The sequence below is a fragment of the Diadema setosum genome, chromosome 17, assembly GCF_964275005.1.
Source record: "Diadema setosum chromosome 17, eeDiaSeto1, whole genome shotgun sequence".
NCBI classification, from domain to species: Eukaryota; Metazoa; Echinodermata; class Echinoidea; order Diadematoida; family Diadematidae; genus Diadema; species Diadema setosum.
The window spans coordinates 32,333,368-32,393,204 of NC_092701.1; the positions used below are offsets into that span (position 1 = coordinate 32,333,368).

The 59,837-nt window shown below is 39.6% G+C and overlaps 1 protein-coding gene across 1 annotated transcript; it reads right to left on the reverse strand.

The window, feature by feature from the left end:
- Positions 1-18,591: 18,591 nt before the first annotated feature.
- Positions 18,592-53,689, reverse strand: LOC140240949 (divergent protein kinase domain 1B-like). Its single transcript, XM_072320721.1, has 4 exons — positions 53,472-53,689; positions 51,534-51,665; positions 26,088-26,195; positions 18,592-19,789 (listed from the first exon to the last, which is right to left on the reverse strand). The coding sequence occupies exons 1-4, from the start codon at positions 53,505-53,507 to the stop codon at positions 18,845-18,847; spliced, it is 1,221 nt and encodes a 406-aa protein (XP_072176822.1). The 5' UTR covers positions 53,508-53,689; the 3' UTR covers positions 18,592-18,844.
- Positions 53,690-59,837: the final 6,148 nt, after the last annotated feature.

A 59,837-nucleotide genomic window follows, 5' to 3' on the forward strand; every position in this document is an offset into this window, starting at 1 on the left:
ATCCTACCAGGTTGATAGCCAATTAAATAATCTTTAATATGGTATATGACACAATGATGTTTATTAAAATCTTGTATGAAAAATATTAACTGGAAAAAGTGCTTACTTTCTTTTTTTGCTGAATGTATTTACAGACGTAAAACTCTGCAAGAGATTGTCAAATTTTCTTCGAATTATTACTTTAGGTTTCTTGAATATTTGATCTGTATACCTTTACGGAAAGTTCCCTTTAAATTCTTGTAGAATTCTGTGCAGTATCAAATCAAATGCGTGTCACTACCTTTTAGCCATTCAGGCAGCTTAAAACCAGACGACACCTGCAAAATAGATTAGCAGGTGACTAAATAATTAGTTTGAAGTTGCAGACAAGAATGCACTCGGTAATGGTAATCGCAATATAGCGCCATCACGCGATAAAGACCGTGCAGTCATTGCCATTTTGGTCGCACGCACCTTGAAATAAATGACCCCAACGGTTGATACGTACATCTGTAAGAATGGACAATCTAGAAGCCCCGTAGCATTTGCATAACAAAAATACTGTACTACAGTTTAGCAAGTAAAAGTACAGGTAAATAAAGAAACAGCAGGTTGATAAAAAAAGAAATTAGCTGTGGTTGATGGGGGATGTGGGGAAGTAGTAAGTTTCTCTACAAACCCTCTATATTCTATTTGGAGTCTGGACAACCTTTCCTTTGAATTTAAAGGGACAATAATTGCTTTAGTGCAGTTTGAACCCTTTTTTTTTTTTGTTCCTGAGCAACCCACCCCCACGATTTGAGGATTGCTGGGAGATAGATAAAAGTTAACTCAGTCGACATAGATTGTAGACATCGAGTCCTTCGTATATTTGACATAATTATGCTACATTTCATCAATTTTGAACACGTGTCTCCTTCGGGCGCTGTTTACAGGTATCAATGAATATGACAAGTCAGAGAGGTATTTAACTCAACGAAAAACGTTCAATGATAACATCCATTACGGTTTATCCCATTATCACCTAAACGTAAGTGCAACATCGAAGCCATCACAGTGTGTCCGTCGGCATAACTTTACGGGAACTGTGATGGCGCTGTTTAAGGCTGACTCTTACTTGTCGAGTAGCCGCGGGAAGACGCACTATTAGGACTCGCGTAACTCTCGATGGTGTTTCATCAAGCCCGGAGTTTTCCGAATGGTGTAGATGAAATACGTTTAGGATAACTGGATGGTCATTGGTCAACCAATGGTCCAAATTTCAACCATGTTTTCATTTTTAGTCACCGCCGAATTCTCACGTTGGCTTTGATTTAATTTCGAGAAAAATGCACTACACGCGTATGGTGCAGTTGTTGCTGTAAAGGATAATGTGATCACTATCAAAAAGTAAGGGAGAAGACCTAGCAATTAAAAAAAAAAGAATTCAAAGCAAATAGACATTCTCACAACTTTACAAGGATGTAAAATATGTTCGAGCTTTATGTAATTATTCTCCACTGCCCCTGATTTGCTTTGATTTCGTCTCGTTTGATTTGACCCGATTTCACTTGATCTCGTTCTATTTGTTTGTATTACGATTTGACTTAATTTTTGAGGTGATTTGATTTATGTTGATTAGGCTTAATGATGTGGTGTATATTGATTCTTTAAGTAGGCCTCAATGCCATAGAGGTACATGCTTCATTACGTGCAACGTCATCTTAACCACGTCGCTGTACAGGATGTCATAATTATGCGAAACACATGAACAGCATTATTACATTGTTGTATTGCGCATACGAATCACTTATTCCATTCTAGCATGGACTGGGCGACGCTTTCACAGAGCTCACTCAATAAAGGGATCAAATGAGATTTCTCCCAATTTTCGTGAATTTTACATTCCTTTTTTCTGTGTGGGAATATTGTCGATCAAAGGATGATGTTCTGGACACTTAAGCATGAGGTCATCGGTTCGATCCCCACATGCAAGCCGCGGACATCCAAGGACAAGGTGTTCACTTACTTTGTTATTCCTGATCAACCAGGAGAATAGATACCTGGTGTCAATACTGGGGTAATGATAATGACAGGGTCCAAACTTGGTCGACTAATGGTGCATTGCACCGAGGAGGCTCCTCTGGGTAGATGTGACCAAACGTTCTTTCAAAATCAAATATGACGCGATATGATCCCTCATGCAGTGAGCCTCGGACCGGTGCTATATTCACCGGTTTCCAAATGTAATAGTTAGTGCTAATGTCATTTACAAATTGAACTGTGTTATGATATGGGAGGTGTCCACACTTAAACTGTGATGGAAGAAATATGAAATTTTGTCGCAGTTTTGCAAGACTGTTTCATTTGTTCCATCTCTTTAAATCAGTATGCTGAGTGAGAGGTGGGGAAACCATACAGCTCTGATAGAAGAAATCACAGCGTAGGTATTGCGAATGAAATCAGGGTAAATAGAACGTCCTTGTACTCTTCTAGGGCAATCACTTACTCTGTTTTACAGGGGGAGATAAGTAGATTGTTGAGCGGAAAAAATGGAGAGAGAAAAAAAGATTTACGTCCAAATAGCCGCCCATTCACACGAATCTACACTTAACGACTCGCCTTATTTGATGCCGTGGTGATTGATGGTTGAAAGGGGGGAAAAGTCCCTTACATCGTTCGTGTATCCCATGCACCTCCCCATACCCGTCCTTTTGCCTCACCATTCATTGATGACAAAACTTCACTTCGCTCCGCCTATCTCGCTAATGCATTTGGAAAATACTGCCCGTCAAGGCGACACGAAGAAAAAGTTGATTTATCATTTCTGTTTAGAGAGCATTCTGGCTCGGTGATTTTTCTCTCACCTCCCTAATTTCACGAAGCGACATCACATGACATTACATGAAAGGTAAATAGAAACGCCTGTTTATGTCTGTGCAAGTCTAAAATAGGCCTACTTACATTCCGTGTCGACTTATGTATGTACGTATGTACAACAGTATAGTATGTATGTATGTATACTATGGTGTGTATGTATGTGTGTATGCTTGTATGTGTGTGTATGAAGGCTATGTGCAAGTTGTATGCATGTTTGTTTGTTTGTTTGTTTGTTTGTTTGCCTGTTTGTTTGTTTGTTCGAAAAAGTTGTTCGAGTTTGTTCGAGAAAACTCATATCTCATATCTTCACCCCTCTGCATATTAATCTCTTGATTTCATTTGATATGCCTTGTCCGCTAGCTCTTGGAATTTCGGAGCATAGGCAATTGGGTATTTTTGTTCCAAGTTCATCGTGTCACTATCTACCGACAACCAGGGATAGCCTGCCAGGTGGCTGTGTCGCTCTTCGGAAAGCAGCTGCATGATGACGGGTTCAATTCCCGCTGGTTCCTGTCTATTTTCCGACACGTTTTTTAAAAATGTAGATCAGCAGTTGCGATTTTACAAATTTCATTTTTACAGAGGGAGACAAATTAAGGAAAACTCATACCCCATAAATTTTCTTGCCAAGTCGACTTCCCAAACAGCGTATCTCGACATGACGACATTATCTCGCCAAGTCGATTTCCCTTAAAGGGGATGGCTAGTAACTGATCAGTGGGAATGCTGGGGGATGATTGTTCCAATTCTTGTGGGATTCATTTAAGAGTGCATTATCTATTGTTGTGTGAAAATTATTTGCTTCAGACTGGTCTCATAATTATTCAAGTAATGTGCAGTTTAATGCCCCGTCACTGTACTGGCATGCTAGCCTGGAAATATCAAACTGCATATTACTTGAATATGAGACCATTCTGAAGCAAACAATTTTCACACAACAATAGATATATAATGTACTCTTAAATGAATCCCACAAGAATTGGAACAATCATCCCCCAGCATTGCCACTGATTCCCACTGATCAGTTACTAGCCATCCCCTTTAAAGTGTACGTCGACATGGCGACATTTTTCAATTCAAATTCAATTCAAACAATTTAAACATTTAAACTATCTCGCCAAGTCACCTTCTTACTAAATACACCTCATGTCGACATGGAAACATAGAGCATATCGCCAGGTTTCCAAAAAGCCATAAAGAGTATGTCGAGATGGCGACACAATTAGGGAGCTTTAGGTTTTCGCGAGGCGGACGTTCAGAGGAAAAAAACAAACAAACACTATTCTGCGCATGCGCAAAATCGCTTATCAAAGTCAATCTATCTATGATATTATTTTCTCACGTCGTCTGAGTTTTCACTACACGTTCTGGGCCACTTTTGCATCCTCCTAACTCACGATGATCCCATGGGGGCGCCATTTTACTTTTTTTGTAGGCTTCCGTCTCCGCGGAGTCTAAAGCTACTTTGCAACACGACGCAGGTAGAGAGGAGAACGGTCAACGCAATCGTCGTCTAAACTTCCGCGCCACAAATCTAAAGCTCTCCATTATCTTGCCAAGTCAACTTTCTATAAAGTGTTTGTGAACATGGCGATAATCTCTTTCGCCATGTCGACTTATTAAAGTTGATAAGTCGACACAATAAGTTCAATATTTTCTTGACATGTCATGTCGACATGATTATGAAAGTAGACTTGACAACATGAAATATCTTGCCATGTCGTCTAGTATAGTGGCACTTAAAAGCTTGATTTTGATAAATTTGTGTTGTTCTATTACATTGTCGAAATGTACCTATAGTTTTTCCACGTTCAATAAGTAGGCCTATTTTCTTTGTGAACTTTTGTTCATGGAAAAGTTGCATAAAGCAATAGATAAAATGAAATTAAATTATGTCGAGGATGTTTGAAAATGCACATCAAAATGACAGAATAATCATTGTAGGCCTACGCCCTAAACCAATTAGATCAAACTCGACATACAAATTATACAGTACATGTATAAGATGTTAACATAATATCGTTGTGACGGAAATGATATGTTTTGATTCAATCCAACGTGCTCTCCAAATTCATTACACATGCACGTGACTGCGTGATGGGTATTGTCTGTTTGTTTGTTTGTTTGTTTTTCTCTCCTCTGATCTGTTTTGTAAAGGGAACCTACCTTGAATCCCGAGGGCCACACCTCTCCAATTTTACTATCAAACTTGTCGGCTAATTGTTTGCGAAGGCAGATATTGTGGGATCCCTCGGTTTCCACCTACAGACATAACTTCTGCTACTGCTGCTGTTGTTCTTGCTGTTTTTTTTTTTTTTTTAACTCTTTCCTCTTTCGAGAACGAATTAAGTGCTCGTTCAGATGCCTTCGAGAGATGGCGCTCTTCATTTTTAGTCACTATCGCACACCAACTGGTACACTAGTAATACAATTTCTAAGTAGAACACTATTTTGTATATCTGTCAGGGATTCTGACTGTCTTGGGCGCTTAATTTTCCAATAGACACACTTGATAAGAATAATAAATCAAAGCACTTCTCAGATATACATGAAAGTTTAAAAGAAAAGCAGCTTATTTCTATTCAGTTTTAAAATGTACATGGGGTCATCATGTGGTCATGGAGTTTTCCTCAAGCTCCCATGTTGCAGGTAGTTTTGTAACAATACGCCGGGGGAAAAAAATAGTTTCTCTGAACTTAAAAGGAAGCATGATGTCCCACCTCCAAATGAGATGTATTTCATGAAGGAATTTTATTCCTCATTCAATTACTTACTGCTAACATAATTGATTTTCATGATACATTCACAGTGGCGGATCCAGGAATTCCGTAAAGAGGGGGCGTGTTTACAAAAATAAAGGGGGGGGGGGGGCGCACGCACCCCTCCCCCCCCCCCATTTATTTTCTTTTTATTTCTTTTGTTTCAACAAAAAATAAAGGGGGGGGGGCGTGCGCCGGTTGCTGTCCTCCCTGGATCCGCCCCTGATTCAAGTACCATTGTTGTGAAAGTCAGTGATGGGACTTCTGGATAGTACATTCGTATCACAGGGGTGAGACTTCTTTAGTTTATACCAACGGAGCGATATTGCTCTATGTAATATGTAAATTAAGTTGGGACTAAATGGATCTGAATGAGAAAAAAATATATAGCTTTTTTTTTTTCTCTTTTTTTTTTTTTTTTGTAAACCAGTGCGATAAAACAATTGTGGGGCTCTGCAAATGGACACCATTGGTTTATAGCAAACATTAGTATCCTTTTCTAATACCTGGTACACAACGAGTTCTGTATCAACGATTCTTGATATGTTTATGAGCATAGAGTGTTATTACCGCTTGATTACATAAAAAAAAAAAACTTAAGAAGAAAAGAATGCCTGCTTTGTTTCTGCAATGAGTATGATATTATAGTAGGTCTGAAAAGCAAGATTTCACCTATCGGGATTTTAAGCTCTTTTCTCAATCTCATGAAAAAGCTGGAAAAAACACACGAACAAACCACCGCCATCATTAAAATTGGAGCGCCCAAGTCGAGTACTGGAAAATTCGTGTTGTGTCTCTTTCAGCCCTATACTGTTTTAATGGAAAACAATATTATTCAAAATGATATCCGCAGGTTCTGTGTTAAGGAAAAAAAAAATCATAACCTCACTTCTGTAAGTTCTAAAATAGCATGCACCTCGCTTTTGAAAATAAGAATCGGAATGACCAATTCCATGTAGCTCGGTTATTATCACGTGTTATTTTGTATTTTACAGTCACGCTTAATCTTTGGAAATCCCCGTTGTCCTAACATTATCCCGAGACAATAGAATTATGATTTTTTTTAATAGAAACCTAAATACATTGTAATACAGTTAGAACACTGATACCTAGCAAAGTCTATAAAGTCCTCATTATAGCAAGGTCACTGTCTCTATATATAACATAAAGACATTCAAAGAGAATGAACACCACATCTGCTGGCTCCTCCTAATTTCTGAATATCTATATATATATATATATATATATATATATATATATATATATATATATATATATATCGTATATATATATATATATATATAGACTGCGAGAAGGGGTCTCGACCATTTACAGTACCAGTGTAGCTCCTTCATTATTTACATTCATTCTTTTCACACTATATATATATATATATATATATATATATATATATATATAGTAGCATGATAGATGGACATACAAAAATGTATGCACATAAAGGGATTACTAGGCATATGAATAGACTGACTAAACATGCAAATGAGGCTCATGTACACACTGGTATGTAAAGCATGGTCAATAATTTATTAATCAAATAATGTATATATAACCCTAGACATCACGACTAAAAGGGATTTGACATAGGAAGCAAGAAAAACCTCCTTTGACTCCAAAAGTCCCCTCTGCATGTGCCTACTGTGGTTATCGTCAAGATTATACTGTAGTATATGAATATTTGAAATTAAACATGTCTGCGACCCCTGGGCAACATCAATTAGTTTCTATGCCTTCACGCTCTAGTTTCTTGTTGGTGTTTTAAAGCTTCCATACATCCACATTGTAATTTCTCGTTGGTGTTTAGAAGCTTCCATACATTCACGTTGTAATTTCTTGTTAGTGCTTTGAAGCGTCCATACAATCAATCACTTTGTTATTTCTTGTTGGTGCTTTGAAGCTTCCATACATTCATGACCACAAGCCATAATTTCTCAAAGTTCTCTGTGAAGCACATCATCTGCTCCGTTCCTCCTCTAGGTTCCTCTTCGAGGTGGTTGAGTTTTGACAGCACAAGCACTGAAATAGGACCCTTAAAAAGGACGAAAAACACAACAACCTTTCCCATAAAAGAGCACCTTTCCCATAGATTAATGGAAAAACGAGAGAGAGAGAGCTTACAGATTTCTTCTTAAGAGTTGACATGGACTGTATATACACGGACTTTGCCAGTTGTCTTCATGGGAAAAGGCTGTGCTAGTAGGACAATCTGCAAAAAAAAAGGGGGGGGGAGGAATGGGCCACAGGGGCAATTGCTCCTTTGAGATCCTTGGACTATGCCCTGTGAACAAAATATATATCACTTTCAAACAGAGAATTGCACAAAATTGCAATGATATTGGGCTCAAGGGGCATAGGGTATCACTATCGTCCTCCCCTCCCCCTTAAAAACAAAACAAAACAACAACTCCTACATAGTGTTGTATGACATTAAGTAGTGAACAGGAGCATTTTTTAATGTATTTTTTTTTAATGTAAAGACAGTATTTAATATATTTTTTAATCCTCCAATTTTTCTCATCAAAGAGATTTTCATCTGCTTTACCAACATGATACAACTAACCCCTCAATTCTCAACACATTTCCCTTCAAAAGTTAGTGAACTTGCAATCTTCAACTTTAATATGGTTATGAAATGCTATAAAAACTTAGTTTCCTTAACAATCTACAACACCAACAACAAAGGGTTCTAGACAATAGATCATGATTAGACATATCCAAGGTGGACATTGAAGCATAATGTTAGTAAAAGGTGCAAGATTTTATATATGTCTTCAGATATTTAAAGTACCAAGAACTATGGTAGAAAATTGGGGTGGGGGAAATACCATTTCTTTTTCTACCACAAGTACTAGTGCGACTACAATCTGAATGCGGAATTTCAGTATTTTGCACAAAAAACAGGAGTTTGTAAACTGAAGATCTGCTTGTGAGTCACTGTGGTGAAAGAAACAAAAGAGTTTCACCTAGTAGGCTTTCAAGAAATGTGAATTCTGATACAGGTTTACACATTCATTCAGTGATGGATACACCTAAATCAAACCTGCGCTTCAGGGCGGCAATATCACATACTATAAAACAGAATGATGCATTTCAGATGATCATGAAGCTATTCAGTAATACTTCTTACACACATTTTTCCACTTTATACAGTGCATAATCATTGATCTATGAAAATAGTTTTTTTTTCTTCATATTTACAAAATTCTGAAGCAAGTTTATACACACAGGTCCATCAATTCTGATCTGTCAAAGTCTATTTCTGTGCCAACTCTTCAAAGCAATGGTTCTACAAACAGTAACTAGACTATTTGGGTCTACATTCTGAAGTCTGGTTTGATATCAAAACTAATGGTATCAATAAAGTTCAGAAACTAGAAATGTCGCTATGGCGACTGATGCCTCCGCCATAATGCATGATTCTCCCAATAGGTGTATGGTACAATGTCTTCACAATGTGTTATGACAGTTTCACGAAATTGACAAAATATTGAAATGACAGGTTTGTCAGAAATATCTTGAATGTTCACTTTCCTTGAACTAGGTTTGCTATAATTGTATAAGAGTGCAGGTACCTGTATTTGGGGAATTGAGAACTTTTACTTGACTTCTGACCTACCCTTTTATAAGTTTATGCATTGAGTAATTTTCAAGGTATGAAGAAAGAGTGTAATTACAGTATAAAATATATATATATTTGCATTTAAACCTGACCTTTGACCCTTAACCTTTGACCTTCTGGCTGGAAATTATTCAGAGAATCTCCATTAGGGAATACATATATCAAGCTTTAGTTTTAAAAATAATAATGTAAGCATTGCATATACTAGTATATGAGGGAAATAGTAAAATTTTGAGGAGTTGACCTTGACCTTTGACCCCCTGACTAGTGACCCATGACCCCTACATTCCCTAGAAAATCCCTGCCAGTCAGTACATGTGTATGTACCAAGTTCCATGAAGATACATTGAACCATTTGCAAGAAAAGTAAAATTGTAACATATTCACCTAACCTTTGACCTTTTGACCTTTGACCTTATGACATGAAACTCTCTCTGGAGAATCTTTATGCAGTAGTACATGTCTACAATAAGTTTCAAGATAATACCTTCGGGCATTGCATGGATATGGGGGAAATAGCAGCGTTTTTAGCATTTGACCTTGACCTTATGACCTTTGACCTCTTGCCAATGTCACTAAAATCTACTCAACTAATTGCCCCATCATACATCATCCTTGGACCAAGTTTGGTGAAAGCTGCTTCATCCAGTTTAGAGTTATCACATAAACAGATAAATTTTAGGATTTGACCTTGATCTTTGACCTTTGACCTCTGTCCAATTTCACTCAAAACCTAATCAAGTAATTGTCCCATCATACATCATCCTCAGACAAATTTTGGTGAAATTTGCTGAATCCAGTCTTGAGTTATCGCGTGAACAGATACAATTTAATGATTTGACCTTGACCTTTGACCTTTGGCCGATTTCACCCAAAATCTAATCAATTGCCCCATCATACTTTATACTTGGACCAAGTTTGGTAAAATTCCAGTCAATATTACTCAAGTTATCGCGTAAACGAATGCGGACGGACGTACGTACGGACGGACGTACGGACGGACGGACGGACAACCCGAAAACATAATGCCTCCGGCACCACTTCGTGGCGGAGGCATAAAAAGTGCTCATCGAAGTTTTATTGAATTTTCTCAGTTTCATTGTCCTGATGATCCATTTCTGTATTTTTAGTGCATTTTCAATTTCCCCAATCAAATGCGAGCTTCCTCCTCGCCTTCACAATTTAAGTGCTGCTCAAAGTTACTTGCCACTGATGGGAAATTATTGGCACAATATTCTGTTGTTTACTTTTAGTGCTTGCTGCTTGGTTTGTTTGTTTTACAGTGAGCTCTCCTGCACACAAACACAGTATACCCCAAATGGATTTTAAGTCAAACCAGGCATCACAATATAGACCTCTGCCTCCTTTGTAAGATAGGTATGATACGAGAAACGCAAGACTCGTCATTAAACATGTTCATTGTACAATCGATGTTTACCGAATCACCACCAAATCTGTTTAACTGAACATTCAGCATGAATGCTTTTCCAACAAATAAACTACAACAATAACATTTCCTTCTATTCCCAAAACACAGCTAAAGACTCGCATTCATCCATTATGGATGGTTACATTCGACAACTACCTCTCCTCGTCTTGATTTTCAGACATATTCAGCCACCTACTTGATGGTACAAGGAAAAGTTTGTTTTGAAATCAGAAGATGATAACTTGAATGATGGATATTTCAATAATAAATTGTATATCTGTGTATCTAATCTACTCATCCCTCTACGTGTCTAAAATGAGACTAGCTATCTAATTTCTACTTACGGTACATGTACATAATACCATCTGCCGATGAGAAATATATGACGAGTATTTGAGATGAAAGACAGAATAAATCTATGATGGACTATGTATGCTTCTTGCTTTTAATCACCATGTATCAATCGCAAGCCAATAATTCACCTGGCAGAATACTGTATGCAAAATTGACCATTTTTGGAATAATGCGGTGCTTCATTGATATGGGGTTTTTTTACATTTTGAAGTCTCGACTACTTCAAAATTGTATCAAAATAAACTTGGAACATTTCTGGTGCTCAGGCTGTACGTGCAAGGCTGAGAAAATGCATCAGGCATACTTCTTCCACTTTTGTGAGATCTCTCACAAAAGTGATGATCCAAGAGAGATACTACAAATATCTCATCTCAGCTATAGAAAATCCACACAAACAAATCATGAACATTTCATGCTTCTCCCATTGAAATCTTTATATATATGCATTGACTGTCAGTACTTTGAACACAAAATCAATGGTACAACTAGCAAATAGCAACAAACAAAAAAGTAGAAAGTACAGCAGAGTTATCCAAGATGATATGAGCTGGTTAAAGGTGTGAGTATGAATTTTAGTCACTAATCATTTCTGGACTCTGTGCAGGCTGAAATGATAATGTAACTATCATTTCTGTATCCGCATCAGATAGAGAGTTGCTCCACACATAAACACAAAAACTTAATTTTCCTTTTTTTTAAAGGACAATTTATCTAAAAACCGTTCACAATTGTAACTGACCAACACCACTAAGCTTCGTTTCATAGAAATGCTGCTTTGATATCAACTCTTGCTGCAATGGTAAGTGTCATGGTAACGACAAGAATCCCGCTTCCTGATTGGCTGCTATTCTAGCATGAACTGCTATCTTGATATCTTGTACACAATGAGGTTCAGGTTATCTGTTGTCTGTGTTGTTGTCAACATGGTTGTTTGTCTTGTTTCAGTTTGTTTTACATTGTTCTGAAATTGTTATTATTTTGTCTGCAACTTGCATCACAAACACACAAACTCACTCAGCACAAAAAAAAAACACTGCTGCTATTTAGTGAGCTTTAGCTCTGCGATGCAAACACTGAGAAGACAGTAATTAGGCAAAAAATGGTGTTCTGTTTCCACTGACCAACCCGGGAGGCTGTGTCATCTTAGTGTTCACGTCACAGATCTAAAGCTAGCTAGCTATTCTACACAACTGGGAAGACTTGCTTTCAACACACTCAAAAACATGATGACATGCCATGAAGGAAAAGTAATAGGGTCAAAACAAAACATAATACAGAAAATTGACTGCTAAGCTCAAGACTTGAAGTGTTTGAAACATAAAACGCCAGGCAGCAGAGTGGAAAGCAAAGCTTTTGTCGTATTGAACAGATGCTTGAAAATTACAGAAATCGCTGCGATCATAATAACCATAACTTTGCCATAGAATTCTGATAATATCAATGATAATGATGACTGAAATAATAATTACAATAAAATCAACACTGATCATCATCATAAAAATGGCAATTATTATGATGATAATAAGAACATTGTGGATTTCATTACATCAATCATCGTGTTCATAACAGTAGTCATTTTCATGGTGTAGAGTAATCAGTGTATGGTTAGCAACAAAGTTGGAAAACAAGACTTCTAAAAAACTTTTCAGTTACACTGTTTTCTACTACAGTCAGTCATCATCAGAAAAAGGAAATGTTAACTCCAAATTACCCTTCTCCCTGTCTTTCTTTTATATATTCTCCTCCACCCCCATTCTTTTTCTTATTCTTTCTTTCAGTCCTTCTATTTCATCTTTCTTTGTTTCATTTACTGTCTAAAAAGATGGCCGGATGGCCCATATTCAGCTGCACTAGCTGGTCTTCCATGCGGTCCAGTTGGATGTTTGGCGGGACCACTTCACCGGGTTAAACACCCTGCTCTTTACGATGAATGAATGAAATGGGATATTTCACATCCATGAGTTATGACTCTCTCACACATGGGACCTTCATTGCATGTCCTATCTGAGGGACAGAGTGTTTTGCCTCTTGGAGGGGAAAGTATGATTACATACAACATTGCTTAGCTAGACTCGGGAATCGAACCCAGGTCCTTTAGATGTCTAGGCAGATGTGCTACCGACTGAGCCAAATTATCGCCCTCTTTCTACTTCAAGGTAATTATAAGGTGTCAACCAATGAGTTTGGTGATATTTCAGTACACTTCACAAAGCACAAAGACAAGGGAAACCAACTTCTGCCTATTCAGAGGATATATTACCCAAAATCGCTCCCTTTTTTTATTGCTGTATAGTTCTAATTCTCAACCAAGTAAGCATGGATAAGTTTGCCTATGACAAGTTATATTTTAAAGATCACTCTCAGAATAATTGAGTTTTTTGAAAGATTTGTGAGGATGTGTTTATTGCTTAACATCGCTATGTTTCATTTCTATAGCATCAATTCCCGTTTCCTACCATACGTTGTCACACAATATTAACTTTCTTAATTCATGGTCCGGCATACTCCCTTTTTTGTTGGTTTTGTCATCCAGCTATAATATAGCCACTCTTCCCTTCTCTCTTTGTTAATGGCAGGTTGGTCCACAACTCAAAATTTGAGCATGCTGCAAGCTCTGACTGTCAAAATATTGCGGAAATTGTATGTGCGTGGAGGATACATCACGAGCCCAAAGCACGTAATATCTTGTGACTTATTTGTTGTTGTGCTGCAAGCTTACGTTCGATGTTCTGTCTCATATTTTGCGCACAAATTTTCTGAATGGTTTGACATTTCTCAAGTTCTGCACATGTTTGTAACATGTTTGATTATATCTTATTTTCAGCAAGTCGCCAATTCTCAAGGATGTTGCAGAGCAGGACGCTGGTTTTTGAGGATGTTGCAAAAAAAAATTGTTCATGTTGCAGCGACATGCTAGAACCCCTCGTGGAACACCCTGTAGTAGGATTTGGTGATCTTGGTTCACGGACGTTCAGTTTCCAGACATCCGTGTAGAGCTGCAAACAAACCACTGGAGGGGCAAAGGGACATATGCTCACACTTGATACAAGTGTGGGTGAATTACTTGAAATAAATACTGGTAGCAAGGTGATGATCGAAAACATTTCAGATCAAGAGAGGCCATCTTTTTATTTTCCTCAGGTTTAAAATCAAATCCTGCTGTTTTCTTCTATCATGTAAGGTTCAAACTTCATTTTCTTGTCCAGACATCGCCCCCCCCCCCCCCAAAAAAAAAAAAATACATAGAAAGTTTGATGCAAAATACACCAATCTTGACGGTGAAGTATGGCATTATGAACACGCAGCGCTCTAAGCGATTGAGCCACATTGCTCTCCCATGGTGAGCAATATGGTGTGATAAGTAAACTTTTAAATGGAAAAGTAGACTTAAGGGTAAGTAGAATCTGCTTGCTATTAAGACACAGCATTGTTGCATGTACACGTTATGTGAAGGTGCAAGATATCACACACATCGCTTCGCACCAAAGAGATTGTTTGACTTCTGTATAATACTGAGCGATCAAAACAGATCAAACGGATATTAGCTCTGATGATGGCAAAGTATGGACGGTCAATATTGCATGATGATAACAGCAGAGGACTTGACGTGATTAGCACAGACTCTGATTGTTAGACAGCAAAGTAAAAACTTTTCTACATTAGGCTGATGGAGAGACATAAGACATGCTTGCATCATCATTAATCATCAACCTTGGCTCCCCCCCCCCCAAAAAAAAAGGGAAGATAAGCTACCACCTAGGAATATGCAAAAACACCATATAGATGGTCTAAATTCACATCTAGGATTAATTACAATTTTGCAGCCATTGTCAATAGGGAGAGTTTTCTTTGGTTGCCTTATTTTTTGTTTGTTTGCTTGTTTGTGTGTATTGTGTGCATGTGGTCTTTTTTTTTAAAGCAAAATTGCTAGCATTTTTCTCAGAATACTACACCACAGTCCTTCCAAATCTCTATTTACATTCAGAATTGCAGAAAGCCTGGCCTGAAGTTTAAACTTTGTATGATTAAACAGCAAGTGTAAAGTGACTTCTTACACTTTTTTCAAGTCGCACAATTCATCACCAAAACAGTGTTCCTGTTTTATATAAACATGAGTTACCCTGGCTTCCAACTACCAGTTAGTTACAGTTACTCCACACTTCCATGACCTTGGACCATCACCAAAAAGGAGGGGAAAAAAAGGAAAGAAAATTACTTTGTCTGGGAGATTAGGAGTTAATGCACCATTCTTTAAATACAAATACAGACTTATATACACTTGAGATGTTCGTTCGAAGACAGTACTTTTGAAGATGGGAGGTGAGCACTGCTTTTCTGTGGACCAAAGAAGAGGGATGTGAGATGTGAGTCAAAAAGCTAGCCAAGTGTCACATTCACAGTAGTCAGGGGATTCACCACTCTCTATCCCTCAGGGTGATGTTACATCAACGACAAGAGTGTACAGAGTATGCTTGCTGAGAGAGAAAAATAGGAGCACAGTCTTTTGGGGAAGGGAGGCTCGGGGGGGGGGGGGGGGAGGGATGGTACAAGTACTGTGCAGTATAAACATGACTGACACAATGGAAGTTACATGCATGTCTCAAGAGAGGGACACTTTCCGCAGATTCAAGACACTGTTGTCACATCCTGGAGAAAATGTGATCAAACATTAGAGCAAATATGCTTCCTCTTGCATCTCTGTACAAAAAACATCTAAAGAATAGAAATGACATTTTTGCTGTTTGTTTTTGTTTTTGTTTTGTTTTTGTTTTGTTTTTGTTTTGTTTTTGTTTGTTTTTTGTTTTTAGAAGGAAGAGTGATTCTTCCGTCTATTGATTGTTCATGCACTGATTTTTCCCAATTTCAAATCAATGGAACAAGAGACTGGATGAAACTTGATCTCTTTTTCCTGTAGCCTTGAATAGCATATATCCCACTACCATGACGTCAAATGATCTATATGAAAAGGTCACATACGTGTAGGAGAAACCTGGGCTTACAAGATAACATATCCAAACAATCTTTGCGCAAATATTTTGTCCTGAGCCCATGGAAGGGGGGGGGGGGGGAGGGGTCAATGCATTTTGATTTCCTTCTTTCCAGCCAAAAATAAGGGACATCTAATAATTCCCCTCTAATTATGAAAGTGGGACAGCCAAAGTCAAACATCAAATGAGATTTTAACACCACAGCTTAGCTCTTTTGCAACCCTACAACAGCCGTGTGTTCTGTACCTCTCTGCATTTTATTATGTATGATATGTCTGTGCATGCAAGTGCTGTGTGTTGAAAGTGTTCTGTTTTTTTGTCATGCAAAGAGCATGGATTTGATATGCCACGACAGTTAATGAGATTCTAAGGGTTAAGATCAGAGAGAAAAAAGGGGTGAAACTATGTGGGGGGGGGGGGGGGGGGGGAATGGACGAGAAGGGGAGGTGGAGAACAAGACCAGATGAGACAAACTCAATTGAGTACAGTCAAACCTGTCTATAGCGGCCACCCAAGGGAAACGAAAAAAGTGGCCATTATAGACAGGTGGCCGCTATAGACAGGTTATCCAACTACATGTGTGCATTGCCTATACATGTACATGTACACGTATCATCGTATACATCTATAAGTACTTAGTGTATATGTACATGCGTAAGTATGCACACGTGCCATGTGTTTCATGCATTGAACAATCCCGGTGTTTATGAAGTTGCACAGTAGCATGTTGTACAATCGTGAAGAAAGCTTAACACTAGCGCATTATTATGACTGAATAAGTGATGAATGCAGCGGTGATGATCACTGAACGTTGCCCATGAATGACTGGCACGGCCACAAATCAGAAAAACACGCTGAATTACCGGCTCTGTGGCCGCTATAGACAGGTTAAAATCTACCGCGGGAAACAAAATTTGTGGCCGCTGGCCGCGTTAGACAGGTGGCCGCTATACACAGGGTCTTTAACAGGGCTTTTCTCTCGGGGGGATTTTTCAGTGGCCGCTGTAGACAGGTGGCCGCTATAGACAGGTGGCCGCTAAAGCAGGTTTGACTGTATTTTTGTTACGTCAACTGACTCTAAACATCCCGGTAAAAATAGAGTTAACATATAAATATGAGATATGTTCTTCTTACGCATTTATAATCCTATGGAGACACTTCATGTGAATATATATATTACACTGCGAGAGGTGTGTAGTTATTGTTTGATTTTTCCATGTATGGATCATGATATCTAGGCAGATGATGTCTTTACTTCATTGTCATCATCTAAACTTGGTTCCAATGCTTTAAACCTCTTTCAGTGACCACACTGAGGGGACAGTTGCCGTCAACCGTTACTCTTGGCTTTGGAGAAGACTTCCGAGATAGTAGTCATCTCTAAGTGGTGGCGTCTGTTTCGAGAGGACTGCTCACTGAAATAACAGACTGAGGAGTGTTTTCCTATTTCTTCTTCCTTGTTTCATTGGGCTCGCTCGTAAGAAGAGAACTCTTTCCGGTACATCTCTTTCACAAGTCTTTATATGTATTCTCTTTCGTGGAGGGAGAACTATGGGGGGTTTGTGGTTTTGTTATCTAGCCATTCATTTTGTTGAATAGTGATTTAAAATACTATAACAGTGCAAATTATCGCATGAGTAATTTATCGTGCTCAACTGGGTAAAATTAATTTCTCCTTTTTAGCTTTTTAGTTCCGTAAAATAAAAGAGATATAATATCATTACACATTATGGAAAATATCTGGGGCTTTTATATTTGCACTAGTTTCATGTCGTGCGAATGTGAGAAAATTTCCAAACTGCAAAAATTTCCACTTTAACAGTAGGTTGATTAATGCAACACTGACTAATCTTGTTAATATTTTGATTTTGTAATGAAGTCTGTCTTTACTTCATTGCAATATTGGTGTCCCCATTTGAGATAATTTGACAGGGAGAGGATTCACTTTCTGTCATATCTCATTTGGTGTTTGGTTGAAATCGGATGAGCCTTAGGGTTGGTAAGAGCATGGCTTGCGTGTAATGAGACTGACCAAAATGTGACCAAGGGCTGGCTCAGGCCGCTCAGCTCAAAAAAAAAACAAAAAAAACAACACAGATCTGTGTGGTATCACTAATGGATTCTGACACTGCTTTTGGCTACTGTGTCCGAATTGGGCACGCACTGCATACATCATGTGCAGTGCACATCTTGGAAAAGTTTGCATCTACCATATCATGAATAAGCAGCATGACTTCGAATTAGAATTTGTTTTACGTGACAGCTAATGGAGCAATGGGTGCTTGTGGGCGAGCATCCATGGGATCGATGAACACCATGGCCATCATGGTGGCCTTAAGTACTCTACAAAGGACCAGGCAATGAGGAAACTTGCCAAAAAGCAAGACTACTGCTGCTAGAGGACTTGAATCAGAGATCTTGTGATTGAGTGGTCTCACACTCTCCCTAAACCAGCATACTGTGCATTAAAGCTGGCCTACAAAAACGAGAATGTTTGCTGCTGTGCATTACATCATCTAGGGCGCGAGGATTCCAGTCTTCTTTCAGGAGACCTTAATACCTTGGCTTTTGTGCAAGCTTTCACTGGCAAAATGTCATGTTGGTGTCGATGAAATCTTCAGAGGAGACAACATTGAGTTTACACAGCAGGAGCACCATTACAGAATGCTTTTGGGGTTTTTTTGGTAGATTTGAACTGCAAAAAAAAAAAAATAATAACTGCAATTTTTCTTCTCATCACAAGTGAGATAGTACATTCAAAGTGTCTGTGATCAGAAAATTGCATCTTTGTTCATTAAACAACCACAGACAGAAACACACTAGGAAAATACTGCCAGTATCATGACTTTGCGTTAGATATCTGCCTCCAAATAATTCCCTTGATGTCGTTGATCACCAGCGAGTGCTCCATGTCCATTTTGCGTCCGCTGTGCCGCAGGTCGCGGCACCGCTTGAAGGTCTTCCGCAGCTGCTCCTCGATGGCGGAGGGCACGCCTCGGAATAGTACTGGTTCCAGGAGGTTGCACATCTTGTACAGGTTGGGGTAGGTGACCTCGCCGAAGCACTTGCGGTTGACTGTGCCGCAAGGCGTCTGGCAGTTGAGGCCGTAGAGACAGTCCTCGTCTACCTGGCACTCGCGGTCCTGGAGGTGCCCCTCGACGATCACCTCGGGATAGAGATCCTCCAGGCGCAGGAGCTTGGCATCGTGTGCCTTGGTGTAGCCGATGCTCTGCGCAGTGACGCTGCACATCAGGAAGTTCCCCAGCGGGTTGTCGATGATCTCCTCCACGAACTCGATGACGCCGAGGACGATGTGCGCCCGTTGGGTCCACTGCAGCCTCTCCCTGCTTAGCAGGCTGCTCAGTCCCAGCGGAAAGGCGGGGCCCATGCCCTGCCGGCTCAAGCTGTACTCCTGTACGCCCTCAGTGACGAAGACGTCACCGCAGAAGCCCTCCAGCTTGGGGATCATCTCACTCTTGGAGAGTGCCATCAGGAGCAGAAACTTGTTGCCTCGCAGCAGTGCCCACATGGTCTTTGCTTCGGCCAACGACACTTTGCCGTCGTTGTTGATGTCAGCCACGTCGAGGAGCCGCGACTGGAGGTCCGCATGCTCGGTCTCCCCGAGCCGCAACTGCAGGAAAGCTGACAGCATGTGGCGCAGGTCCTCCATGGATGAACCCTCCTTGGGTCTGTCATAATCGCCATCCTTGGGGTCGTGTGCCCAGTGGACGAGGAAACGGTCATGTGCCAAGCTCTTGGGATCCTTGACTTCAACCTCATATACCTGTTCAAAAAAAAAAAAGAAAAAAAAAGAAAAGAGGAATGACTACCACATCAGAATGATGCAACATCATGTGATGGCAAAAATGGATTCGAAGCACTATTAATTTCTTGCACTTGGTCAAGGGAGACTAAGTTTGCATGTTTTGCAGCAACGAAATGTCAAGGTATGTTGTATCAAAGCAGAACACAAGCAGTGAAGAACAAATTGGCTTAAAACAAAACAAAAAAACGATCAAACAGTACACTTCTTGGGACCAGGCCATGCATTGCCACAAGACACAGATCAAATGCACTCACACATAGTACTGTATAATATTCTTCTGAGCCAATTTAGTATGATGTTTACATTCATGAGCTAACAATCAAATGAATGGAATCTTCCTCACAGTTCGATACAACACAAAGACAGTGCATAAAATTTTCTGAAGTCAGGAAATGGCCCACATTTGTAGCAGCTACTGCCTATAAATACCAGACAACTTTTTCAACAAAATTATACCAACACTGCACATAGTGCGTTTTTATCGCCCCAGCTAGCAAGGACAATGATTAAGCACTAGCAATGAAGCCAACAAAAATTGAATTGTTTTGACTATTATAGCAAAGATTCTAAAGCTTTCTACAACCAATTAAATGAAGGCGAGCAATGACGTCACGTCAGTCCTGTTAGCGCATTGCTGAATGTGAGAGACAGCAACAATGAACACTATTAGCAGCGATTGGAAGTTAGTATGCAAAGGATTGGTTCCCTTTAATGACCTATGAAGACAGTCTGAATCAGGCGTTCATATAACAACAGTCTGGTGGTGGTTTTCACACTTACAAAATCACTTGCTGGTAATCATGTTTCCAAAACTTGTTTCTATGTTTATTTAGAGTTACCAGGTGTTCACACGCACAAAGCAGTCTCAGAGCAGATCGCTATTGCTGCAAACAAAATTTCATGCTATGGTTCTGTCATCAATGACATGGTTTGTCACTTAAGCATGCAACACCTTGGCACGCTAGCATATGAAGTATTATATGTGCACAAACCCGTTCTATGACATTTGCTCCTGCGACAATTGCTCCCATGAAATATAACTGCATTCTAAGCCAAACATGATTTCTACTTCCAAACATAACCACAACCCTGATCCTAATCCTCACATCAAACTATAAAACCTAAAACCCTATTACAACATTTACCCTTTTAACCCCAAGTCCTTGGAGAAAATAAGACCGGAGCAATTGATGCAGGAGCAAATGTTGTGTCGCTGCACAAACCATAGGAGAGAGTGTCAGTGGATCAAGTCCAGTTCTCCACCCCTTCTCTTGTCTTTTTGAGGTCAAACTGTTTGGATTACAAATACATGCCCCAAAATAAGCACAACTAGATTGGAAAACACCTCCTGACCATCACAGACCAGATGTGTTTTGCAAAGTCACGCATTTAAGAGAAAAGCAATTTAAGTTCTGTTCAGACTTGTTAACATAGAAATGCATGTAATTAATACTCATTGAGACCGTAGTTTTGAAACTCATTTTCAGGAGAAAGAACTCCCCGTGCGGCAGATGGTTGTATAGGTCACACAATTTTGAATAAATGGCTCTCGCAGCAGGCTCTACTCAAAGCTATCAAATGGCATCTGTTGTCTACAAACATCATAGCCAGTTGGATCAAGGCAATGTATTGGAGAGGAAAAAGAACAAAATGAGTAAAGCACACCCGCTTTGAAGTATTTTGAGACAACCAAATGATGCGTTTAGAGGATCTGTTATTACAGCAACAATCTGCAAATCGATATCTTTATTGCCCATATGGCATTGTTTGCATTCATTTTGTAATAATATCTCACCAGGCAGGAATGATATCACAGAATGATATCACATTTAGATATTCATATTTGACTTTCTCGCAACAGAGCACCTCAAATGTTGGGTGAAAAGTTACTCTTTTCTTTTTTTCCTTCTTCATCCTGCTTTGTGTGTGTGTGTGTGTGTGTGTGTGTGTGTGTGTGTGTGTGTGTGTGTGACTTTACAAAATAGCTGCCAAATGGGATACACAACAAGATGTGCATGCATGCTAATGTGATGGTCTTTCTGACACTATTCTGTAGGCAATATTTAAACTTCCAATTATCATTTTCTGAAGAAACGTATGTAATAGCAACATGGTTTTGTATATTCTGCCAGTATTTTACTCTTTTCTTTTTTTCCTTCTTCATCCTGCTTTGATTGTGAACCATTTGTTTCCATATATTTTGTACCTATATATTGTAAGTTGAGAAAGTCTTGTATTTACTTTGGGGCCTATTCCCAACAAGCCTGAAAGGCTTTAATTGGTCCCCCACAATGAATATGTTTATACTATGACTTGAAATGTAATGATTGTTGTTTTTAATGTGGAAATAAATGAAATGAAATGAAATGAAATGAAACGTGACTGGCTATTCCTGTTCACATGGTGAACATATCAGTAGGAAAAACGAGACAACAAATCATATTTCCAGGTATTTGTTTCACTACTAAATATAAAATATAACATAATTCAGACAGCCTTTACATCCTGTAGAAAACAAAAACAGTGAAAACTTCCATTTTGATAGACCATGTGGTGTTCCAGTTTCAGTTAATAAACAGTCTTAGGCTAGCTTGAAGTCAATTATCTGAAAGTACCAAGTACACGCATCTAGAAACATCCAACACACTATTGCAAACAGTGGAGGCTTTATTGTGATAATTATGTCTTCTATTCTGATTTTGTAATAGACTCGAATCATTTCAAATTTAAATTCCGTGCAAGTATACAGATTGCTATGGCCATCACATCCATGGAAACAGCGAGGGTTTTGTCATAATATGTCTGCTGTCCCAATTTAATAATAGACAGTTCGTAAATCTACAATATGTATTTCGAAAAATATGTTGGCTGCAAGTTCATGTATAAAAAGAACAATTGCACCCCTAAAATATGATGCATCTACTGTCCTAATTCTAATCTGATAATAGACACCCTCTGACCACCTTGAATTAAAAACCCATGGCAAAGCTATCTAGCAGACGAGGAGAAATGAAAAATCTGTTTGATAACTAAGTCCATTAGTAATTAATCTAATTTTTTAGCCGCCTCTGTGGAATCACTATTTCCGCCACACTTTAATCATATGCTCTGTCGTCACGGTTACGAGCACCAGATTCAGGCATTGCGTGTCACTCAACCCAGTTGGCAATGGCTGCATGGCAAGCGTCAAATACCTGCCTGAGACTGTAGCTTATTATATGGGATTAAATTCATGAACATTGTGGGGTCACTAGCTCGCACTGATAATTCAGTGATAATGAAAGCGCTGAACCATTGAAGCAGCATTAAACTTTATCAACCAGGCTTTGAAATAGTAAGGATTGTGGTGCAGCATGAACTACACCTGTACACTGTTCATAAAATTTGTCAGTAACAATGTTATTTTGTTCTTAATTTTTATGGTAGAGTCTCCACCCCCCCCCCCCCCCCCATTCTGGTCTTCATCAAGATGACAAATACCAGAATATAGTGGTCAAAACTTTGACTGAATGCATCCTTTTCAGGATCTATACTCATCCATGAAAAGAATCTGTGTGGTGTGCTGCAAACCAAATGAGCTAAAAACTGCTGGGCAAGCAGGATGATTAGTTATTCAGTAAAAGAGCAATACCCATCTATTAACCAGTCAGGCACATTGGAGATACATGCATTTTGGGTTATGCCTTTGCTACATGGTTAAGTGATCATTACAGCCACTGACGTTACAGAAGGAACAACCCTTCAAAGAAAAATGAATGCAATTCCTTTTCTCTCTGTGATCTCTCTCTCTCTCCATCTTAATTGGTCACCTTTCCGTTTCTGAATCTACCTTCTCCAATAATCCATCCCAGTTTATATGTACCCAAGTTTTGTCATTTGTATCTGCACAATTCAAACCAAACACTGAATAATTCTGCAAGTCAATCATTAACGTATAATCTTTTTTTACAAAGGAAAAAAAAAATTAGGACGGTTTCAAGGAAATAATCCAACCACTTCAGCTTCACATCATCTGAAACCTGCAAATTACACATCAACAGGATATCAGATCAGGTGTCTTGTAAGAACGATGGAACTGGTGGGGGGGGGGGGGGGCAAAATGTTGTTTACACAAGGTACACATTAGGGCTCTATTCTTCCACAGCCAATGTCATATATGCACATTTTCTCCCACATGGTACAGGTTGTAGCTGGTAAGTCTCTACGGTCTGGAGCGCCCAATCCCGATGCACCTGCAAGCAGTCCAAATGAATGCAATGATCCATGGTACGTTGGAAGGGGGGGGGGGGTGATTTTGTTTAATTTCGAATTCCGCTCCAAAAAGGTAAGATATGTGAACAGAAATGATGGATCTGAGTCTGCAGGGTTGATGGCATGATTAACATAGCAGGGCATGTCAATATCATCACAAAAGCAGGGTGAGGTGCAATACTGACTAGCATTGTGAAATTTTTAGTTTATTTTCTATCACCTATCTATGACATCTTTGTGAATGAGAACCAAGTCGTTTAACTTTTAACTATTCTGAAAGCTAGAGTTTAACAATTCTTGAAAAAAAAAAATCTTTAAAGAAAAATTGGATTTGATGCATAATGTTCCCTCTGCTACCAACATTGAAATGATACCATAACAATTTACTGCTGTATAAAAGCAATTTGTGATATGTTTTATCAATACGGATGTAAGCACTTGGGACTATGACAAACGAAGATTACCGTTAGACAAGAGCACACACCACTACTGGACTCAGCTGTTCAAATTTAGAGCAATTAAAATCAAATACCCAATCTAATTGATACACCATGCCTTGCACACATACTGGCACATACTGCATACCAGCACGCCATAATATATCATGGAGTGTTTTCATTTTCATTGATTTTGTGAGCCTACTGATAGTCATAAAATTGACAACTCTCACAAAATATCGCCACTTGTGGCAGAAATGTAAGGTATATCAATTCCAAGGTTTGAGACTGCCAAGTTTGATTTTAAAAGAGCAAATGTTAATTCCCTGATCGGTCCCTGTGGTTGTCGATCAACCACTCGCAGTACAGAGTGCCTTGCAATTCCCAATTCGTGAAACATCGAGCTCTCAAAATGCTCGGTGAACACAGTATCAACGCATTTGGGTTTTTCTGTTGTTGTATGATTATGCAAAGGAGGTGCTGCTAATTTTTCCCCGATGATTTGGAAGAAATCAATCCTGTCTGGCTTCTACATTGTAAGTCCCAAACAACATGGATGGCTGGTGTTTGTCGCCACCAGTTAATGCATTGTGTGTAAGCCTAGACCTGAAAGCACGCGGGGACACCAGACTCTCATTGCAGTGAACTGCCTATGACAGTCGCGCACGCTGTGTTCACCACACAACCGAGACCACCACAGCGGAACCGCAAAACGACACAAAACACCAACAGCTCCCTCAGTCCGCAACGTTTATATCCCTCTTGAGAAATATTTTCATAACCAAACTACATTTATATACATCAAAAAAAAATATTACAAATAAAATCACTGACTTTGCTTAGCAACGGAATACATGTCCAATGAGAAGTAATTTATCATTCTTATGCCGCATGTCAGCATTCAGAGTCTATACTCCAGTATCATGATAGCAACAAAAAAAGAAAGAAAAAAGTCATCTGCACAGTCCCATGTGTACCATTTCATGTGAGAAGCTGCCAAAACTTTGTCAACCTTGTGTACCTCAAGAGATTTTCTAGCAGTTGCCTGAATAAATGAACCTTTAGAAGCACAATCCCCAGCCTGAATTTTGACATTTATCGCAAATTCACTGTAATATTGTCTATTATCAAGTAGCAGATCTCGATATGCATACAAAAGCAGGGATTCAGTCAGAAGGCTGTATGTCCCACGTCTCTTATGAATGATAATAATTTGTTTTCCCACTCAGGCAACAATAGGGTTCTAAATGCACTTTTCTTTTTTCAAACGTGATTATGGCAAAGCCACGTTTCTTACAAAATGATTTTTGGCAAAGCCACCAATGATGAATGTAGTTATGCAAGGACATTTTAATTCTTAATGTTTCTCACCTAAATAACAAAAATTTGAATTTAAGTGAATATTTAGAAGGATAGGATGCACAGTATCCTTTTTCTCTCTCTCTCCCACTGTCTGTATTCTTGCTGTCTGTCTGTCTGTCTGTCTGTCTCTTATCAAGTAGTCATTACAACTGGAATTATCTGTGATGCACAGTCCCACCCATTAAGAATTGCATTAGTTGCCTTACCTGATTTTCTGGACTCCTTGATAGGCACTTGGTGTAGACAAAATCCCTTTCTTCACAGAGTCTCGGGCACATTTTTCCAGTGATGGTTCCTTGTGAGTAGAAGCGGCACTGAAATACAAATAGAGTTGCAACAAAAACACAATGTTTATCATATTTGTGAGTATTCTGAGCACTAAAACCCTCCAAATTCAGATTTCCTTTAACATGCATTTTCTCTTTGGAGATAGAAGCACATGCAATGCTTAGTAGAAAAACCAAGGTATTTCGTGAATGAAAAAGGTATCAAGAGAATTAATGTGCAAAATATCTATTACCATGATGGTACATGCATTTCGCAAATGAGAACGGCGCTAACAATTATTTAATACCACTGTGATTTTATGTACCTAATGAGTGGAGGGCTGGAGAACCTAAGCTCAGTGTGTGTGTCGGCACGAGGGTCTTTTGAGGTAGACCTGCAAATTGTGATTATACCAATCACGGACAAGGAGAAAAACCTACCCTGCACACCAATTCTACTGAATAATTCAATATGTAGCTTTGACCAATTAGCTTGATTCCCTAGTCAGTCTTCAGCATGAAATGTCAATGCACAAGCTTCCTTGGAAGGCTCTCTGTTGATTGGCCGGAATGTTTGCTGCCAAATGCTGGTAGCGGTGTCGGTACTTCTAAGGCATGTATAGTCAAAAAAACACAGACACATCTCTAAAAGGCCCTCTTCCTAGGTCTCGGCTCTTGCCAGCGGCTCGACTAGTCTCGCACAACCTCCGCTTGCTACTCTTGCAATTACTACAGTGGGAGGGTCTTTGACAAAGACTAGGAGTCTACCTGCAGTGTCCAAAATAGAGACTCTTTTGTTCGGCATATTAAAGGCATACTTTACCATTTACAGATGAAACAAAAACCCAGCTTTATTGCTTAAAAATAGTTCTAAAATGTGAGTTAGGGATAGTAACAACCAATGTAAACATTTGAATCAGCATAATTAATGTTAAGTATAGTTAATGTGAACAATACAGTCTGTAGTAATAATAAAAATATTTCTGGACTAAACCATCTACAGTGATGGTTTATTGAGAAAAATTAATAGTGATATCTCCTTATATCTTAGGCTTTGTTGCAAAATTTTTACATGTTTTGTGATACAACTGACCTTCACATATGCATCAAATGGGATATTTCAAACATTTTTTAAATCACTGCTCCCAATGGTAAATTGTATGTGAGCAATATCCAAAGAAAGTGCTTGCAAATTATATGGTAATAACATGAGGGATGGGGGAGGGTAACGCTGGTAAATGTGAAAAACTTGAACAGATTTATTTCTGGATATCCATAGTGTGTTTTATCTGGCAGTGTCAAATGGAGGGGAAAACAAAGAGCAATCATCCGATCTGTGCTCGTAACAAATATCGCATATATGAGCAATATATGAAAAGTGCTTGTAAATCATCATATAAACTGATCTGTTCCTGTATATATGTGACCCGCTACAACAAAAGGATCCTAAAGTCGCTGACGGCTGAGCCGAGAAAATCGAGTTTGAAGTCACATCATCAAAATTGGGCAGAACACTCTGATTTCTGTTTTTGGCATGATTTTGTAGTCTAATGTTTTGTTTATCATCTGCCGAAATTTTGAAGCTAAATGATCAAAGGAAAGGCAAGGAATCAGCATTTTTCTGGGCCATGATTTTCCGACTTTCAAAGTAACAGAAGCGTGTCCGAAGATTTGGATTTAGCGCCGCAGCTAGACTCCGCCCCTAGCAACGAGGGAGTGATCTTATTGGTCAGTGCGTGGCATCCTGAATACTGATTGGTCGTCCGTAGACCGCTGGCGCTAAGCTTGAATGAACATCGCTTTGAGCGTGCCTTCTATTGTCAAGCGGTGAAAACTGTCTCGCCTCCCCTTGTCGGAAGGAAAACTTTTGAAGGTGCTTTTCTCGAAACTGATTTCCTCAACCACTTTACATGCGTTAGTAAAATCATTGATATCTCCGCAATCGAGTACTTTTATGAGTTGTGCTATATATGAAATTAAAGTAGAAGAGTAAGGGAATAATCTCATGCAATTTTCGGAAAATTGTCCTCCCCCGACTTTTGGATCCTTTTGTTGTAGCGGGTCACATGCTAGTCGCATATTGCAGCCAGGAACATCTAAAATGAATCAAACATTAATGTAAATGAGCAATATGGCAAGTAGTCATAAATTGACACAAAACCTTGGGGGGTGGGAGGGGGGGAGTGATGTTCTAATAGGTGTCATTAAAATTTAACAGATATTTTCTAGTGCATTCATAGTGTGTCTAATCTGGTCTGGTAAGTGTCAAAATGAGTCCATCACAGGAATCGTCCAAGCTGTGCGCAAAACATGAACATATGCCAGCAACTATGTGTTAAGTCCTTGAAAATTGTCCGAAGCATTTACAAGGGTGAAGTGATCATTGGGCATACACTGATGTGCAATTGAAATTGAACAGATTGATTACTGTGCATATGTTGCACCCATAGCATCCAAATTGAATCCACTCCTGGAATAATGCCTACAACAACAACAAAGTTGCATCCAAGCCCGAGACCCCAAACACCCAATCCTGATCCTATGATAGACTAACATGACCGCTTCTGCTGGCGTGAATATGTCTTCGCATTAAAAATCCAGGAATGGTTTCTTCAAAATCCACATCAAATGTATTTTACTCATCTGATTGTTCCTTTTGTTTTGCACCATATTTATAAGCTCTACCTCTCACTGGATTTGGTGATGCCATCAACAGTAAAGCCAGCTGAAACAAGAATGCCACCAATACTGATCACATAAGTTGGCACAACCAGGTACACCAGCTCCACAAGTGGAAAGACAGGTTCTATACAACACATTTTCATGGATTTTTATTTTTATTTTTATTTTTTTGGCTACAGACTCAATCCTGGAACACAACCCACATACAGTAGCAATAACTGTGTAAGGTTCTGAGGTACTGGTCTATGAAACCTGTCTTGCTATTGTCTGTTCACACACTAGTCAAGGTAAGGTGCATTCAATAGTACTGTGATGCTCATATCGCCTGATTTTCAAAGTTCATGACAAAAATTACGAAAGGGATGCAGTCACCTTTTAAAGGCAAAGCGTGATAGGTGCAGAAAAGAAAAGAAAGAAAAATGATATGAGAGCAAAATTTGTGATGCCTATTTTGATCAGTTTAATATTAAATTTGAGGATTGTAGACCTATCTACATCAGCAGAAGTCAAAATGAAATTAGAGGTCAGGGGACCTTAGAGAATCCTCATATCATCGCTCCAAAGCATTAACATGTATGAGCGACTGCTCATGTATTATTGTCACAAGAGACAAGGGAAGGTTTCACGCTCGACGATGTGACAGAAATTTGAACAGATCCGTTCCACACTTCTGCGACACTTTGCATCGAGTATAGCATTTTGAAACAAGTCCCAAACACAGGAAACATTTGAATCTGAATCAAGTAAAATATGCATATTGCTCATACAAAGCATAACAGAAGGGGTGGGGTTTGACGAGGAGTGGGGAGCTAAGGAGGGGTGGGGGCTTAGTAGGGGTAGGGACTTAGGAGGGGTGGGGAGAGGTGGTTTGATTACTTGACATAGACATAACAAACACAGTATTGCACCAATCTGTTCCTGCACTTCGTAAGCACGTTGTAAATGGTTGGCCCTTTACTCTGCTGCTCATCCTGGCATAAATCAAGTGTGATTATTCTCATCCACCCAATATTTTCATTTCTCTGTAAAATCCTTTTATTTTTTCTTTACAGGGTCTCAGTCAATCCAATTACCCGCTCAGTCATTCAACGACTGCCAAAGAGAGAGAAAAAAAGATGTGTGCCAAATTAGATCCACTCTGGAATTGCAAACTTAATTGGGCTGACATGAATGGGAACGTCATGATGAATGGAGCCGAGAAAAGCACACAAAGCGACATTCGACATACTGGATTGAACCTTTCATATTCTTTCCCTGTGAATGCAGCTAGTTTACACCACAAGCAGGCATGGTAAACATTTTACAGCCAGGATTCAGCAGTATTTACAAGTCAGGATTCACAAATGAGATGTTTCCTATATTCATTAGTAAATCTGATGGCAACCAGTATGATTATTATTTTTTTTTTTAATTTATGCCTACCCTAACATTCATTCATTTCTGCTGGCGTATTCTCCTAAAAAAATCTTTTCGTTGACATTTTCATTGACAACCTCGCTGTAAAACAAGAAATATTCGCGGCATGAAACTCTCGTAAATTGCCAGATTGGCATTCAGTGTATTGTGTGGACAAACACTTTTGCATGCATATTACGCTCTCCCAAATCTTTGCTCTTAACTTAATATGCAGAAATTTCTGGTTATTTACAGAAACTGAACAGTATTAGGCTTATGAAATATGAGCAATATTTAATCAGACCTTGTTTTGGAAGCTTTTCCTTTTACATTATGCAAAGCACAACTCTGGTAATTTTCTGTTCTCCTTTTATTCTTCCTCCCCACCAGATGCGAATTTCTCGTTACCCCCCCCCCCCCCCCCCCACAAACTACCAGTTACTGGCCCTGTTAACAAAATACTCAGGACTGTTTTATTACAAAATACTCTGTATTTCCATAACCTAACAGTTATCAGCTCCTCTGCAGTCATATTCACAGCTGACACTGCCTAAGTTGACTGGATGGCTCGTTTGGTAAATGTTATTTGGGAGAGGAGGGGGATTGATTCATCTAAATACCTATCTACAATTTGTACATCAGGTTGTTGTACTGCACAATAGCTATAAGACCCCAATAGTAACAGCAGCCACTGCTTCATGTACAATTTCTGTGGCATTCTGTGATAGTGTAGTCCACTTCCTGGACTGTATTCGTAGTGTGCCCGCGTGTGTACGGACGTACGTTGATGGTGTCTGTATGTACACTGTATTACACAATTCACCCCTCCTTTTCGGGAGTACCAATTGGCGGAGTGTCGCAATCAGCGGTTGGGCGCATTGGGTGGGTGCCGAGTGTGTGGGGACTGCGGATGATAAAAATCGTCCAGTATCTGGACTAGTGATAGTGGTGCTGAGGGAGTTAGGTGAGAGAGATCACTGTTGGGCAAAATCTAATCATGATGAACTTACAAAAGTGACACAAAATAAACCAAGTAGACCAACTTGGGCCTTGAATAAACCTACAAATCAAAAAGGTGAGTGTATCTATCTTTACCAGGCTCAGGAAGCTTGCTAGATTTCTTCTTTTTTTTCTCTCTCCATTATGAACACTTGGTTTCTAGAGGCTTAAAAAATGCAATATGATAGATTAAAAAAAAAATGTTCCACATATGACAACATGCATGTATCATACCAATAAAAAAGAAAGTACATAAAGCACAACAACAGATGATAGTGTCAAATACTAGCAAATATGGAGCATGTGTTGCTTGAAGGTTTTGAATGACCAAATATGGAGCATATCAGATTACAGTTCACACATTTTGTGTAAACTGCATAATGATTGACACTGAGATCTGTGGCCAGTTGGTATCACACGCAAAAGCATATTAATCTTTGTCTGACGGTTACACTGCAATTCTGGCATGGAAACGAATCCTCACAAAACAAACCGGATTAAATGATAATTACATGAAATGGATGCTTCCCCAATAACCATTAATGGGAATCTCCACACTTGGATGACACTTGTAATGTCCAGGGTTTGTGTGGAGCATGCTTATCATTTCACATTCTGGTTCGACTGCTTGTTACTGCCACGCAATGAGAAGTGAAACATCAATTAATTTGACATGTCTTAGACACAGAAACTGGCTTCAGAGTTTTACGAATGCAAGCAGCACATTGCCTTGTGAGTACTTTGATTGATGTTCTCTATAACTCGATCATTGGGTTTGTACTCTGATATTGATGCCCATATACCTCCCTCTCTCTCTAAATATGTTTCTCTCACTCTCAATCTATCATCTATATCTCTCTCCATCTAGCTCCATCTTTCCATTTCCCTATCTCTCTCATGTTATTTCCCTTTCTCTCTCTCCTACATATATCTATGTTATACATTTATGAATAGCATAATATGTTCATGAACATATACATTATATATAGGCCCTATATGTATATATATATATCATATATTTCTACCTCTCTTTATCCATCAATCTCTTTCTCTCCACCTATATGTTAATCTAAATAATCTATCATCTATCTCAGTCCTTCCAACTAGCTATTATCTCTCTTATTCCCCCCCCCCCCCTCTCTCTCTCTATCTTGAAGAGCTCATAGCATTATGTGACAGAAAAGTTGTTTTATCTAAAGTTGATGATTTGAGGGATTGGTATTCAGTAAGTTTTAAAGTTGCACTCCTGTCCAAAGCACCCTCAGAACGAATGAGCAGCCTAGGGACAGAACATTTTCTCCCATTTGCTGTCTGATTTTCTCACATTTGCTGTCTGGAATTTAAAACCCTTAAATGAAAAATTTTACAACTTTAGACGACTTGTTTACTCATACACACCCACACAAACACAAACACACACACACACGCAACCTCATCAGTTTATGTTGTTTTCAACCATTGTGATAGGAAATATAACTAAAACATAATTCATGTAACAAATGTCATTTCAGCTTTCTGTGTCCTGTCAAACTGGCAAATAACATTAACATTTAATAAACACGGATCAATGGGATTGCATAATTTCAATAGACAATTTGCTCTGAGAGGCATTTCTGCAATCAACTTTATGACTGACAACATCGCAGTCTTCAGCTCATTTCCGTAATGGGCTTGGTTACAAAGCAGTTGACGATTTGCTATGCACATGAAGGTTTTTCAATATAAGTCCTCATTTTAGATTAGATCTCAAAGACATTTTGTCTCTCACAATTATCATACTTTGTGTTTTTCAAGATTTCCTGCAATGCCGTTATTGCCATTACTGTGATTGGCGATCAATCACGCAAAATACCCTTTCCTGAGGTCCATACTCTTTTTTCACTGCCACATTCCCTCTTACATGCTGCGGCAACAATGCGGCACATGAGAGAATCATCATTAATCAAATCAACCGAAAGAAAAAAAAAAAAAAAAGATTTCTACCACTCATGCTCATGCCTGCCTATTTGGCAATAAGCAAATCAATGAATCCAAGTGCAAACACTCATAGTTCCACTACCTGCCCGAATGCAAATTCTAATCCATCATCATGCAATTTTAGCCATCATCATGCAATTTTATAAACACATACAAGTACGTACACGTCATCACATGCACGCCACACACAGATACAATGTACACACATAATTCTCTATTTTTCTGTATATATCTTTCTCTCTCTCTTTCTCTCTCCCTCCCTACCTCTCTCTCAACCTTATGTGCTCACTCTTTCTCAGTCTGGTCTCATTGGTAAAATTAGGGAGCGGCTTTGAATGCAAAGCCACCGTTCGCATTCCGATTTTCTTTGAAGTCTAGACATTTCCCATTCTCCCCCGATCTGGTTTACAATATCAATTTTGGACCAGTGTTGCCTTTTCCTCAAGGTGAAGGTCACAAGCACATATAAATAAATTCTCAGAAGATCATATTTGTTTTCTTCTGTTAATGTGGTACGCACTCTGCAAATACTATTTGTACATGACTATGGCACATTGAAGCGGTTGGTAGTTTCAGTGTCTCGTGAATATTCATTTGAGGAGCCATATGATGACATCACACTACAGACCAACTACTGATTGGTCAGTTTGGTCTCTCTCCTCTACAATAATGTCAAGGGTGAATAAAGAACATGGTACTTCCAATAAAGCACCAATCAGACACACACAGTATTCATGATTTGATAGGAGATACAGATAGTCTAACCCTGCATTTTTTTTTTCAATGAGTAACAAAAGGATGGCCTACAAGTATTATACAACGTCCAAGTAGATCCTTGTAATTTGATTGGAGGATTGTTGGTGACGTGATATTCAATAAGTACTCAATTCAATGCGGCATGCAATTTTGGTTCCATTTTTGCATGCAACTTGGTTTGATTTTTTCGTTCTACTCCACGGTTCGAGATATTGTACCGTACTGCATGCCTTGTACTGTGTGTTACATAGTGAGAATGCATGCAGCTAGCGCAGTGTACGTGTGCGATACATGCACGTAGTGCTAGTGTACGTATGACTATGAGCGCTAGCTATAGCTGCAGTGCAGTCGTAGGCGACACAATCTCGTTTGTTTGTAAACAAGACGTCAGAAATGGCGGCTGTTCAAACTAATTTCGTTTTGCTAAATGACGACGAACTTGCGGAATTGGTTGACGCCGCGGACTCGACGAATACGCACACACACACAAAAAAAATACAGTTTGGTGTGCATCGTCTGGAAGCGTTTGCTGAATGTGCTGGCTACGGTACAGCTAGGATTATGGTGATGCAGAACTCGATAAGTTTCTAAATGTCTCGTTTTTATGGTATTGAGAATGCATGCAGCTAGCACAGTGTACGTGTGCGGTACATAAAGATCTACTTGGACGTTGTATATAACAAATAAAGAATGTTTCCTTTCATTCAATGGTATAAATATTTTCATTCGTTGACAGATTTTGAATGTTCCATTCAATGAGGTGAAGCCGAGTTGAATGGAACATTCAAAATCTGTCAGCTCATGAAAATATTTGTACAATTGAACTCATAAACATTCATTAGTTGTATATTACCCAATACGGCATGCTCTCTTTACTGATGAAACCCTTCATTATACAAGGATGCCAAACCTGATATTGTGAGATCATCATCAACTTCTAAATCTTTTAATGAGTGGTGTGGTAAGCACTGATGAATGATATCATTTTCATACCTTGGGTAGCCTCTCCAATGTTGGCAAAGATGCTCTTCCAGAGGGCTCCAACATTATCACTACCTCGGCATTTATAACATCCTCATATATTTGACAGAGCTACAGCTTTGTCAAGAGTGGATATTGTGTGTAAACATACTCACCCTAGGGTGTACAACAACCAGGCTTGAGCCACACATTTCACAGGTTAAAGAGTATTGTCAACTACACACACTGTGGTGCTTGCCAAAAAGTCAACCTTGTAGTTTTAAACACCAGGCTGCCACACCATCCTATTTCTTTCAGTCTTACTGCAGGGCCATTGCCTAGACGGTCAACATGACGCTCGCACCCCTTTTGGGGCGACATGTCCTAGGAACCTACTTGGCGATTCTGTCCCGCATTGTAAAGAACTTTCTTGGGGCCTAAACCAGCCTACTCCACTTGAGGAAATTAAGCTCATGCATTATGAAGGCCCCCCCCCCCTTTTCTCCTGCCTCATTTATTTGACTACAAGCACGACTGATTTGCCAATAGGTGCACGTCTTCCATTACAGCTTGCTCAGTCGACTGCTCCTTGGCCTATGAATGATATAACAACAAAGATGACTTATTCATCCAACAAGCCACTAATTCGCTATCAAACATTCACGATTTTGCACCGCTGCATTTCCACCAGCTAGGCGCAGAGTCTTCTCACGGACGTGTCACGCTCCGTGAATACTTCTTACATGTGGAAAAAGGACAGCGCACACACCCAAACACACACACACACACACACACACACACACTGTCTTATTTTGATAAGCTGTCAAAACTCTGAGCCATTTGGAGGCTGCTTATTGAAGTTTGGCTTGCGATTGTAATCTTGACAATATGAAGTACCTCCTGAATGTCTCACTGTCAAGGGCTGAAAGATGTGGCTTTGAAGGGAGCAATCCCCCCCCCCCCCCCCCCGATTAGTTTAAGGAGAAATTATGTCTGTAATGCATAATGTATGCTTACATTCAGCTGAGAATCTGATGGTTGAGACCTAAACCTAGTACAGAAGGCTCAATTAAATGCAATTACTTTTCAGTGACACTTACTATAATGATATCAGCGCCAGTTAGCAAAGAATGCCTGCCAGACGATATGCTAATCGGCAAAAAAGGCACAAGCGTAGTTGTCGTGTGAAACGAAACAACTATATCAATGTGATGAAACCAAATAGACATCAGAATCCCAATGAGGGGTTTGTTACCAGAACAAACCTCTATTTCAACCTCCTATCTCCAGTGTGGATGACAATGAGGCACTAGGAGAAAATAACTGGTAAGAAATTTTAACATTGCATGCATTAGCGTGACGTGGTGGTTTTCAACCAATGAAAAGTTTGACCAATGATGTTTTCACAACAACCGTTTAAAATGCATCTGTAAGATTGGGGTAGATTTTTGCCAGCCCTCTCATCTCCGCCCCATCATCTCCACCCTATCACCAAGCAAGGAAGAGGAGGAGAATAGAGCAAGCTCTAAATGATGGGGATTTTAATACTCATCACCCGGTTAGAGTACTCTTGAATCAAAACAAACTTTCAGCCATCTTTGCTGAATGAGAGCCATCTCGGCAGAATGACAGCCGCAAACTATCAGAATGCCACGTCTTTCCCCGTCTCCGTTGCCATAACAACCCAAAGAACTGCTCAAGCAGAAATGGCTTCATTGTTCAAAAGTCTTGCCAGTGTTGCTGGTTGCTTCTCTCAGGCATTGCACACAAGATATTGCACATGCCTAACGTAAACCCTGTCAGAACGAATCCAAGTTTTAGAGGAAGGTGAAGAAGAAGTGCTAGTGACATCAAAGTTTGTACATTCCACAGAGATTGCATCATCTGTGATGAATTAACTCTGTGATTACCAGCTGCAGCCTATGGGTACAAAATGTATATGGCCAGTTTTATGGTTGTAGTCTGAGAGAGTTACAGGTGTAGATGACCAAGAGGAATACACACTCTTTCACACACACACACACACACACACACACACACACACACTTTGGTGCAATGATGAGGCTGATGAGGTTTCTACTACAAGTCCAGCAATGTCACCCATTATATTTTACATAATTGAGAGATAACAGCGAGGAAACAGCTGTCTTAAATGTGCTTCTGAGGCACTACAGTAATGGACAAGGTACTTGATTGCTTACTGATGAAGTGGCTTGGTGTAAACTGCATACTTTATGTGTCTTAACATTTGTTAATGGAGGCAGCCATCACATTATCCTGTTTGAAGTCCATCATTGTAGATCGATTGGAAGGACCTTCCGGCGTCTCAAAAAGTTTGTCTGCAAGTGATCTGACACGGCATGGTTTTAATTCGATGAATTGACAATGAATGAAACTACATGCATTCAGTAGCTGGTAAGTGTAACTGGATATATATTCATTTAATGTTGTTGTTGTTGTTGTTTTTTTGATTGGCTGGTGCGCTGCAGGCAAGTATGGTTTGCATCCAGGTCACGTAACTGGTTGTGATGCCCACTTTTGGTATCACATATAATGCTCTGGCATCGCTTGCTCACACCACTCTTCCGCATGATCATCAATGTTTGAGAAATAGCGGCGGCTTTTTTATTTTCCTTGGCAGAAGTGTGTCGTTCTTTGTGATGTTAGATTGATGATGCTACACTAACAATTAACTTTTCACTCCAACAATTGGTGAGGCTGCGCCTCTTTTTTTGATTATCCTCCGACCAACACAATGCTCCTTCACAGCAGAACCTGTATGACAAATAGTGACCGACTTTGGCCACTTTCACTTTCTGTGCATATAGAAAGTCTGTCAATGCTTTGATAGCATTCAGCTTTAATATTTAGCGAATAATGTTAAAACAGGCGTACACACAAAAAAATAAGGCACTAGAAAGCAAAAGCCACAAAGAAAGTACAAGGGAGTCTGTATCGGAAGTAGCAACTGTTATAAAATCATGTTAGTACCGCCCTCATGGAAGATCTTATTACGCTAATGTGACAATCCCCTATAATCAAATCCACACCTAAAATTTCCATCCATGATGCATTGTGGAGATTGATTGATTGTCAACATCCAACAAGATTTTGTCTTCATGTACATCAACAATATACAGGACTAGTGAAAGATCTAGAGCACAGTGGGCACTGTTTGATTATGATTCACAGCACTGGTAACCCTTTTATCTCCCAGATTTTTACAAAATTTTGGCTTGTCGATGTCAATCAGCTGTTGTAAGAAACATCTACTGTACAGCAATGCTGTCTCCACTCAAAATACATCAAGGACATCACGTCCCAAACTGTGCATTGCTTCTTGGAAAAGGAATGCTGTTCAGAAAGTTAATGATTCAGCTTTTATTCTTCTTTTATAGAGGCCAATAAACAAACTTTTAGCAGTTGTGTTAACCACCTGACAATGATATTGATCAATTTGAGTGTATAATCTAAAGGATGTCACTTGCAATGCTTTTGCTGTGGCTCAGCAGTCGTTCCTTTCATATCTGTCATGTTTGCCGAAACTCCTGCTGCCTACATCTCACATTTTTGACATCACTGCCTCTACATGTACATAAAAATACCTTCCTCTGCATTACAGACAAGCCTGATATCCTCACTTGATTTGGGATAATCAATTAAACATTCTAGAAGAGAGATCTCTTTTTTTTGTGATCTAAAAGTGGCGCTGGAAACAGTGACAATGCCCCTGCATGACACACACTCATGACAAACTGCCACTTTGTCACAATAAGCACTCATTTAATGTACATTCCATGTATGCAAGATTTCCAACAACTTTGTTATGGTACAGTTTTGAAAGTCACATTGTGTATTTCCTTTCAAAGTAATTTCCTTTATTATAACCAATGTTGCAATGATTTTGTATAACTTCAAATGTATGCATATATGTAAATGTAAATGTTTTGTTACACTGTAATTCATCTTGATGGAAATAAAATAAATGAAATGAAGTAGTGGGGGGCCTTGCATGTGTTATTTTTGATTTTCAGTTCAAGTTGATGTAAAAGTTTAATTTTTGGTACCATTGTAAAGGTAATTGTCTATAGATCAATTTTGGTTCGAGTGTCAAGCACACAAGTAAGAAATACTCAAAATGGCCGCCAAAATCCAAGATGGCCGCCAACTTCTAGACTTTTGTCAAAAAACTGGGAAAAACTCTCCATTTGAAGTGATTTAAGTGCTGAACCTGATATTTTCAAGGGTAATGAGATTATTGGACACATTTAGAAATAAAAACAATTCATGCCTTTTGCTTAATTTGCATAAACTTACATAAATTCCATTTTTTAAGCTTTTTTCCTTAAAAAAATACAATTATTTAGAGACAAAATGTATATAAACTAGAAAATGTCGCTACAGCGACTGGTTATACCCCCGCCAAACAACATTTCATAAGCTTTGGTCAAAAAACTGAGGAAGTAGTTAAATCCGCAAGATCTTTCCTTGATCTTCTGCCATTAATATACCGTTAACATGGCAATGTACTTTCGGGTACTGTCGAAAAATGCGTCTTGCACATCTACAACCAAAGGCACACATCTGTACCAAGTTTCATAGAAATTGGGCAAAAACTGAGGAAGTAGTTTGCAACACAAAATTTTCCATCATTTTGGCTCATAATATGTGAGCTGTTACCATGGCAACATACTTTTTGTCACCGTCAAGAAATGTGTCATGCTGACCTATATCCTAAAACAAACATTCAATATGAATTCCATGAGAATTGGAAGAACACTGATGAAGCAGTTTTGCCATGAAGCATTTTGCCCTATATTTTACCAATAACATGCCGTTACCATGGCAACGCACTTTTTGCCACTGCGGAAATATGTGTCTTGCACATTAACATATTCAGATGAACATCTGTACCTAATTTCATAAAAATTGATCAAAAACTGTGGGAGGAGTTCGCGACGCAAGATTTGTACCCATTTTTGCCCATAATATGCCGTTACCATGGCAACATATTTTTGGGTACTGTCAAAAGATACGTCTTGCACATCTACAACCCAAGGCACACATCCGTGCCAAGTTTTATGGGAATCGGTTGAAAACTGAGGAAGTAGTTCGCGACGCAAGATTTGCAACGGACCGACCGCCCGACCGACCGACAGCCCGACCGACCGCCCGACCGACCGTCCGCTGATTCCTATATACCCCCTTCAAACTTCGTTTGGCGGGGGTATAAAAATGAAATAATCACTTTCAAAGCAATGTATCAATACATTGCTTTGAAAGTGATTGCTATACAGAATCAGAGCGTGAGTTTTGTCCTGGCAGCTCATATTACAGGATATAACAGTAGTTGTTGAATTCATGTTCATGAAATACAGCAGTGAACACAGAAATGTACACATGCACGTTACATGATCAGGAGTTGATATTTTCACATGTTGTTAGATTTGCGAATAGTACCCAGATCGCAGAATTCCCACAAATAACCCCAGGAAAACAGGTACGGTATGAAGTCTCATTAATAAAGATTGTCTTTGATGCATTTGAGGTGACAAAAAATGATGTCAAGTATCAAAACTAAATGCAATCATAGAATTTGCTTTGTGTTTGCTCTGTGTTGTGGGCTGCTCAGGTACAGCCCTGTCGCGATTTATACAGCGACTGGGCTGTGTATAGTTAGTGTACAGTGCATTTACATAATATGCACAGCCCTGTACAGTGTATTTACATAATATGTGTATGCACAGGCCTGTCACATCATTATCACAGCAAGTCATGACTGGTACTCTTAGTGGTCTCAGTCTGGTGGCCCCTGGCTGGGCCCCCTGCCTTGGGCCAGCACTTAGGCTCCTGGCCTCAGCCCGGCCTTGGGCTCCGTGAGCCCCTGGGCCCCTGGGCCACCGGGCCCCCGGGCCTGGGCCCACTTGGGCTCTGGGCCCCTGGTTCTGGGCTAAGGCCCGTGGCCTTGGGTCCGGCCTTAGGCCCCGCCTTTGGCCCGGCTGTACTTTGTACATGGTCTATGTGAAATCAAGCTTGTCTGTAACTGTATAATTACAAATAATTACAAATAATCACAAATGATCAACAGGTCCATGCTATGAATATATGAATATATAACTATATGATTATATGAATATATGAATATATGTGAATATATTATTATATATGATTATATAAATGTGATCAGGCATTCTGTTACGGTGTCAGATCTGCAGTCATTCATATATAGCAAATTTTATGCATGTATAAATGGCATACATTCATGTGTACAGTATGCTACACTACCGCTATGAAGTATTAAAATGCTCTACCGGGAAAACCGTTCCTTACTGGTAAAATATTGTCTTACCGATCTGCTTTCATTCAGGCATTACCGTTTGAAAACCGTTGCAAAGCTGACATGACTACTGGGAAAATTCTCACGTAAAGAGAGGGCTTACCGTTGGCACAACTTTTACCGTACCGTACCGTTGTTACCGTACCTTTACCGATAGCGCGCGAGTACCGCAGAGCGCGCGCGCCCGCAAATCTGTACTTCTACCAAAGATAGTAGATGACAAGATATGAAGGCGCGCGATAAAAGTGGACACATTATGGCTACCCTACATGACGATACAAAAGAGAGCTAAGTACAAACTCAGTACACCTAGGAACATCATTCATTTCCAAAGGTAGTACATGTAGTATCTTTATTATCATAAAAAGATTTAAAAATTATAGTCATAGCTTTTTTTCGATTAAGGGGATTATTTTGAAGAACGAGATTTTAGAGTAATAAGGATTATTTCGTGGAGGTAAAAATTTGGCAACATCATGATCTCACAATCAAAATGCTTGATAAACAACAACAACATCTTCAAAGACAGTGCGACTCAGGCAAAAGACACACATCACCAGAGACGCACTGTCCCTGAAGCTGCTGCTGCTGTTTATCAAGCGTCAAGGCAGCGCGTCTCAGGTGATGTGCGTAAAGTGAATGAAAAGATATTACTTTATATCTCTCTTCCTTGTGACCAATTCTGTTATACAAACTTTGTATTGAGTGCTTGCTGCGCTGTACACACAGATTACTCACATGCCAGTCAACAAAGTCACAACATGATCAAGTGATAGCATATTTTTGTCATGTCCTCGCATCGGCAGAATATTCTTGAAAATGTTCCCCGATGGAAAAACATTTGCATAAAAATGTATGTGACCATGTACCACAAACCCAACACAACGTCGCAAGCCCCAATTTTACATGAGGACTCAAAATGGGTAAGATAGGTCAACCTTGTCAATCTTTAGTTTTTCATTTTTTCTGAAAGAGCAATTTTTCTTCTACATAATGAAAAACTTATATATGGATCATAAAATGAACAGGAAACTGCATTTTTAGCAGTTTTTCTAAAACACTATTTTCATCATACTGATATCAGTGATGATATGTAACAAATACTACGAAGTGGAGCGGTTCTTGCACTTGCAGTGGTGATGATGAGGTGTGCTTGCTCCTGGAAGACCACATAAAAATGTGGTTGCATGCTGATTGTCAATGACTTATGATTAAAAGCATTTTTAAAAGTTTTTTTTTTTCTTTGCTCCTCTATTCTCTGTAAATCCCATCTTCAATTATTACCTCCGCTCTCTCTATCCTATTTTAAGCTGATATAGGCTTATAGTGTTGGGTTCCCTTATGTCTGTAATACATGTATATTCTGTTGTGCTTTCTTCAAATATAAATTGTACTTTTTCCATTTCCTGTTTACTTTCTCATACACATGTATGCTAAATAACATGTACATGTATGATGTCATAATGTTGTTTTAGCTCATCTGAGCCTAAGACCCAAATGACTGATTTTGATCTTACTTGGCTAGAAATCATCTTTTTAGAGAGGACATCCCATCCCCTTCCCCAATTTATTGTTTCATATTGCTGTGGCACCCCAAGCAATTGCTTCTTGACATGCCATGAGATTTCATTAAATATGCATGCTCATTTAATAGAACAGTACATAGTTGATAGTTTCTATTTTGTTTTTGGTTTCTGTGTGTTTCATGACATTTCAACATCTTTAAAACATTTTCCCCTTCTTCTGTGGTATTATTGTAATGTGCAGTATAGAGTACATTTTGGATTACAGAACAATCTGGGAAGGGAAAGAAGCAACGCCTGTGGTGATCGACATCACACATGATCCACATAACACCAGCACAATACAGGACGCAAGAACTACCTCCACTTTTTCGGCTGGCGCATGATGTTTGTTGAGAATGGGCTGACTGACCGCCTTATGGAACCTCATTAACCGCAGTCATGCGTGACCTGTCCTCCTGCATTCAGAGCAGGAGAGGTAAGAGTGTGGACCGTGTGCCTTGAACAGGTAATAAACGCAGGTTGTGATGTGAATACCAGAAATGTGCCTCTAGTATTCAAGCTTTCGTCCTAAACCCTAAATTATGAAATATTTCAGTTAAACTTGCCAACTCCCCCCCCCCCAAAAAAAAAAAAAAAAATAACTAATGACAGGGATATGAATATTTTTTGAAGATCTTGTGGTAGCTCATATTTCAGAAATTGTCAAACGTTGCCTACTGAGCCGTCACATGATGTTCAAATGCATGAAATATACTCTAAAAGCATGTACAGAAGTTTTATTTATTATTATTATTATTATTTATTTGGCATACAATTGCGATATACAGTACAATGTCATGTAACATGTTTGATAGCTACGTGGCTACCATCTAGAGATGGATCTATGAAAAAATATCCCCATATAACAAACCACTTTCTTAAAGGCATTATTTACCCTTTGCAGATGAAGCAAAAGCTGAGCTTTAGTACTTAAAAATAGTTCTAAAATGTGAGTTAGGGATAGAAACAACCAATGTAAAAATTTAAATCAGTCTATTAAATTAATGTTAAGTTTTGTTAAATATAAAATGTGAACAATGTTTCTAGATTAAACCATCTACAATTCAATTATGGTTTATTGAGGAAAAATAGTGATATCTCCTTATATTTCAGGTTTTCTTGCAAAATGTTTACATGGTAGGATGTCTTGTGATACGACTGACCTACACATATGCATCAAATGGGATATATCCAACATTTTTGAAATCACTGCTCCCAATAGTCAACAGTACCTTTAATGGTCTCTTCTAACATAGCTTTTCGTGAAAAATATTCAGAATGGTTTAATGCCCACAGATTTTCACTTTTTGTATTTGACATAGAGCATTCATTTTCAATCTTTGATTTTTTTTTTTTTTCACAGGGTTCACTTGACATCAGAGACTGGTGGTAGCATGTAGGACATTTCAAACTGATTTTTCAAACTTGAAACATTGCTAACCAGTGCCTTTAATGAAAAATTACCCCTCGACAGCAGGTTTCATACCATGCCCTTTGCACACAAGACTGGATATGGCAGGCAGGCAGAGAACGTGTGCATGCGGCAGGACTCATATTCATGACAGCTTTTACTATAATCTAACAAGAATTAGGTCAAGTTCCACTGGGTGTTCAGGGTAATGGGGCGTGAGTGAATCAGGTACCCCTTAGTCCACAAAAGATTTATCATATGGACACAGATTCAGACCCCCCCCCCCCCACTCCCCTCCACCAAAAAAGGGGTGAAAACTAGTTTAACAGAATGTAGATGAAGGGTGGGAATTCAAGGTTCTTCAAGTTTAATAGTAGCCTAACTTGTTGTTAGCTAGGCTTCCAAGGATTTGGTTGAGGTTCTCCTCTTCCAACTGGAGTGAAAATGGATCTCAGTATCCCCCCCCCACCCCCCCCCCCAGAAAGACACAGTCATTATACATATAAGGTTCCATTTTTTCATGCCAAATAAAAGAAGAAACCTCCTATTATGTGTAGTTAAAATTTGAAAGCAAAGGACAAATATTTTGAAGACACCATTATCAATTTGAGATTTGAAGAGCTAAAATATGACATTTTTGAAAATTGCTTAAATCCATTCAGTACCAAGCTCAGAGTGATAACATCCAGCATGTGCTATACAGCAATATGGACATTTTTTTTTTCACTGACTACTAACTCAATTTTTACAAGACACCAATATTTTGAAATGAATACGGAGAAAGCTCTTCTCAGAATCATTTATTGGATAGATCAAAATTATAATGCATCAATCGACAATGAGCATTGATGGTTTGTATTGGATGAAGAGTTTCCTTGATCCTACATGCAGACAGTAGATGTTAGAACTCAATTATTGGTATATTTTCACAAATGACTATCATATTTTATATCAAAGTAAAATGTATTTGCATGTATAACATTTGCCTGCTGTTTGCTTTGGGTACACAATACACACATAATTACATTAAACATACTTGTACATTTCATATTTCACACTGTATATCTGCACACATATTGCTTTTCATCTCATCGTACATGTATGTCCAAATTGCTAGTTATGACACTCTAATTCTCAGACACTGAGACTCAAATTCAAGGTGAAAAAGACATATTGAGGGATCAATTTCACCCTTCAAACTATCAGACAGATGGCGGGATTTAAAGAACTTGGCCTCACCCCCAGCATTTCTCTTGAGGGCTTTATTGTCACATACCCAAACTCCCTCCCATCTGATCGATCTTTGGGTTGGGGGTGTTACAGTAGTGCCTTGTCCAACACCTTCGGTCACCTGGATGCTTGACCACAACCACAGAAGCAGCTGACCAACAATCACAGGAGTTTCAAAGCATGGTAGAATAAATTACAAGACTGGCTTGCTTTCTAATTGTATATTTGTAAACTATTTCTCATGAGGTTTATGCCTGCCCCTGCAACAGCAGTAATATTTCTTTAACTGTGAATATTACCCAAACACTTGTCTGACATGCCATAAATTCTGATTCATGATGTACATGCATGCAAACTGAATACCAAGTACTGAAATATGCTTTAATGGTGGGAATAAGTGAACATGAGAGCCTATATACAATATCTGAAGCAATGGGGAAGGGGGTAAAATCAATGAGTTTGAATACATTCTCACATAATCCGGAAGCTGTTTCACATATAGACTAAGTTCAACTAGTATGGGTGGCCATTTGTGTCCCTTTATTTGCTCTGTGCGTGGCCAATGGCACCATTTGCATTTCAGGGGGATTTTCCAATTTAATACGGGCATTGATGGCCATCCACAGATTATGTGTGATTTAAATGGAACTTAATTTCAAGAGCATCTTATGAAACACCCCCTCAGCTCCACCTCCACTGTTCGTTTGACAGTGTACTGAACAGACACCTGCATCTCAGTGCTAAAAGGGAGTGGTCTAATTTGACCATTGCAGTAGCAGAATTTTAGGCATAATGTGCATGATGCCTGCAGGGCATCTGAAGTTGTGGCTGAATGTGAACTCACCTACTGTACATTGTATTCTAAATATTAAAGAAAGCTCTTTTTTTTCAAAAGCAACATGAGTACAGGAATAGGCTTTGTAGCACATGTTTTATTGATAAGAAAACTATGTGATAAACTTCATCTGAAAAAAAAAACAGGAAAATGTTATAAGCCCCTACAAACAAAAAACTAAAGCACACACACACAGGTGATAGCAGCATACAAAAGCAAGTGTCCTCTTTTGAGGTCAAAGGTTGAACTCCCGATTCAGTCCGATTAACTCTATACTGTATGCAGTTTGATCCCTCAAAGTAAATCCCAATCCCAAATTAGCTCATCAAAACTATGACACAAGCAAAGGATGCACACACTGTCAGCAAAAAAAGGTCCCATATTTTTCCTTGCAGCTCTCCAATTCCCCAATCTTTCCAAGAGGCTTAAAATTGCAAAAGATGGACACAACTTGCACTGTTTGGCCTACAACTCAAGATACACTGGTGCTGCTTTGAAGTGCGACGTCCCGCTGTCAAGTTGACTCGAGAAAATGTGCTGTTACAGGAGAAATGTCAGGGCACGCTGTGCTGACCTAAATCCCGACAGCCTGGCCTGTGCACACCCTCGTCGAGCAACACACGAGTTTTGTGTGACAGACGATCCAATCAGTGAGTCCCACTTGGTCCTGCCGAGATGTGGACTTGTTTGTCTCTCCTGCCGTTAGAGAACAGCTCTGCCTCGAAGCAATGTTTTCATTCTCTTGAAGTCTGCAGCAATGACACCCTGAAATTACATCGCTATCGGATGTCACGGTCACTTCAAGGGTGATTTGGTCACCGATTCGGAAATTGGAGTTCTCTCCTCAATACTTGAATGTACACATCGAAGAACAGGATATATGCTCCTTTAAATTAGAAGTACTGTGCCTGTACCTTCAAGTTTCATAGTATCCATTCTCAGTAACAGCATACTTGTACATCACTTTTAACCCTTACTCTGTGCTCTGATGGACAGTAAACACAATCACTGGTTTGTTTTTTTCAGATATTGGCACAATGTCACAGAACTAACTTTCAATGCACAGCAGTTACATAATCCTCCCAATTTGCTATGGCCTTTTAAAGGCTTAATTTACCATTTGCAGATGAAACAACCAATGTAAAAATTTGAATAAGTAAAATCGATATTAAGTATTGTTAAATACACAAAATGTGAACAATAGTTATAATAAGAATGTTTCTAGACTAAACCATCTACAGTTATGGTTTATTGAGAAAAACAGTGATATCTCCTTATATTTTAGACTTTATTGCAAAAATTTTATATAGTAGGGTGTTTTGTGATACAACTGACCTACACTATGCATCAAATGTGATATCTTGAACATTTTTCGAATCACTGCTCCCAAAGGTAAACAGGGCCTTTAAGTGGGACTGTTACATTGTTATAGCTATTAAAGCCAAGGCTTGTCTAATTTTGGAAGAGTTTTACAGAGGATCAACAGAAAAACCAACAGAAAAGATAGAAAATATAGCAATTCACAACTATGAAAACATAGAAACAAGTAATCAAGAATCATAACTAAATGAAGGGGAGAAAAATAAACTCACATTTTCAGTATATGACTTGACGTAACTTGATGCCATTTTACACTGTAGTTTTCTGCTGTGGGTGCCCCAGGTTCTGGGGTAGGCAGCAGATGGCTAGAATGTCTAACACCCACCCTCTGTGTGGCCCTGTCCAGCAGGTCAATGAAGTAGAAAATTTGCTATTCCCTCTGTCATCGTTATTAAAACAGAACTGCTTTTGAATTTTCATTATGAAAGTCTTTATCACAGATTTGCTGTCGATGGGGACAGCTTTGAAATTCATCGCCATGTTCAAATTTTCCTAGAGTTCATCCACCGTGACTACAGCATGGTTATATTCCTGTGAGAAGTGAGACATAACATCTAACGCATCTTGATGATGAAACTTGTGTAAAAAGGGCCGACATTCAAATGCCTGTCATGCACTTGTTGTATCATGCACATTTCACAGCCGGCCTCCCACATTATAATCACCCCAATATCTAGCAAACAGTGTGATATATTTCTCTTCAGCACTCCAGCTATAAAAAGAGGATCCATTCAGTTTGGTGCTTGGAAGAAAAACCCCAAGGAATTATTGGCTATCTAGTTGCCTTTTGTATAATTTGCAAAGTTGATATGTGCCAAATCTATGTGAATGATGAACATTTGTTGAAAATTTGTAGAGATTTTTGTGAGTCTGTTTGTAGATGGTCCCCTCCCCACTCCCTCCCCCTCCACAAAAGATCCAGGAGTTGTGGCTTCATCCCTCGCATGCTCACTCGCTACCTGTGTGCACATGCGCTCGGTACCCTCGGCCCCTTGAATATCAAGTAGAGCATATTAAATGTCAGCAACCCTGAACACCTTCTCATGGTCACATATTGATTACAATCTTTGGCAACATTGTCAGCGACGGTTTCCGTTACCTCCTCCTCAGTATTCCTAGCCACTTCCTCACTCCCCTTTGATATCACAATATGCATATTTCTGTCTCGGAGGGCCCCCTAAAGACAGAACTCATTTGGGCGCATATGTACGAGTCGCAGTCACCCAGGACTGGCGACAATAATGCCCTGTGAAATATCAATGTCAATTTTGAATACAGCTTGCTCAATTCTCATACTGGGGATTGGTGATTTGTCAAAAATGTGAATTATGGCTGAATATGAAGTCAAAGAAATATCGGCATGATGAAGGCTGCAAATGCCATCATTCCTCTCCCATCTCCCCCGCCCAAAGAAAAAAAAAAATATATAATAGAGATGGCTTTGCTCTTCCTATCTATGAATTTTGCAGATTTGCAGACATTTTCTCTCATTACCCAGAGTGTAACCACAGCACAAGATGCACGATACATTCAGCTCCCGGCTTTGCATTTTGCTGAATAGATGGCCCAGAAGGTTATCTCTTCAAGGGCCAAGGGGCGGCGGCTATGTGGGCCAGTTATTAGACGGCACAAATTTCCTCTTTGCTCCCCCTCCCCCTTCCCCCCCCCCCCCCCCCATAGCATGTGCAAATGGAGGAACCTTTACTAGGTCAAGGCTCAGAATTGGCACTCTCCTTGAGTGTTTAGTCATGGTGTTACCTTTTGTTTGTTTTGGTATTTCGGGGGGGGGGGGGGGGTGCAGAGAGGAAGCGGTTCGCTGGAACAGAGGGGTAATCATGCGCCCACTGGAAGAAGACAAGCCATGACCCTACCAGGGATGTCGGAAAATATCAGAAAAAGAAAAATTAAAACAAATCCAGGGAAAATGACCAGAAACCTGGTTCAGATCCTGATGGAGTCCCATTTTCCTTGTTCATTTTCATTCATGACAAAGAAAAAGAAATGACACATGAGCAGGAGCAAAATTCTCGTCCCATCTTTGTTTGGTTGGGGAATAGGGAGGGACATAAAAGGGGGGGGGGGGTAAGGAAGGGAGGAGAAAGGGAGGGGAAAGATGAGGAGGAGAAAACAGGGCAAGGGAAGGGAGAGGATAGTCCGTCCAAGGGTCAGGGAGGGGCGGGGAGAGAGGAAAGAAAGCAAGGGGAAGGGGAGGGTGTGGTTGAGGAAAGAAAAGGGAGAGGAAGGAGGGGCACAGGAGGGGAGGGGAGGAGGAAAAAACAAAAGGGGAGGGGTATGAGGAAGGGGGTGTGAAAATAGGTACATAATGGCATCGAGAAGGCAAGATCAGAACATTCTGGACAAGAAACGTGAGAAGAGTAGAGAGCATCAACACTTCTCCATCGATGAAAAGCAAACACAAATACTATCATCCACCTTAAATCATATACTAGATGTAGGCTTAGTGCTTAGTGTGAGCATGTGGGTGTGTCTGTGTCTGCCGTTGTGTATGTGCATGTCTGTGTTTGTCCATCAGTCTGTAGGACAGAGAGAAGATTATGCAAAGGGGAATGATTGAGGAGAGGTGACTATGAAAGACTATAAAAGAAAGGGTGTATTTCAAGATAAGACTTTTCACTTTTATAGTGTCACTTAGTTTAAAAGAGAAATGACATTTCAAGTAAATAGCATACATTGTACATTATTATGGTAGCACCACTTCATGACAAAGTACAGGGAAGGAAGTTTGTTCATTCAATCAAAATGCACTGGGTTGAAAAAGCCATTTCCACTGCTCTGCACACACACACACCCAGCGAATTCAATGTTTATATACACCTAGACAGATTTACACTTTGCTACTCCGAAGTCCCTTGTTCAGATATGATGTCAGTGGTAGGTGTGAACAGATATCATGCACCTAATGGTAAAGTGCAAAGGGAGATTACATTTTTTTTCTTTAGTTGTTGCTCTACTTCATTTTGTTTTGTTTGTGTTAGTGTGTTGCTTTAAAAAAAAAAAAAAGGAATCATTATATAATATGTTTTATGCAACTTGTGAACTTATTGTATAGCCTTATAATGCTTGGCAAATTTTTCACCCAAGATCCCCCGGAAACTTGCAGGTGAGGCTGTAACATGAAAAGCATCGTGGGGGTAAACTGCCGGGTAAAATGTGGTGTAACTTTTCAGAAATCTTGCCCTTGAACTATCCCTGGTAAACTTGTGGGTGTCCCCACGAACTCCCGGGTGACACTGTAGCATGAAAGGCATTGTGGATAAACTCCCGGGTGAAAGACAAAGGTCAGCATACCAACACTGTCCTGCTGGCCATTTTGCGTATGTGCCCATTTTGTGTACTTGCATTGCAGAAGAGTGGACAAGAGAAATTCAACCGGAAGCTCATTTGCTTGCATGAAAGAAATTTCTCGCAGGTGTGCCCTGTTTGATTCCCTGTTGAATCTTGCAGGTGATCCCCATAGAGACTAGTATGAAAGGGGTACAGTCTAAGACCAGAAATGTTTCAGTGTATTTCAATCTCGCAAACTTATCGAGGGCCAAGATTTGCGAAGTTAAGATGCACGCAGAAAGTTCTTGTCTACACTATAATGCATTGGATGCCAGTGGCAATTTGCAAAAATTTCACGCCACTAAACAGGCTGCCAGCTCCAATTTGCAAACATTTCACGCCACGCATATTTTTTGCTTTACAGTATACATGTAAGTTCTGCAGGAGGAAGAGATAGTCAGTAAATGAGAGAATCAAACTTGGTGACCGGTCTACTGGACACAAACCCAGGAAGGGCTGACCCACTGGGCTGCTACCCGGCTGAAAAAAACAAACAAATAACAAAAAGACTCACCACGTACTCCAGCATCTCATGGTGTCGACAGCTCTGGGGCTGGTGGTCTGTTGCCAGGAAGAACCAGCCGGAGAGGAGGACCACCGCAAACCAGAGCACCACTAGGTGTCGGACGGGGATGTGGCAACGCCCCTGGTGGTTGGTGGTTGGTTGGTGGAGGGGTGACAAGAAAGACAGGTAATGAAAATATATCGTGAAGTGTGAATTACAAGAACAGGTAAAAAAAAAAAATACTATTATGAAATGTATAAGCAAAAAATACCGTAAAAGTTAATATTTTTGTGCGAGTAATTTTTCGCACTCAACTACTGGAACATATGGCAAGCAAAAATATTTGCCTGCTTTTATTTTTGCACTAGTTTCTGATTGTGTGAAATGCGTGAAAATTTCCACTTCTGCAGTAGTTCTAGGATGCTTGATGTGTCTATGTTAGTAAAATGAAATGAAAATTGACATTAGCTTCATTGTCAATCTCTCTATTATCAATGTATGTCTTTTTTTTTTCTGTATTTAATACTTAAAGCAAAGCTTCGTTTACTACATTACCTCCCCATCTCTGTTTTATTTGTACTTTCCAGTGTCAGGTTTACCAGTACCTATAACTTACTTCTTATTCTCATCTTACTTTACATAATCGAAAATTCAACAAAGAAACCAGAGTTCAAAATAAGGAGAGATATAACATAGACTACATCGGGCACTGAAAGCTTGAATTGCTACAACCATGTCTCTTTCAGCAAAATGATGAGAGCCGCTGTAATGTGCTAGCTACACAGTACAGAGAAAAATCGTGAAATTCAGAATTTCATTTTTGATGCCAGGCATTCCAATATAAGATAATAGTATGCTTACTCAGCACCTGTCGGAACATGAGCACAATACACATGATTTTAAAAGTTTCCACGCCATCTTGCCACAGTAATGTTGCAAAGTGAGATGCACTATCATGGAAAAATTGTTTTCTTGAGCGGAAGTTTAGAAAGTAAACTGGGATGAACATGTGTGATGCACATTTCCTCTCTCCATGAAAAACTTTTGTACAGTTTTTCTGTAAAAATTGTCTGCAGTCAAATTACCTCCAAAGCCCACTTCCTTTACAATGTTTTGTACTTAGGCACATAACATTGAAACCAGGAGAGCAGAAAAAAAATAACCCCAAACTGAATTTCCTCTTTTATTCCTGCTTAATCGATATCAGTTTCTAAATTGACATGATAGCTTTTTAGTGATCAATTTTTACTCTTTGCCACTAGCTCTATTTCTCTCGAAATTTCTAACACAAAACTACAAAATGACAATATAAAATGCAAAGTCAGATGGCCATGCAATGGGTTATTAAACATCATTTTTAAAGACACAGTGCTGTATCAACAACAGAGGGGAATTAAAGGCTTTGTGTTATTGTATGCACTTACAAAATGGTCTTTCCTTAAAACCATCTGATAAGAGGTTACTATAAAAAGCTTTGTAATTTGATAAAATCTATAATATCCTTTATGAAATGCACTTTCACTTTTCTAACAGAACAAAAAATATATTAATGATGCCAAGAGAAACAAGCACTCTATGCTTATAAACAGATCGAGGAAACTAATGATGAGAACAAAAGAGCAATATTTATATTCAAGTTCCCCCTTTCCCCTGGGTAGGTTTTCAGAGACTTCATCACTTAGCACAAAACTCTTGCCACGCTACACTTGTTTGGACTGGACCATATTTCTACTGAGGTATTATGTTTTTTGTCACATTGTAATCAAACACACTGATGCATTATCTTGATGTCTGAAAACAGACTTGAGACTATTTGCTTCCTTGCCTGGAAGGCAAACGAGACGGATGTTGCTGCTAAAAAGAAAGGAAAAAAAACAGAGAGAGAGGGAGGGGGACGCAGACACATCATCCGTTACCCCAGCTAACCACCGGCTGCGGCATACTCACCACGTGTAACCCCCTCATGCTGACTCGAAGTGGCATCTTAATTCCGTCGGCTTCGTTTCCCGGGCAGGGCGGCACGAATTCACACCAGCAAGCATTGATTGAGCACCCATGCTACGCACCCCCACCCTCCACAAAGGAGCGAGTAGAGTCGCACACGCAGGCGGGTTGTTACTGACGTTGGTGGCGGCGTTACAACCACTTCATTCGCCTACCTCTGGCTCACCTGCACACACAAAATGCAAAAAAGACAAATAATATACAAAGTATTACACGATACAACAAATCAAACAACCGATATAAACCTGTTGAAGACTAGTTCCGAGTATTCTTGGGCTGGGATAAATGGGAAATATGTGTTACAGGAAAATCAGTCCGTCTTCAACGGGTTAACAATAAAGTTCAACGTTAGATTAAATTTGGATGTCCGCTGCATAAACCGAGATGGATGATTCTCTCCAAACAATAACGATACACTGGACTGGACACCAGTCACACGATCTGTATATCAATTACGAGTAATGAGCAGTCGTGCGAGACTGCGACAATATTTGGAGAGCTGCGTCGTCTCCCGTAATAGCCGGCCATCTCAGGTTGCCACTCCAGCGACTTGAACATCAGTAAACTGATACGTGTCATAAGCTCCCGCACCAGCACATGAATACTGTCTATGCCTAGCACTTCTCCATATTCTTCTGTGCTACTGTCATTGGTCAGAGCATCCCCAGAGTGAGTCTTCTTTTGCCACGCTTCACAGATGTTTCAAAATTAATCCCAGATAAATAATGATCATGTCATCCATTCTAATTATGAACTGAGCCACAATACATCTAGAGGGACTATCTGACCCATTGTAATGCCTGTGCAGGTTTTTACACTTACATAAACTTGAAAGATATTGAAGACAACTTGCTCACATACAATGCCAATTGTATGATAAGACTACAGGCCTGTGTCAGTGTGAGGATTAAGTCGATACTGGTCATGGTTTGAAGTGGGCCTCTTCTGGCTTGCGTCCACCAACATCAAGTGAACAAGTCTTTAGATCATGCACAAGCATTTGAATAACCATTTCGGTTTCCATTAATCGCCCCACTTAAATGCTCAAACTTGCACTTATGCAAAACACTTTCATTTTGGCAATTATCACACGACACATTCTGACATATGAAACAAATCTGCATCCAGACGGCTAAAAGATCAGGAATGTGATGATCCCAAAAGATCTACGAGAACATCCCACCGGGCAACAATGGCGGGGCTCTGACCGATCGAGATGGCTGACCTGAAACCATGCGGCACACTCGCACCGACCCGGGGAGACATATTGGAATTCTGGAAACACCGCTGAAGTGGCTGAATAAGTGATGGGCGCTGGAATAATGCACACTGCCTCATACCAATAAAAGAGTGATGATGCTTTTAATATGCCCACCGGTGGCCGGCACCATTAATTATACACACTTGGCCTCATTTTCCCCTTATATCTTCCTCCTTTAAGTTTTTATTTGTTTCCGTCTGTCTTTCTTTCTTTCTTTATACTCTTTACCTCTTCCTTTCTTCCTCTGTCGCACCATTTCCTTGAGGCGAGGTAATGATGAGGCCAACGATACTCCCCACCTCCGGCGAGGGGGATGACAGGGATAATGAATATGACCACCAAGGAGGATGGGTGCGGGGGAATTGTCTGCATTGCATACCAAAATCATGAGCTTTCAACAGTACGACTGAGAGCTATACGTATGACCTATGTCTTTTTGAGTGTTGTTTTGGTTTTGTTTTGTTTTGTTTTGTTTTGGTTAATGGGACTAATGCATCTCTTTTCCTTTTAAAAGCCAGTTCAGGGTTCCACTTTGCACATGAGCAGAAAAAGGTCATTTGTACCAACAGGGCATGTTAGTTTTTAAATGCACCAAAATATTCAGCATTTGTGATGTTTTCCAATAATCTTTTAAATAAATGGTTCTTACCAGCACATCCACCTGACAGCAAAAGTGGCATTTAGCAATATCAATATTAGGAAAAAGAATGCTAAAACAGTCAATGCAAATCAATAAAACGGATGCTCTCCCATCTGTTCAAAATGACTGATCATTCTCGTAACCTGGTCTACACGTATGCAAGTTCATCTTTCGTTTGAACATGACTGATGAATTCTATACATTGTTACTTCACACAAACCTACATTTGTATGTTTCTTTTAAAATAAGTGGAATGCCCAGAACCAACTAAAGAAAAAGAAAGATCATTTGTGTCCATATGCACATGTGCTTAAGTTCAAACTGGCTTTACTATTCAGATACTAAATTTTATTGAATCATTGTACACTAAGCTCTTCAAAAACCAATATTGACTCCGGACAGCGCACAAGTGAGATCCAATGATTTTCAATGGAAGATGTGGTTGGGCTATCCACCCTTTCAGCTGGTCTTTTCATTTGGACAGTTTTCTTCTCACATCAATTTCTCCCAGCCATTGTACTAATTTGCATTGATGATTCTGTCTCCGTTCAAACCTACCTCCTCCATGCTCTATCCCATACACATACACACACAAAATACATAGAATCCCCAAAGTATTTCTTTGGCATCATGCTTCCCTGTGTCTCTGAGTTGACTTTAAGAATACAGTGTTGTCTTTTGATTCTAGATTTTATTTTTAGACACTGTTTATCCCTCTGAGTTCCCTCACAGTCAACTCATACCCCTTTCATAAACTCAATAATGCGGATAATATCCGCAACATTTGGTCGTAAAATCGGAGCGGGGAAAGAATAATGCGCATTATTTCGACCCTTCTATTATCCGCATAATAGCAGCATCGGGACCAGATTTTGAGTTTATGAACGCAAACCCAAATAATGCGGATAATTGCTGGGGTGCGGTCAAACGTCACCTGTCTTTCCCGCAGAAGGGGGATGTGCAGTCACCATGACGATTATCTGCCTTTTTCAGGACGGGCGCTCGTAAAAATAATGCGGATTACTTTCAGAGTTTGTGAACGCATTTTTTATTGAATTGTCCGCATTATTCTTATGCGGATAATAGGAGGATGAGTTTATGAAAGGGGTGTCAGTGTGATAATGTGCCACGCTGCACCCCTTCTTCATCACCAGAACTTCCGATATCAATTTCACATCTGAAAAGAGATAGCTATAATGGGGGATCAAATATGTGGCTAAGTGCCAATTTGTGAAAGCTCAAAAGGGGGAATATGACACAAATGGCCCACTTCATAGAAATATCTTGCAATCCATTAAAACCTCGTTCTCCAGCAATGAAACAATTGCCTCAGACGTCAAAAGACTCAAAACAGACACAGCATAAAGTAGAAAGCATGGGTCTGGAGGAAGTGAAGTCTGAGGTAAATGTCATACTAGATGCTCCAGCTCCTTTGGAGGTTGTACCATGTTTACCCAACAAAGGGGAGCTCTTAACAGTCACAGGGTAACACAAAACACACTTCCAGTGACCTGTGCATTTAACCCCACAACTGCTAAAGGGTATTCAAAGCATTTCTGGTTTTGGGGTCACTCAAACTTTTGGTAATTACTCAGAAATACTGTTTAAAAAAGCCATTTCAAAAGCAGTTTTCATCAAATAAACTTTGAATTCCTCTAAAATATTGTATGCTCTTTTATATTTCATAAGTAGTTTCTGGTAACTCATAAAAACTTGAAAACCTGTAGCCCAATCTCAACCAAAACTATACCATCCCTTCAAAGTTGCATTTTTTAAAGTCTTTTAAAGGGGGCTACATCACATCTTTTGCCAGTTTGTCCTGAAGAAAAATTGGTCATGAGAGATGGTATGAGTAGAGTAAACCAGATACATCAGGTCAGTGTTAACACTGACTGGAGGAAGCCTTCAGGATCTGTGTCTGTCCGAAACCAGTTGCTTGCAACTTTTCAAATTAATGAATTCTTGCATTGAGTTTTTCTTTTAAGCCCCCGTTCCACTATGCCGTTCTCGCTACGATTTGACAATTTTCTCAGGTCGGGAAGGATCGGGTAAAACCTGAGCCGATCTGGACACAGTACGATGTTAGAACGCTCTAAGTACGCTGCAGTTACGACTACCAAGTGCTTGCTACGCTCTTACTACGTTGATCGGGAATTAGACATTGCGATCTCTGCCGCTGCCGGTGCGCTTTAGAACGATGTAACTACGCTGTTATTGCGATGTTGCCGATGTTATCCGATCAATGCACGCTGTATCTACGCTCTGAACGATCTATACGATCTTGTCACGCTGTTACCCCGTTCAGAGAGCTGAAAAGTGCCCGATGTGCCCCGATGTACCCCGATTCGACTGTGGGTCAGCAGTCAGTCAACTTATTAGCATGCAGAACCGAAGAAATATACTGTTGGACCTCGAAGATTCATTCTTCTTTTTTACTTTTGATTTTCAAAGTTGTTGTTGCTTCGTTATTCTCACTACTCTTTCTTCATCAGCGAGCCCGTGCTTCTGTGCCTCCAGTGCTTCTGTGCCTCCAGTGCTTCTGTGCCTCCAGTGCTTCTGTGCCTCCAGTGCTTCTGTGCCTCCAGTGCCCTGGTTATGACCCACCATTTCCCTCTCCTCTCCCCTCCTCCCCCCCCCCCCCCCTTGTCCACCTCGGACTTACTACCTTCTTCACCTACTATATCTTTCTATCCTCTCATCAATTTTTTCCTTACAAGAGAGCCACCATGTGTTTGTTAATGTGCGTCCGTATGTGTGCATGTATGTGTGTATTACTCTGTCTGTCTTTTTTTTTGCTACCGCTTAGGGAAATTTGTTGTTGTTGATTTTTGCAATTATATGTTTATCTCTATGAGGGGACTGCATTCTGATACTACAAGCTCTGCTTTTTAGCAGTCCCCTCCATTTCCAGCAATATTTTGTATGTATTTACCACAGTGACGTAACTGTTATTTGTATCTCTGTTGATAATTTGCCTGTATCTCTTTTACAATGTTATTCTGTTCATCGCATTGTGGTACTGATTTCATGACGTCTGTGTATATGAGCGTTTCTTTGTATATTTTATTATTTGTTTGTAATTGGAAGTGAAATAAATCAACTTGAACTTGAACAGCCTCCTCAACTCACGGTTCTTTTGCAGCAATGCATTGTATAAACAAAGACGTGCTGATTTTTCAAAGGATTTTTCTTGATGTCCTTGCTTTTATAGTCCGTCTTCCTCCAGTTGTAGATGATTTCATATTCTTCAAAATTCTGCTACGTCCTCTTCCTCCTCTTTCAGCATCACGTGCAGTCTCTCTTTCTTCGCCTTTTGGGTAGCTGCTTCGTTGCTTTCTTCTCTTCTTTTTCTTCATCTCTTCTTCTTCTTCGAAAATTACAGCTAAAATTACTTCCCGTTCTTGTGCCGATGTTACTACGCTCAGAAAGACCTTGTTACGCTCATACCGCTGCGTTTACGCCGTCATTACGCTCTCCCCGCTGCGTTTACGCTGTCACTACGCTCTCCCCGCTTGGCGTACGATTAAAAATATGTCAGTTTTGATCGGGGAGATCGGGAAGAAATTTTGAACCGGTTCAAAATTTCTTCCCGATCTGAAAAACTGCCCGCTCCAACCCCGACCTCCACACGCTGCTGCTATGATGCTTCCGATCCCCACACGCTTTTGCCGCTCTCTCCCGATCTGCTAGATCGGGACAGATCGGGGTCCAAATCGTGATAGTGGAACGGGGGCTTTATTGAGACTTATGACAAACTGTCCTTCATCGAAATGAAATAAGCACCTATTATTCAATGTTTTAGTTGTAGCCATCATAAAAAAAGGGCCATGGGCATGCATACTCAGGTTAGACTTGAACCAGTCTAGTGGATACAGCCCCTGTCTAGTAATCAGGAGATTGTTGGTTCAAATCCAACCCAGGTTTATAGTTTACGTTGATGAAATGCTTGCAACTTTGTTGTATCAACCCTCTAATGAGTGTCTATCCACATCTAGTGGTAGAAAACTGAAAATAATGAAGTGACTTGGGTAATAATTAATAAATAACAAGTGCGATTATGAATTTATAATTTCTGCCATGATGTGTGCAAACACGATGAATGCCTTCGTATGCAAGTGTATCAAAAGGTGTGATTACAATTGACAGGAGCACAATGCTTTTGAGAACCATACTTTTACAGACCATATATTGTATGGACTCTCATAGCAGTTTAAAGGACAAGTCCGCCTTCATATACATAAGGATTGAGAGAATGCAGCAATATTAGTAGAACACATCAGTGAAAGTTTGAGGAAAATTGGACAATCCGTTCAAAAGTTACCAATATTTTAAGTATCTGTGCAGTCACTGCTGGAAGAGAAGACTACTAGAGTGTATGATGTCACATGCGTACAACTATATAAGGAAA

Bases quoted from the DNA above. Each gene is read 5' to 3' on its own strand.
- LOC140240949 (XM_072320721.1), bottom strand. From the start codon at position 53,507: ATGCCACTTCGAGTCAGCATGAGGGGGTTACACGTG. The intron at 51,666-53,471 runs GTGAGTATGCCG...ACCAACCACCAG, and splicing joins GCATGAGGGGGTTACACGTG to GGGCGTTGCCACATCCCCGT. The intron at 19,790-26,087 runs GTAAGGCAACTA...TTTTTTGAACAG, and splicing joins CAAGGAGTCCAGAAAATCAG to GTATATGAGGTTGAAGTCAA.